We start from the raw sequence: 72,089 nt of genomic DNA on the forward strand, positions 1-72,089 counted from the left end.
CGTAATTTGACTTTAACATGCTATTTCACTTAACATTCAGTTGGAAATATACCAGATCTCTAAAGTTTCTTTTAGACCCTAGCCACTGCACTTGAGCAATATTCCATCAGTCCTGATAGTATTGCCGTAGTATTTCCTCCACCTTAGTTACCTTCCTAAGGTCACATCTTTAACTTTGTTCTTGTTAAGTTGCTGATGAGGAGAAATGATCTGATTTAGTACAGAAGGGAAAAAAAATCGATCACAAGTCACTGTTTATATCAATAGTTTGCACCGCGTAGTAATATGCCAGTTACTAAGCAGAAATGCTGACATATCTCGAGTGGTCGAAGGTTTGAAAAAAAAAAAATTGGGGGTAGGAACATTGGGCATGACTGTAGCTTCAAGAACAAGTTGGTAGAATAAGGGGAATCGCTAAAAATTGCTTTTCCCCTTCAGCTTTAATTCTAGAGGCAATACAGCCATTTTAATAAATGGGAAATTGAGGCAACTTAAGGTAAAAATTTAAACATCACAAAGTAGGTTCTCCAACAAATATGGGGCATGGAAACTAGTTATTAATAGGGTGGCAACTATGGCATGTTTTTCCAGATTTTTATACCGAGGAAGGGTTTGTTCCCTAAAGTAGTAAGACTATAAAAGAATATCTGACTACCTGAACTCAAATTTTATTTTTTCGCTTTTTAAGAAAAATTATTTTTCTCTATTGGAATACTGACATCTGTGCAATTTTAACTCTGGTATACCGTGAACTGAACTTTATTCTTTACAAGGAAAAGACAAAAGTTTGAAATGTATGTTTGAACCAAATTAAATTGCCATTTTTGTATGTTAAATTCATGTGGTTGACCCTAAGACAACTTCTTAGGGCCCAGTGTTTCTGGTTAAGAGAAATTTTTTCCACCCTGTATCAGATTCCATCATGACCCTATGCTTTCACATTTACTCCTAATGTACCCTGTATGCCCATTCTTGAAATTCAACAGCACTAAATCCTAGTTTTACAACAGGTCAAATTTCATTTCTTAGTTTTCCCATTCTATAAAATATACCATTCCTTGATTTTTGAAAAATGCTGAAGCCAGTATTTACTGGAAAACAATTCACTCTGTATTCAGGTTATGCAATGTTTTTGGAAATGTTTACCTATAGCGTGTAGGTTAGCTAAAATCTTTCATCACCCAAGACTTCTCTCTAACCACATGTAAAATGACTACGACTGTTCCCTCACCCAGAAGCCGCATTCTTGAGTATAGAGCTATTTGGTAAAGCACTTGACAGCTGGTAGGGGCTCTCCCAGGGGTAAGTGCTAATTTCTATGCAGAATCTGTAGATTACACCCAGCATCTATCAAGTTAAGGATTAGATCACCTAAAATCTTAACTGTTAGCCACTCACCAGCCTGGCCAGCCTGACACCGTGCCAGCAAGAATACAAAAGATCTAGGAGCCCTTCAGAGACACCTGGTCCCTTGTACACAGGTGCAATCTGTTTGGCTTCTGAGGCAATTTCCACTAGTCCGTTTTAAATGGGTTTGGCAGATGAGATAACATGTACTTCATGTGAAAGAAATGTTATGAATACCAGTTTATGGTTTAGGATCGCTAACATGCAGAAAGAACCAGGAAAGTGAAGTAGTATAGAAATTAAGAGAAATCCAGAGTCAAATGAAAAGAGGTGAATGTTCTTTAAAGAAAAAAAAAAAAAAAAAAAAGGAACAGGTTAGGTGATTACTTAACTGCTGTGAGGGCAGCTAAATAATTTGAATGTGATTAGAGAAAGTCAGTGACAGCCTCAGAACCTAAGGTCCTCAAGAATATGTCGATCTCTACTTCAAGACCTCAAATTACTCTGCTAGCTTTTTCTTACAACATCTATTCCTTCATCTTACCGTTCTCAATTCTACTGACCTTTACTTCTAGCTCCCCAGATGGTGGCCCTTTATCTCCTCACTGTGGGAACCGACTCTTCCAAACGCAGGGCATCAGTGTTTTGTCCACCTCCCACTGCCCTCTCTCAACAAGGTCATCTCAGCTTCACCCTTTGACTCTCTGCTCGTGTCCAATGTGGCAGTGCTTGATGTTGGTTACTACTATGAGCCATTTCTAAAACACTATCACCAGGTTCCAGGAAATACAGGATTTCTATGGCTCACGGGCTAACTGGCCCCTTGTAATCCCCTTTAATCAACTACTTGAGCCCTCCTGTGTTCCCACAAAGTAGTTGTTCCCAATTTGCTGCACTCACTCCCCTGATCTGCCCACATCCCTAGATGTATCTCCTCAGGCTAGGCAGCAACCCCACCTTCCAAACTCCAAAACTCATTTCATCTGGCATTAGGAATAGATGCCTCACTTCTTAAGGTAACCCCTCTCATCTAAGGGAGAGGATTCCATCCCAACTCTTCAAATCAAATTTCTATATCCAACACCCCCACCACCAGGATGGTGGTGAGGATGGGGCAATTTGACCTTCCTCAGCCCTTGACATGTCCTAGTGTTTCTCAAGATGTGGTCTCCAGACCACCTGCCTCTCATGGGCTGAAAGTCCCTGTAAGAAATGAAGCTTCTCTAAATGCAACGCGGAATCCTAGAACAGATAAAGAACATCAGTGGAAAATCTGGTGAAATCCAAATGAAGTCTGGAGTTAACAGTAGTGCGTTAATGTTGACTTCTTAGTTTAACAAATGTGCTATGATAATATGTTAATATTAGGGCAAAACGGATATATCTTTGCAACTTGTCTGTAAACCTAAAATCATTCTAAAAGTTTACTAAAACAGAACAAAAAGACCTAATTCTTGGATCCCAAATTCATCTCAATTCCTGGAGCTGAAGCCTGGGAATCTACATTTCTAATAGGAAGCCCAAATGATTCTTATGCAGACACAAATTTGAAAACTAGTCTTTCAATTCCCTTTCCATTCCATGCCTGAATGGCTGCTTCCTCCTTGTTTTACTTACCTTAACCTGATTTCATCTTTTAGATCCTCTCAACCCTAAAATATAAGTACTATCATTATCCCCCTTTCACAGATGAGAAAGTATAAGATGCAGTACACAAACGAAGTACTAAGAGCTTAAGTAATTTGTTCAGGATCAACAGCCCATGAATGATGGAGCTGGGAGTTGAATCCCTAATCAGTCTAGCTCCCAAATCTATGCACAGAACCATTCTACTTCCTCTCATTCTGTTGCACGTAAGAGCTCTGTAACTAAATCACTAAAAGAAGCATTATTACCTATTTCTCCAACTTCCTAAGTCCAACAGTGCCCCCCTTTTCCACTGGGGGGAATGAACAATGAGAAAGCATTGGGAAGATGTGCCAACTAGAGACCTGGACGGGTAAGGCACAGTGGCTCTTGCACCAGGATCCAGCTCAACTGCTGTATTCTCTGTTCTCCCAAATGCCCTAACATGTACCAATCTAATAATGCTCATAGTACTCACTTTGATGCTAAATTAATTATCTCAGGTTTACTAAGCATCTGTCCAGATTGTCAGGGAAGTGCCAACTCTAAATCAATTGACAGTTGGCCCTCCGTATCCACAGGTTCTGCATCAGTGGATTCAACCAACCATGGACTGAAAATACTTAGGGAAAAAAATTTCAGAAAGTTACAGAAAGCAAAACTTGAATTTGCTGCACACCACCAACCATTTGCATTATATTTACAACTACTTACTTAGGATTTGTATTTGGTGTTATAAGTAATCTAGACATGACTTAAAGTATAAAGGAGGGTGCGGGGGAAGATGGGAGGATTGTGCGTAGGTTATATGTAAATACTGCACCGTTTTCTATAAGGGACTTGAGCATCCATGGATTTTGGTATGGGGTGGCACGGGGGGGAGGGAGACTACTGGAACCAATGACCCACAAATACAGAGGGAGAACCATATATCCTCTTATCTTAGCTGGGTTCCCTGACTTGTATTTAGACCTTAATACAAAGTTGTGGATCTAACTGCTGAATGATGAAGTTTTGGGAGTTTCTGACTGCAAACCAGACACACACAACAACAGCAGCACTTCTATCCAAATTGCTTCAGTACAGAGTATAGATGGAGGGTTGATAAAATAGAACACAATCTCAGGTAATGTCTCTGTTCTTATGTGTATTTTCCTTCATTTCTTCAAGTGAATCATGAAACAATCACAGGATCAGCAGGAGAAACCTATGAAGTATATTCATTCAGGTAAAACATGTTTTCATTAGTTCTCCTTCTGGTGATTGGAATTTCTTTGATTTTATTATCAATAAAAACGTTGCCACTTATATTCAAAGTACATCCGAGAAATCTGATCATGAAGTTAGAATGCACATACCTCCTTCAGATACTCTTAGAAAACAGTGTCTCTCCATGAAAGCATGAGAAAACTACTTGTACAGCATCTTATTTGCTTTACCATTGCTTTAATGCACTTTAAAATTTAGCTACATTAATTGGGAACAAAGAAACAAAAATAGACATTTCTTTGTTTTTCATAAATAACTACTCTCCATATTTGATAAAAATCTCAAAGCATTATTTTAACTTCCCACAAGTATAATACATACAATTTTTTTTTTCTGAAATAATAAGGTCAGCAAATTAAGTATCTTGGCACTAATATAACCACATACAACTGCTATTCTACTGACTTCCAGGAACAAAACAAAAACAGAAAACTTCTTATCAAGATGCTCTGGGTTTCCTTTTGCTAGTGTTAGGGATCCGGAATTATAATCATCTGCCAGTAATAATTTTATAGATTCTAGTTGATTGTCTACAAATAAAATATCGCTGGCTCTGCTTTGTGAGTTCTGGATTTGACATGACACTAACAATACCGCATGGGACAGGCACTATACACACATGGAAATCAGGAAAAGTACTGAATGCCCTGGACTCGAACTACTGACTCAGTATGTGCCTCACTTGGCTCAGTAATAAATTCACCTGCACCAAACCCGTATCAAAAGTCACTAAATCTCTCATATATATAATATATATTATTTATATACACACCCACAACACATACACACTATACATACAGTTTGTAACAACATGAAGTAATATTGTCTTCAAATGATGTACCACAGACTGAAATAAATCCTGTAATTGTCATCAAGCTGCTAGAAGCTTTTGAGAGTTCTGAGCCAGGTTACTTAGTTACTTTCATCCTGCCTACCCTTCATTCACCCTGCTTTAATGTCTTGGTAGCTTTTTCTTTCAAAACCACCCTCCTCGACCCAGGCGTATTTCTTTCCCAGGATCCCTTGATCGGACTTTGGAGGCAAGAGAGGGCATGCAGGGGGAGCAGGAAATCCTCAGCCACTGTACCTCACACCTGCCTAGATTTGTGATGTTCTCTGTCCTGTTGGCCACATTCGGTGTTAGAAAGCAGTTATTCAAGGCTTTGTCCCTCCTACCCCCCTTGGTCTTTCTGTAGAGCACAAAAGTGAAAGAAGCCTCTTTAGCAGGGGTAGCAGTTCATTAAAATATACAACTACATTTCCTAGCTCTGGGGTTCCCATTCTGTACTTGAGACTGCAGGTCGCGGATGCTGTTATTAAGGTGCGGTGTGGGCTCCATGAGGTTTTCTCCTGGCAGCCGGTGTCGGGATTAGTGCAGCCCTAGCCCAGGAGGAAACGGCCTAATGAATACCAACTTGGAAACAGTGGTGTCAGCACGTTATTTAAGCTTGTACATTGCTCACAATTACACACAATACACACACAGGCTTATCACTGGAAATGACTACGAGAAAACATGACAAAGGTTTGCAAGGATAAACCAATAAGGCACCAAGAATACTTATTTTCAGCCAATTTAGACAACTTCAAAGTGTGAGGTTAATAATATAAATTAAAATGACTTCCTAAGTCTTATCAACTGATTTACTGAGAGGTCACATATTAGTTCCTTCTAAATCTTTACCCCCTAATCTGTGATGGGAGACGTTGCTTACAATTGAACCATGAAAGGGACAGCCCAAAAGCTGTACATGTGAAACTAAACTGGGCCTTAAATCCTCACTAAAATCACAGAGCTGGCTGTGAAGAAGCTGCTAAATCACCCCACAACCTTCCAGTTTATAATTGTTTTCATGAGTGTGGATTGTTTGCCTAATAAAAATAAAAATCAGAAGAAAACAGCATATGAGATGGAAATAGGGGGCGACCATAAATAGATGGGCTTCTCTGCCCTGGGTAGCGGGAGGGGTGGCTGAGGTAAGACTTGAGGGAAGCAGGTGGGCTTCATCTTTGAGGGAAGGGAGGGGGAGAGCAGCGGTGAGAACAGAGGCTGAAAACAGAGGCAGCTCTGAGAGTTGGCCTGGACCTAGACCTCCAAATGCATTACCTGTATTGCCTTTCCTTGGCTTAGTATCCTTTGTCTTAACTGTCTTTTTTTTTTTTTTTTAAAGTAAATTGGTTGTTCTTTTTAGGTTTGGTATGTTGCCAAAATGAAAAATAGTTGTTTTAACAGGAAGAATTAAATCACTTCAACCACATCATCCCACAACTTTTAGATACATTCTGCATCATCTTTACACTCCTCCACAAAAAAAAAAAAAAAAAGGAAGAGGAAAAACCCAAATTAGTCACAATGACCTAAGGCAGCAGAATAATCTTTGTACTTTCTGGGAAGAAATGTTAACTGAGGGAAGAGGTCAAGGTGATCAGAAAAGTTCCTCATTTGAAAAACAAGAGAGGAACTGGCCCTCAGGCAGGGGATCTATTTCAAGGTTCTAAGAAGCTTCTGAACAAGTAGAGGAATTAGATGTGCAAAAAGTTCTGTAGCTCTGTGTACAAGGTTTTGTCGAATATACTGAAATTTTGATTCAGAGGATGAGTGTGTAAGAGCAGTGCATTTTTATAAACGTGAATAGCTTCTGAAAGTCCATGAAAACTATAACACCAGGCTTCTTTCCACCAGCAAAGTGCTTAAATACACTATGGAAACTATACACTTGTTTACTTAATATCCATAATGTAAAAACTGACCTGGGCTTAAATCTGACTTTTCCAACTTTGGTATAAATGAAGCGCAAATCCCTACACTTGCTGTTTTTCTAGGGAGACATCCTCAAATTTTAATTGTTTTTGCCATTTTAGCTTCTTAAATTTAGTCCCCACTCAGTCCTGGTCACTGGTATTCTGCTGGCCAATGCACTGTCACCCCCTTCCCCAGTAATGGCCTCACACTCTTCTTGAATGAATGGTTAAATAGATTAGGAAAGCAAACAGAATTTTTAACAGTAAAGTATGTATGCGTGGTGTGTGTACGTGTGTATTCATCAATACATAGACTTTAATATATAAATGAGGGAATGGTTCAACAGATTAGAAAAGCAAACAGAATTCTCTAACAGTAAAGTGTGTGCTCATCACTATATAGGCTTTCTCAGAAGAGGAGGAAGAGAAAAATATATTGAGGTGAGGCGGGGGGGAAACAGCTTTCCTTTTGCTATACTGATCCATGTTTTAAAAGCTTATGCAAGGGTGTTATGGGTCTCATTTGTTTTCAGAGGCCGCAGAGGGCAGTGTCTCGATGCTTTTGGAATATCTGGCTGTAATCTAGTCCAAAGTCCAGGGACACTTATTTTCCCCCATCGCTGCCAGTGTGTATTCACAGGACTGCATGGTGCGCGCCCGCCGCCGCGTCCCGCCCGCCGCTCTTCTCCTCCCCTGCAGGGGGATCCGCGCTCCAGCGGACTCCTGGGGGCGGTGGCGGTTCTCCCGGGACGCGCCGGGCTCCGCTCCTCCCCCGCGCTCTAGCACCCTTTGGCCCACCTCCGGCGGGTATTGAACTGCGCGCGGCGGCGGCGGCGGCGGCGCTGGCCGCAGTGGAGTCACGGCCTCGGGCTGACTGGCCTCTCCCGCCCAGCCTGGGTCACCTGCTTCTAATGCCCGCCGGGAGGCTCCGCCCCGGCCCCGCCCCTTACAAAGAGGGTTTGAATTGTTTCCCGCTCCCCCCACCCCTTCCTTCTACTGGAAGAAGGCGGCAAAAAGGCAGGAGGGCCTGAGTTCTTGAGGGACTCAGGACTGCACTTTAGGGCTGAGTCGTTCTTGTGTCCTGGATCCCACTTACACAGACTGGGAGACAAAATTGCAGAATAGCCCTCTTCCTCCTGCTTATCAACAAGACTTTGTGAGAAATAATGAGGAATACGTGTATTAATCCCAGCCTCAAAGTTAAAAGAAATAAATATAAATCTCTTCACAAACATTAAAACCGTTAATAAATATGTTTAAAATGTACTTTACCTCTTTCCTTCCCTGGGATTCTACAGGTGCTTATATTTTTTTGGTTTTTTGGGAACTACTTGGCACTCAGTGTCGGCAAACATCCCAGGGTTGAAAGTAGTGGGAGTTGAAAAGCTATGGAATAGCAATCAAAAAGAAAGGGAAACCCTCAGTGGAAAGTATGCACAGATTGTGAACATGCCAAGAGAGGCTGCCTCATTCTGTGGCCTGTATGCAACATGTGTATTATTGGGGATGGACAAGTGTTGGCTAATAATAAAAATTATTTGAAGTTGGAGAATGTTAATCACTCATGCTGGAATTGAACCAGAATACATGTGTTATTTCACTTGGTTCTGACTCAAAGGATGTTATCTCCTAGTCTGTAAACCTCTCCCTTCTTAATCAACAGGGAGATGTTATTTTTGCTTGGAGATCTCTAATAATAGTAGTAATAATAGCGGGAAAACTTGGCCAAAAGAAACGTATTTTGCATTGTATAGCTTTTTGTATCATTTGAATTTTTGCTTTTCTGCACATAGTATTTCACTTTAAAGGCAGTTTAAAATATGCTGTTTAACATGTATTAGGCAGGGTGCTACATAATTCATTTCAGTTAGCTCATTTGATCCTCACAACAATCAGATGGAACTGGCATCATAATGGCTTCCTTGAAGTTGCATGTTTAGTCCATGGAAAGGACAGAAATCACAGTTTTCTTCTGAGTCATAGTTATTGTTTAACAAACTGGAAAACACTGAATTATTTTTAAAGATGCAATTTTTAAGCAACTAGAACATTGCCAGGCATTCTTAGCTATTAATTCACTCATCTATCCTTCCATCTAGCCAGCCATCCATCCATCCATCCAAAAACACCAAATTTCTGACTTGAAGACACTACTGTTATATTAAACGTGTTGCTACAAAGTGGAATTCATGAGGTTCAACTTAAATTATTGTCCAAGGTGTACTTATTAATTGATGAAAATACGGAGGATCATGCCAAACATTCCATCCAGTAAGACTGTGACATTTTGAAAGTTTTGAAGTATTGGTTTTGGATTTTGTAATCAGAGAATAGTTATTGCATTTCTAATCTTACTATACTTGTATTGATTATACATATTGAGACACTTGAGAGTTCAATGCTATAGGAATGACTGGACAGGTAGCCTCTGTATACTCTTCAGTATCTTGATAATCAAGCCTGGAACAGTGTGCTGCCCATAGATGCCTTTGGTAAATATTTGTGAAATAAATGGATGAATAAATGGCAACTGAGATTAACTTTTTAAACTTTAGCAAGTGGCACTGAATCCTTGGATAAAGCTTACCTTATGAGCTATATATATCTCTGAGGTTGACCCTACCCTGTTAAATGCAGCATGAGTCCAAACCTTGGCTCTTCCTTTACTAGCTGCCACTTTGGACAAGTCACACGACAGCTCCAGGTCCTCTTTCCTCATCTGTAAAGTGGAGTTACCCCTCATAGAGTTGTAGTGAGGGGTAAATGAATTTATATGGTGAAGAGCTTAAAACCATGTCTAGCACCTCATAACTCTATTTAAGTCTGTTATTAGTTTCTACTGGGTTCATGCTATTTTTCTGTTTTCCCACTCTATTTTCTTTTGTGTATCACTTTAATAATGGGGAAGAAGTTACATTTTTTAGATGTACAGGCATACCTCAGAGATATTGTGGGTTTGCTTCCAGACCACTGCAATAAAGGAAATATCACAATAAAGTGAGTCACATGGATTTTTTGGTTTTCCAGTAATGTCTATAAAACTTATGTTTACACTATTCTTCAGTCTATTAAGTGTGCAAGAGCATTCTGTCTTTAAAAAAAGTACATATTTTAATTTAAAAATACTTTATTTCTCAAAAATGCTAACCATCATCTGACAACTCAGGGTTGTCACAAACCTTCAATTTGTGAAAAAGCAAAGTCTGCAAAGCGCAATCAAATGAGGTATGCCTGTACTTTATGTCTGAGCACACTCCCAGCTGTCACCAGCTATCTCTAGCATTTAGATATTAGCTAGATTTTATGCCAAAGCAGGGATCATTTCACTTGCCCTGGATCAAAGTGCGTACACCTGACATCAGCAACCAGCCCGCAAGTGTGCGAGTGTGCACAGGGCTGGCACAGGACAGACACCCACAAGCCAACTTGAAATCCCTCACAGGTATTTCCAGACTAGCTTTTTCCATGTCCTAGAGCATTTCTGATAACTCCTCTTCTCGTCAGATCAGACACCTCTACATGAGAAACCCAGACACTAATCAGAGGATTAACATGATGAGTCATTTATCCAGGTTCATAATAAGAATGCCTTGTTCACATTATAAGTGGAATCATTCAACTGTAATCTTTAGTCCTCTCCCCTCCTCCACTGTGGTGGCGATTATAGAAAAGTAAGAGCTTCTTTCTTCTTTCCCAGAGGCGATGGAAGCGCTAATCTTTCCCACCCTCAGCAATGGCTCTCAGCTGCACATTACAATCACCTGGGGAGCCTTAAGATCTACTGATGCTTGGGCCCTACTGAATCAGAATCTCTGGCTGACGGACCCAGACATTGTTTCTTGGTTTCGTTTTATTTGTTTCTTTTTGTTGCCGTTTTGTTTTTAGCTCTCCAGGTGATCCTGATTTTCAGCTAGGGTCGAGAGCCACTGACATAGATGGTTTTGTTATTTCCTCAGCACAGCCCCAAACTTGGGCCTAGCTGGATCTTCTGCAGAAAAGGGTTAATCACATCATGATGTAAAATGGAACACCTCGGAAGAAAGTATAGAGAAGTACGTTCTAGTCTAACTGCATGTGAGTCTGTTTGGGCTGAAGGAAAGTACATGTATATGAAGTAAAAAATATGTAACAGAATTGTGGTACAGTGATGGCACAGTCAACAACAATGGTGGCCGTAACAGTAACTGATGGGTATTGGGCATTTCCAATGTGCATGCACTGTGCTAAGCATTTTACATATATAATCTCTTTTACTCCCAAGAATCCTGTGAGGTTGATATTATCAACCCCATTTTATAGATTAAGAATCTGAGGTTCAGAAAGTAACTTGCTACACAACGGCACACACCTTCCAACTTGGGTTTTCCTCGCTCCAAAGGCTATGCTGCCATTGATTGCAGGCCTCGTTGTAGGCCCAGCAGTAGAGGGTCCTGAAAACCACCAGATGGTAACTCTTGAGATAAGCAACTTCCCTTGTTCCTTATCATCCTTTTCCTGGGGATCAGGTCAAATTTTCAATTCTGGTGTGGCCTCTTGTGTGGGGGACTAAAGTACGGAAAAGCTGAGGGCTCTGGATTCATCTAGAATCCAGTATAAGTCTAGAGCCACTTGTTCTTTGGGCTTTGCCGACCAGGCATGAGGTGGGGCACCCTTTAGACTAGATTTCAGGACCTGTCTGGTATCTTGACAGAGGGAGCTTCAGTTCGGTAAATATTGATGCTGCACATGCTGTGAGCCAAACACTGGTGCCAGGGGTGCAAAGATAAAGAGGCATGGGCTTACCAGGCAGGACGTGGTGGGAGCACAGAGGAAGCACCTGGCCCAACCTGGTGGCTCAGGGAAGACCCAGGCTGTGCCTGGAAGGCTGAATATGAATTAGGTGATCTATGAGTCAGGGTTTAGTACAGGAAGAAACCACTCTAGGTGTTTCAAACAGAGAAATATTTAATACTGAGAATCAAACAGAGGCTTACAAAATTGATGAGCTGGAGGGGCAGAAGTCAGGGGGGTACCCCTGGGCTATTGAGTTCATGGGCCTACCACAGTAGCTATGTTCCAGAAGTTGGGATGGTGCTGCAGCAAGGGCGCTTCACACCCATGAAACTGGTGACTAGACACTGAAACAGGACATGGAGTCCAACAGCATTAAATGCCTCTTAACATTATTGCTCAAACCTTGCTGGCCAACAGCAACAGCAACAGAATGATGCCTTCTCCTTGCATCTGCCTCCAAATCTTACACAAGTGCACCTGATTGACTGAACTTATTTCAGATCAAGACCCTAGCTGCAAGGGAGTCTGAAAAAAGTAGTTTGGCAGTTTGCCATCTCTTCAAGCAAATTACTAGAAGGATAGAATGGACGCTGGAGAGGCAATCACTAGTATCCACTATAGGTAAGGAAACTGAGAAGGACTTCCTAGACAGAGGAATCAGCACAAGTAACGGGCACAAGGCCATGAAAGAGCACGATTCAAGTGGTGAACAGCTGGGCATGGCTATGCTATCAGAAGCATGTGAATCAAGGTTTTTACCTGAAAGTGCACTCACGTCTAATCAACATATTTTTGATTAATTAGATTCGTATGTACACTGTACACATGACACTCTTTCCTATTGATACAGCGCTTGATGTATTCAACTGACTACTAGTGCAGAGGAGAAAGGAAAGGAGCAAAAAGCATGAAAAAGAATAAATAAAATTGTTAGGTAATAGTCATCCACAAAGAAAACAGAACATTAACCTTCCCCAAGCCTAATGTTGCAAACACTGTTGATTATGTGCCGAGGAGTCATCTCCCCTTTTTCCTTCCTAACAAAACCCCCGTTATTTGTTTTGTTTTGTTTTGTGGGGGAATCCACCCTTTTCTGCATAGCCCTGTGCTTCAGGAGAGGCAGGAGCTTCAGGTCAAGCCCCAAGGAGTAACACGTGATTAGTCTAACTGCTCGTGTTTCTCCCCTTCTTCTTATCAGCGTTTAGGTTACATACATGCATGGGACACAGTTCTAGCCAATAAGGCGTGGTGTGGGGGCCAGTGTGAGGTAAGTCTGTCAGGGGCTTATGGGAAAGCTCTTACTCCAAAGGAGAAGCAGTCCTCTCCCCTGCTGGGTATTGTTTTGTCTGCCTGTGATGCCTACCACTGTGGGCACCATCTTGCAACCACAAAGGAGCTAAGTTGACCCAGTGAAGAAGGATGGCATTGAGGCTGCCTGAACTGTTGGCCTCCAGACTTGTTGTTATGTGATACGATACGCTGCTTATTTTTTAATACATTTGAGTCCCTGTTTTCTTTCACTTGCAACCAAGAACATTGTAACTACTACTTGCAGTCTGTACACTTAGGATGAGATCTGCCCACTTAAACTTGGCTAATGAAGTCTCTGGAGGAGATTTAAGGAGAAAAATTTATGCCCTTTTTTTTCCACCAGAAAAATTGTTGTTTATCCTTCAAGAGCATTCAAGACCCACTCAAATGTCATTTCTGTCAAGCTGAGTGCTTTGTTATTGCCTGTACTCCCACAGCCCTCCCACTACTTCTCTATTACAGCACTTTACTCATGTACTCTTTCAGCAAATATTTATTGAGTGCCTATTTGGGGCTTGGTAGTGTTTTAGGCACAGGGGTTACAGTAGGAAACTAAATGCATGGAGATTCCAATCTAGTAGAAGACAGACAATGAATGAAAAAATTTTAATGTGATGACTCTTATCAAAGGGAAAAAAAAAGAATTCTTGTAAAAGAGGGGGAAATAACTACCTTGAAATTTATTTTATTGTACTGTGATTCTCTGTTCATATGTCAGTTTTTTCCACTAGATTGTGTGTTCTTGTAACCTCACATCACCCACCACTTCCCTGGGGGATTGCATTTTCCAAAGATGGCTGCGAAAACCTCTCCCATCCCACAGGTTTTTCTGCAATGTGATCTTGCCATTCCCCATAGAGGAGGGATGTAGGCGGTCCTAAGTCTCCTCCTCTTGAATCTCAGTGGGCTTGTGACGGTTTTGACCCATGGACTGTGTTGGAAGTGATGCTCTAAAACTTCCATGGATAGGTCATAAAAGGCCGTGTAGTTTCTACCTGGGTCTCTTGGGACACTTGTTTTTTGGAAGTGCTTTTTCTTGGGACACTCCCTCTTGACACCTACATATAGATGCTCCACTTGACAGTCCCAGCTGAGTGAGCCTTCAAGTCATCCCAGGTTAGGTAAAGAAGCTTCCAGATGATTCCAGCCCCCAACCTCAAGTCATTCCTAGTTGTTCAAGTCTTCCCAACTGAGGCCCCAGATATCATGAATCAGAGACAAGCCATCCCTGCTGTGCCCTCTCCAAATTCCTGATCCACCGTATCCATGTGCATAATAAAATGCCTGTTGGTTCACACCACTACTTTGGAGTGGTTTGTTACACAGCAGCAATGACTGGAACCCCCCAGATCTGCCTTTCTGTGAAATTTTAATCCAGTAGACAACTTTTTTTCTTTTCACCTGACCCAGTTGGTGATCAACTTATGCACTGAAGCTTGAGAACTTTCATCCATCTTACTTTCATCCCATTGAGTGTCGCTGTTGATGATATGCATGTGAAATGTCTAATCTTTTAAAACACAAATCTTCACCATTGATCTTAATATCCTGCTGCAGTGAGTTCCCCAGTTCAATTGTGTGTAGTGGGGAAAAAGTGCCTCCTTTTATCCATTTTAAACATGCTTCCTTTTCATCTCATCTTGTCCTCTTGCTCTTCCCCAAGTAAAGTGATTTCCATTTTGTGGGTACCTAGACACAGAGAACTGAGTTGAGACAATAATCTTTCTTTGGTTACCCAGAAGGCCTCGGGCGTGCTGCGACGGGGAGCAGTGGATTTTAGCTGGTGACTTAAAGGTGGTGGAACACTGTATTCTAATTAGTCACAAGTTTAGTTCCAAGCTTTCAAAAAATAGTCTAGATTCTGCAAGACACAGTAGGTGTCCTCTTGTGGTGCTGGGAAGTAGAGCACAGTAGAGAGGGAAGAGCATTGGCCAGTACATAGGCAATCCGGATTCAAGTCTCGTCTTGTGAGCCAGCTGTGTGCCCTTGGGCATAACACTTAGCCTCTCTGGACCTCATTCTCCTCAACTATAGAGTGAAGAGATTCAACCAGAGGGTTCTGGAGCACCCTTTTGCCTCTAACTTTGTATGAATTCTATGTATTTGCCAGTCATTTTGAAACATCTACTACATAAATCCACGGGAAGGAAAAGTTTGTATTCCAAACAGTTTGCCATTTTAGCTTCAAAGTGGAGTTGGAGAGAGCCACCACTCCCCCCTAACAAATTTTCTAGTTTTTAGAAAACTAATGTTATCGTTTTCCAAAAACACAATCCAAATTAGGCTTCAATTACCAAAAATATATCCTGCTGTGACTGTTAAGTGACAGGTCTTGCAACCTGAGTCCTTTTAGTTTGGGGGTGCACCCCAGGGCTCCCATCAGCCTTGCTTTCATGAGCCTATCAATTCTCACGGTGCCATTGCTCGATGTTTGCATGGGGACAACTCCATTCTAAGTGATGAGAGTGAATGGATGGGGTGAACTGCTGCTGCATATGGCCACCTTGGGGAGGAAAAAGAATATTGTCCCAGTGAGCAGTCCAGTAGGAACTATTCAAGGGAATCTCTAGAAATCTGAAATCTCTTCCCAATTCTTTCTCCCCCTACAGAAGAAAAAAGGCAGTTACCATGTGGGACTTGGGGAAAGCATTCAGTCTCACTCAACCTGGACTCATTTCACTAATTTTCTGGTCTGCTTAATATTTCTTCAACAGTTGTGATTCTTAGAACTTCGTGGGCTCTAACCCACTTCTTAAGCTCTGCATCCTGTTTTGTCTTACTGAATTTTCTCTTTCCAATCCCAGGTGGGTGGGGGAAATGCTTCTCATCTCTGATTTTAAAATTCATTCCAGAATCTCCACTATTGAAGTGCTACCATGCATTGAGAGGACAGATTGCTTTCACTGTTGGCTTAACAAACTCTATCAATAGCAACAAGTAGCATGACGAGGTTCTACTCAACAGAAACTTACTTGTAAGGTTAAGAAAACCCCTGCGGTCCTTAGACAAAACTTCAGCTAACAAGTAGGAGAATAACAGCAGTAAAAGTAATAAAAAATATATCTAGTGTTTAGAAGAGCTTTTTGAAAATATTCTAAAGAAGAACCCTCCCACACTTCCCTTAATAAGATATCTCATATGTGATCACACATATCCACTTCCTTATCATCAGTATCATATGCGAGGATGTTTTGACGTTTTTGTGAAGGCTTTCAAGGAAGGCTTGAAAACAACACAGCAGCATCTATAATGCATAATACTGTCAGTTGTATCAATGGGAAAACTGAAGATCATGTAGGATGAATCACTTGGTTATTATTTGCTTGTTTAAGTTATTTGGGTAAAACAAGTCAGAAGTGTCGCTTGTTTCTTAGAGCGGTGCTACCCCTGCGAGGCTGCCTTCATGTGCTCAGTGACTCCTTGATTGTAGCTAAAAGGGGGACCCAGGGTTCCCACACACCACATTCTGTTCCCCCTTCTGTCATTCCTGCTCACACTCTAGTGGGGGGATGAGTTTGAAGGCTTGTTGTCTTCAAAACCCTTCTGTCTATGTGGGCTATGCTGCATCATTGCTTGTTGCCCAAAGGCGCTCTGCAAAGATAATTTACTGCCTAAGAAAGTGGTATATACAGAACTGGTCAAGCCATGGGTTGCACTTTTTACAAAATTAATAAACAATTTTTTAAAGCAGTTTTAGGTTTACAGAAAATTGAGCAGATAGGGCTTCCCTGGTGGTGCAGTGGTTAACAATCCTCCTGCCAATGCAGGGGACACGGGTTTGATCCCTGGTCTGGGAAGATCCCACATGCCACAGAGCAACTAAGCCCATGTGCCACAACTACTGAGCTTGCGCTCTAGAGCCCGTGAGCCACAACTACTGAGCCCGCGTGCCACAACTACTGAAGCCTGTGCGCCTAGAGCCTGTGCTCCACAACAAGAGAAGCCACCACAATGAGAAGCCTGTGCACCATAACAAAGAGTGGCCCCGCTCACCACAACTAGAGAAAGCCCGCGTGCAGCAACGAAGACCCAACACAGCCAAAAATAAAGAAATAAAGAAATAAAGTAAAATAAAATTTAAAAAAAGAAAATTGAGCAGATAGTACAGAGAGTTTCCATATATCCTCTCCTTTTCCCACTCACAGTTTCTCCTTAGTGCGGTTCTTAGTTTTCTCTTAGTTCTCTTGCCTTAGTGCAGTTACAATTTAGTACAATTGATGAACCAATATTCATATACCATTACTAACTAAAGTCCATAGTTTGCATTAGGATTCGCTCTTTGTGTTATACAGTTCCGTAGGTTTTGACAAATAATGTCATGTGTCCATCAATACGGTATCCTACAGAATAGTTTCACTGCCTTAAATATCTCCTGTGTTTCACCTAATCATCACTTCCTCACCCCGCCTTGACCCTTGACCCCTGACTATCACATCTCTTTACTTTCTTTCCCAGAATGTCATATCGTTGGAGTCATTCAGTATGCAGCCTTTTCAGATTGGCTTCTTTTATTTAGCAATATGCACTTAAGGTTCCTTCGTGTCTTTTCATGGCTTGATAACTCATTTCTTTTTTTTTTTTTTAATATCCTCTTTTTTTTAGAAGAAGAAATTACAAATAACAAAACATTAGCAAAATGAGTAGAAAGTACAGCGACTTCTCATATACTCCCCCTGCCCTCACACATGCACAGCCTTCCCCATCATCAACATCCCACACCAGAGTGGTACATTTGTTACAATAAATGGACCTACATTGACACATCGTTATCACCAACGACCGTGGATTGTATTAGGGTCTGCTGTTGGTACTGTATTCTATGGGTTGTTTTTGTTTTGTAATTAATTAATTAATTTATTTATGGCTGTGTTGGGTCTTCGTTTCTGTGCGAGGGCTTTCTCTAGTTGCGGCAAGCGGGGGCCACTCTTCATCGCGGTGCGCGGGCCTCTCACTATCGCGGCCTCTCTTGTTGCGGAGCACAGGCTCCAGACGCGCAGGCTCAGTAATTGTGGCTCACGGGCCCAGTTGCTCCGCGGCATGTGGGATCTTCCCAGACCAGGGCTCAAACCCGTGTCCCCTGCATTAGCAGGCAGATTCTCAACCACTGCGCCACCAGGGAAGCCCTGGGTTTCTTTTTTGCTTCTTCTGTTTTTTTTTTTTGTTTTTTTTTTTTACAAAACAGCAGCAGGAAAGAAAAATGCAGGAGGCAGATGAGCCAGGCACCGGGGTTCAGATCAGAAGGGAGCAGGGAGACCAAGCTGTTACTGCAGGCTGGCCCCGGAACTCTGTCCCAGCATCCTGGGAGCACGGCAACAAGCCCTAGAAGGAGCAGAGAGTGGGTGAGGAGACGGCTGTCCCAGCTCGGTGGCGGCACCGCTCCTTGGGCGGCCACCCTGGCGGTCAGCCAGGTTGGGAGCACTTGAGGCTCCTGTGTTTGGAGGCCTGGTCTCCAAAGCACGGACCCACAGGGGCCAGGCAGAGGAAGGAGGTAGGAAGGGCCGGCACAGAAGGGCTATGAGTTCTATCTGGGTCCCCCGGGACCACGGGGCCCAGGTGGGCAGGGGCAGTCAGGACGCTTCCCTGCTTGTCAGACAATCAGCTTCTTCAGGAAGGCCTCCAGCTGGTCCTCATCCTTGATGCCCACAAACTTGTCCACCACATCCCCATTCTTGATGGCCAGCACGGTGGGCACAGCTGATACCTCATACTCTATGGCGAGGTCTGTGTGGTCATCAATATCCGCCTTGGCCATCACCACCTTTCCATGCTGCTTGGCCACCACCTTCTCTAACCTTGGCCCCAGGATCTTGCAGGGACCACATCACTGTGCATGGAAATCCACAACCACTGGTGTCTCACTGTTGACAACTCAGTCTTGAAAGTCTGGTCCATCCTGGATGTTAAAGGTCATTGTACAGACTCTGGTGGTGTATATTGACTGGGCTTGGCTGGGTGTTACTGTTAGGTTATTAGGACTGCGCTGTGGGGTCTGCAGGGCCCTGGAGGCAAGGGGCGCCCACTGACTCTGAGAGGGCTTCCTGCAGATTATGGAGGCCAGGAACCTCCCCAGGAGAAGTCGCTAAGCCATCTCCCTGCAGCGAGAGCAGAGGGGTGCACAACGCGGCCCTCCCCACCGGTCAAGGGCACTTCTGTTCCCTATTCATTTCTTTACTCACTGCCTGCCATCCAGCTTGCACACATCCCCAGTCACCCAGTTGCCGCAGCCAATGGTATTTGTAGCTTTCCTGCCCCACGGACAACACTGGACAATTGTGAATGGAGCATCTACTGGCCAGGTACTGTGCTAGGTGCTCTGCTCCAGAAATGAGAAGCAGATGTGATCCCTACCCTCATGGGACTCACGTGATCAGTCATTCCTAATTAATACTCAGGTCCCTTGATTGCCACTGCTCCCTTTGGCAGGTTTACTTAAATGCCACTTAAATCTCCCTATTTTTGAAGACCTCTTCTTTCCTTCCCTTCCTTCTCTTCCTTCCTTCTTGCTTTCCTTCTTCCCCTCCTTCCTTCCTTCTTTCCTTCCTTCCTTTCTTCCTTTCCTTATTATACATGTCTTCTCAAGGCAATCACTTCTATACCTACAGCTTCAATTACTTTGTGTATACTCTAATGACAACACAATTTTAAATGTTGTTTTCATTTACCAGTTTTTTTTTTTGTTTGTTTTTCTTTTTTGGTTTATTCCTAGGTATTTTATTCTTTTTGTTGCAATGGTAAATGGCAGTGTTTCCATAATTTCTCTTTCAGATTTTTCATCATTAGTGTATAGGAATGCAAGAGATTTCTGTGCATTCATTTTGTATCCTGCAGCGTTACCATATTCATTAATTAGCTCTAGCAGTTTTCTGGTGGCAGTTTTAGGATTCTCTATGTATAGCATCATGTCTTCCGCAAACAGTGACAGTTTTACTTCTTCTTTTCCAATTTGTATTCCTTTTATTTCTTTTTCTTCTCTGATTGCCGTGGCTAGGACTTCCAGAACTATGTTGAATAATAGTGGTGAGAGTGGACATCCTTGTCTCATTCCTGATCTTAGAGGAAATGCTTTCAGTTTTTCACCATTGAGAATGATGTTTGCTGTGGGTTTGTCATATATGGCCTTTATTATGTTGAGGTAGGTTCCCTCTATGCCCACTTTCTGGAGAGTTTTTATCATAAATGGGTGTTGAATTTTGTCAAAATAAACACTCTTCATCGCGGTGCGTGGGCCTCTCACTATCGCGGCCTCTCTTGTTGTGGAGCACAGGCTGCAGACGCGCAGGCTCAGCAATTGTGGCTCACGGGCCTAGTCGCTCCGCGGCATGTGGGATCTTCCCAGACCAGGGCTCGAACCCGTGTCCCCTGCATTGGCAGGCAGATTCTCAACCACTGCGCCACCAGGGAAGCACGTATTACTTATCTGGATGAGTAAGTTTTTGGCATCCCCTTAAAGTCATCTCACTCTAGGGTCCCGGCCCATGAGCCATGGGAGGGGGTCCATGGTGGTGGCATGGATGAGTCTAGGTAGGCAGAAGGGCCATAGAGAGTCATGGGATGCAGCTTGCACTTCCTCCCTTGGCAGGAAGGTCCCAGGGAGAGATTGCAGGGGGTCCATGAACATGGATGGGGAAAACCTCTGCAGTTAACCCAAATTGAGCATTTCTGACAACTATGACTATAGAGGAGATGACAGTAGCATTAACTGTATCTTTGATTTGTTACCAATTTGTCACCAAGAGAAGTCTGATGTATTTTCAGAGCAGGTTAGAGTTGAAGCAGATTTTATTTGTACCCACCACTACTTTGAAATGACAGAAGTTATTAGTACCACCTCTAGAGCTTATGATTGGAAGTACTGAGAAAGAAGCACATGTATTATGACATTGGAATTTCTTTTTTTAATTTAACTATATTTTTACAGAATCGAGTTTCCTTGTAATCTTATGTATATTATTTTATGTATTTATGCAGTGGTAATCAATATAGTCAGTAACTTGCCAAAGAAGGTCTGGGGCGTAGAAGTGCTTACAAACCCCCTCCTCTCAATCCTTTAACCTCCTGGGCCAAGTCTTTTACTCTGAGCATTGGAGATAAAAATCCCTGCCCTCCAGTATTACTGGGAGGATCAAATTCGACACTGTGCACGAACATCCCCATGCCCAATGTGAGGTGTTTTCAGTATTCAAAGGATGTGAAGTGAATGTGACATTCCAAATAGAAAAGAAACAGCAATAACTCACATGCATTTGCTGCTCGTGCTGCCATAACAAAGCACCGAAGATTGGGTGGTTTAAATAACAGAAATTTATTAGGACTTCCCTGGCGGTCCAGCGGTTAAGACTCTGCACTCCCAATGCAGGTGGCACGGGGTCGATCCCTGATCGGGGAGCTAAGATCCTGCACTCAGCGTAGCCAAAAAGAATGAGAAACAAACAGAAACTTATTTTCTCACAGTCTTGGAGGCTGGAAGTTCAAGTCAAGGTGTCGGCAGGGTGGGTTTCTCCCGAGTCCTCCCTCCTTGCTGTGTCTTCACACGGTCTTCCCTCTGTGCATGTCTGTGTCCCAGTCTCCTCTTCTTATAAGGACACCAGTCAGATTGGATAAGGAAGGGTCACCCTAATGACTGCATTTGATTTATTTACTACTTTAAAGGCTGTCTTTCCAAAAATAGTCACATGCTAAGGTACTGGGGGTTAGGACTTCAACATATGAATTTGAGGCGGGAGACACAATTCATCCTATCTTGAAAAAAAGACTGGATGCCTACCCAGGTCAAGGGGAGCAGAAGGGGCGACCACCCACCTCATCTCACATCCACGGCAGGCAGGTGATGGAAATCTCTGTCCTCACTCCTGTTTACTTCTCCAAGTGCGTTCACCACGTGCTACCACCTGATACAACCATCTCCCTTTGTAGTTTCGGTTCCAGTCTCCCTGAGGAAAAGTAGGAGCAAGCCCCAAAGCAAACCTCGGCCAGAGGGTTGTAAGTGAAGTTGGCGAGCACACCCCTCTTCTTTGTTTCATACGAGAAGCTTGTGGCAGATGCTTCCTCACAGCTGAGACATGCTCTGCAAACATCACCGAGAGGCCACTGCGGCATGGAGCACACGACTCCTGGACTCGCAGGCCTTTCTGAGTAGGCCAGTCATGCAAACAAATATTGGCCTATGTGTTAGGAGCCGTTAGATGGGCCTCGATGAAATTACATATTGGATTCCATGAAAACTGGGCAGTAATTCTCACGAGAAGTTTAACACCTCTTCCTACTGTCTTTTTTTTTTTTTTTTAAATAATAGACTTTTTTTTAAAGAGCAGTTTTAGATGTACAGAACGGTTTAGCATATAGTACAGAGAGTTCCCAATTTTCCTCCTCCCACACACCATTTCCAGTGTTAACATCTTTTGTGTAACAGTAGTACATTTGTTACAATGAATGAATCAATATTGATAAAATCCACAGCTGACATTGGAGTTCACTTCCGTTTCTGTACAGGTCTACCTGTTTGGACAAATGCAAAATGTCATGTATCTGCCACTACAGTATCATGCAGAATCCATTGACTGCCCTGAAAATCCCTTGTGTTCCCCATATGCGTCCCTTCTTTCCCATCCCCAGAACCCCTGGCAACCACTGATCTTTTCAGTTTTGCCTTTTCTAGAATGCCGTAGAGTTGGACTCATACAGTATGTAGACTTTTCAGATTGGCCTCTTTCACTTAGTGATAGGCATTTAAAGTTCCTCCTTGTCTTCCCATGCCTTGATAGCTCATTTCTTTTTATTGCAGAATGATATTCTATTGTGTGGATGTGCCACAGTTTGTTTATCCATTCACCTACTGAGGACCATCTTGGTTGCTTTCGGTGTTTGGTGAGTAAAACTGTTGAACATTCCTGTGCGGGTTTTTGTGCAGACATAAGTTTTCAACTTAGTTGGGTAAACACCTAGGAGCATGGTTGCTGGATCGTATGTTTTGCTTTGTAAGAGACTGCCAAACTGTCTTCCAAAGTGGTCTTACGTTTCGCATTCCCACCAGCAACGCGGAAGAGTTCCTGTTGCTCAGCACCCTGTTAGCATTTGATTTTTTGCCGAGCTGCGTGGCTTGTGGGATCTTAGTCCCAAGACCAGGGACAGAACACAGCCCTGGCAATGAAAGCGCCAAGTCCTAACCCCTGAATTGCCAGGGAATTCCCCATATTTTGTCTTAATGTGCGTTTTCATTGTGATATGTGATATTCTGCATCTTTTCATATGCTTGTTTGCCATCTGTATATCTCTTTGGTGAGTTTTTTTTTCCCAGATCTTTTGCCCATTTTTATTCTGTATTGTTTTCTTATTGTTGAGTTTTGAGAGTTCTTTGCATATTTTGGATATAATCCTTTATCAGATATGGATTTTGCAAATATATCTCCCAGTCTGTGGTTTGTCTTTTCATTAACAGTGTCTTTTGCAGAGCAGAAGTTTTTAATTTCAGTAAGTCCAATTCAGCAGTTTTTTTTTGTTCACGGATCATGTTTTTGGTGTTGTATCTAAAAACTCACTGCTAAACCCAAGGTCGTCTAGATTTTCTCCTACATTATCTTCTAGGAGTTTTATGTTTTTGCTTTTGACTTTTAGGCCCATGATCAATTTTAAGTTAGTTTCCGTGAAAAGCCTTGAGGTCTGGGCTAGATTAATTTTTTTGTTTGTTTTGTCTATGGATGTCTGTTGTTCCAGCACCATTTGTTAAAAAGGATATTCTTTCTCCATTGAAATACCTTTGCTCTTTTGTCAAAAATTAGTTGACTATATTTGTGTGGGTTCCTGCTGCCTTTTTATTAAACATTTGGCTACTGTTTAGGGGGAATACTGATAGCATTTGTTGCGAGCGGATTCTTGTATTCCAGCCCCCTGCAGTCAGCAACCAAAAATACTTGTTTGGAATATAGATATTGTGCAGTGGATACCTGTGTAGATCGTTGCTGCTCACGGCCTCCAAATTAACCTTTATACTTTTGTCAGAACGCACTAGCTCCTTTCCTGCTCTACTTTAATGTGCTTTTTCTCCTCTTTTCTTACACCATTCGAAAAATCTGCAAAACAGATGAAATAAAATAGTCTAATTTAACACGTTCCTACCACCCGTCTAGCATTCAGAAGGTGGAATTTCTCGGTGTTATTAGGATAAATGTAGGGGGTCGCGTTTCCTGTCTGAGGTCTTACAGAGTCCCTGGGGGCTCCTAGGAGTCTGTGGTAAAAGTGCTCGACTCCTTACTTGCAAGAAGATCGTTGGGATTATTGGGACACGATCAAACAGGCAAGATGGATTCCAAGCTCCCTCGCATTGTTAGCTACGGAAGACCAGCTGTAAAAAAAGTGGTCACACCGGGTCCTAGTTTGGAAGCGAGGATTTCCACCACTTTCTCATACTTTAAATGATTGGCGTCTGCCAAGTAATCAAAACATACCAAGGAACCTTTTCATGGTGTTCAGTTCGGAATTTCCAAGCGGCTAAGGACAAGCACGGCTGGCAAGCCAGAGGGCCAGTTTGGCTGCGCGGCTACTCGAGAGTGTGCGGTAGCCGGGGGCCGTGTCCCAGTAAAGGCGAGAGCTGTAATGCTGTCAACTTGTTATTTACTTTCCAAATCTGAATGACTGAGCAAGGCGAAAGGAGAATCAATCAACCACAATGTGACCCTACAGGCGGAAAAAACGCAGCGCTCCCATCAGCAGGCGGTGGGGGAAGGGAAGCACGTGTAACCCGGGCAGGGTTGCATCAGGAGCTCGCTCGGGTTTTCTGTTGCCCCCCTGGTTTTTCGATTGCCTGTTAATACCTCAGCATCAGTCCTCACAAGCCCAGGGAGCCCGGGAGCAACGACGGGCAAGCTCAAGGGAAGGTCCCACCACGTCCTTTTGGGGGGCCTTGAATGGCAACTGATACAAAATAAGGCAAAATCTATTCTGCTGATTCACAATTATGGAGACTGTGTAAGTGTATCTTTTATTGATGTGCTCTAATAATAATGTGCAGCAACCGTCGTTTTACATCACTGACGTTTCACAGCAATATTTGGCAGCATAATTTTTAGTCTGCCTTTTTGATGGAGGACCAGCCCCTTAAACACTCACTTCGGGCCCCCTCTCTGCACAACCAGTACAGCAAATGGCCCGGTGTCCCAGCAAGGAGCAAGTGAGGTGCCAGTGTAAAACGCTGAGTGTGTACTGGGCTCTTGGGGCGAAGCTCCTTATACGCCAAAGGGAGGGGCAAACTTATTCTAAAATATTCGGCAAAGCAGACACCCAAGGTGCCGGCGGGTGGGTGCAGATGTTTGTTTAAGTGAACTCAGGCCTCGAGTGGGGGGCAGTTGTCGCCAAGCAGGAGGGGAGGCAGGAGCGCTGGGGCCTCGGGTTCACCAGAGCTGGGCCGAGCGAGCTGCGGCAACCTTAGCACTTGGCTGGGGCCCGAGGCCCGACGCCTCCGGGCGGGGGCGGGGGTGAGAAGGCCCGAGCGCCCGGCTTCTTCCCCCTGCCCCCGCCGGGAGCCTCCACCCCGCTGGGCCCGAGTTTCTTTCTCCCCACGCACTGCCGGCTCTTCACTGGAGGCATTTTGCAAAGGTCGAGGCTCCCCCCTGGGCCCCCACTTTTCCGGGGAGGGGAGGAGACCATTGGGGTGCCCTGCCGGCCGCCGATTTTGAGGGAGCGGCGTCCTCAGGCAGGTTGCAGGGGTTCTGCTAGGGCAGCTGGGCGGCTGCTTCTTGGAGGTGGGGGAGGGTAACAGAGCCGTGGCCCGGTTCCCCCCTCCCCTGGAAACCGCGGTGCTGGTGACCGGGCTCCTGTCCCCTCCTGGCTGGGTCCGGGCCTGGGACGGGGTGGGCACAGGCCTGCGTCTCCTTCCGCCCGCATGGAGGCCACGAGGAAGGGACGGGGTTCGGATACACTAGGGAGACCCGGGTTCCCTTCAGCCACCCCGGGCGCGGCGGGGAGAGCAGAGTCAGGGGTGAGGGACGGGGGAGGGTTGCAGGTTCCCCCGCCGTGGGGACGGGGCGGCTCAGGACGCGAGTCTTCCCTGGAGCCCTGGGGGAGGGGCTGTGTTGGGGGCGGACTCTCCCCCTCTTGGTTGTGGGGGAGGGCAGGCCTGGTGGCCTCACCCTCCGTGGGGGAGGGACCGGCTTGGGACGCGCCCCTCCCCCCCGGGCGTGTGGGTGGGGGGTGTGTCGGGGGGGGGAGGACCCGGGCTCCCGTTCCCCGGCGGTGGGGGAGGGTGCGGGCTGGGGGCCGTGGGGGGAGGGGCCGGCCCGGCGGCGGAGGCGGCCTCCCTGGCAGTCCTCCCGGCCGGGGTCGGCGCGCTGGCGGCCGCTCCCCCCGGAGGTCACTGCCCGTGCGGGTCCCTCCTGCCGTCCCGCCCTCTGCCGCCGCCACCGCTCTCGCCCCAGCCCCCCCCACCCCCCCGCACTCTCTGCGCTCGGGAGCGAGGTGGCGCCAGCGCCGCCGCCCCGCCGCCGCCGCCGCCGCCGCCGCCGCCGCCGCCGCCCCGCCGCCGCCGCCGCGCCGCCGCCGCCGCCCCGCCGCCGCCGCCCCGCCGCCGCCGCCCCGCCGCCGCCGCCCCGCCGCCGCCGCCGCCGCCGCCGCCGCCGCCGCCGCCGCCGCCGCCGCCGCCCCCCCCTCGGCCGCCATTCGGCCGCCATTCGGCCGCCATTCGGCCGCCATTCGGCCGCCATTCGGCCGCCATTCGGCCGCCATTCGGCCGCCATTCGGCCGCCATTCGGCCGCCATTCGGCCGCCATTCGGCCGCCATTCGGCCGCCATTCGGCATCCGAAACTTTCCAGCGCTCGCGGCTCTCGGGGACTCGGCTGCGGCGGGGCGGGGGCGGCCCGGGGGCGGCGCGCGGCTGCTCCGGGTGCCGGGCCCTCCTCGGCCGCGGCACGGCCCGGGCTCGGCGACGGCCGGCCGGAGGGAGGTTCGGGGCGGCGGCGCCGCCGCAAGTTGCGCTGCTCGCGGCGAGGTGAGTGCGCGGGGCTCGGCCGGCCGGCTGGCCGGGCGCGGGGTGGGGCGGGGGGGAACGCCAACTTGTCCCGCATGGGGGCCGGCGGTTCCCTCCCTCCGGGGTCAGGCCGGCGGCCTGGGGCGCCCGCACGCTCCGTCCGCCTCCGGGGCTTTGGAGGGGCAGGTCCCCAAGTGTCTCTCGGGCTTGGGCTGGGGTGCGGCGCGCTCCCTGCAGGCTGCACAATACCCCGTTTTGGCTGCTCCCCAAAGTGCCGGCGCGTTGGGGGCGGGCGGAGGCTGGGGGGCTCCTTTGTTTCGGGGCGGGGGAGGCGGCCGGCAAGTTTGGGGAAGCGCTCGATTTGTCCCCCGGTGCCCCTTTGTCTGCCCAACCCGGGGTTGGCTGGACGGACGTGCGCTGCCGCGGGATCCCCCGTGGGGGGAGGGGAGCCCCATTCATCCCCGGGCGCGGGCCGGCCAGCCCCGGGCCGGCTGGAAGCGCGGCGGCGCGGGCCCTGGGCGGCTCAGTTCTTGAGCCGCAGAAACCGTCAAGGAAGTCGGGAGCTCCCCAGCCCGGGCGAGGAGTGCGGGCTGGGGGCGACTTCGGCGGACGGGGGGCGTCCCTGGTCGGGCCGGGTCTGCGGAGAGCGGCCTGGGGAGGCTGCAGACCTGTTGCTCCCGGGCTGGGGGGAGGGGTGCCCCCAGATTCGCGTCCTGGGCGCTGCTCCCCAGGGGGACCTTGCCCACGGGGGCCGGTGTTCGGAACGGGGTGGGGCGCGCCTTCGGGGGTCGCCGGAGGTCGCCGGGTCCTTGACAGTTGGGGGCTGCCAGAGGCCCGCGGGCGCTGGGTTAGGGCCTGCCCTTCACGTGCGCTGTCCGTGCGCGGTGAGGCCCGCGCGGGGGCTCGTTCTTAGCACGGCCTCGCATTCTCCGAGCCCCTCGCTTTGGAAATTCCACAAAGTTAGAGTCGGAGGTGGGGTGTTTTTTTTTTTTTTCCTTCTTTCTTTTCTGTCGCTGATGTTGTAGAGCAGAACCCCAAAAGAAACAGAAACCCATGCCCTATTCCTTGTGCCACGGTTTCTGCTTTGCTTTGTCACATGTGGTTTGACCTGACTGCTGGATGTTTTTCTCTCCAGGCGCGCCGCCTGGGTCCCTGGGTTAACCTGAAAGGGGAGGGGCGGGACTCCAGCCTGGGAGGGGGAGGGGAGCGCCACTCTTCCGTCCTGAACGGTGGCCTCGGTGTAGGAAATTGCCCAGGACGATTTTATGAAAAGTTTACAACTAGTCATTCCTAGGAAAGACGCGATGGGTGGGAGGGGGGCGCGAATGTTGAGTATGGAACAGTTGAGACGTGAAGATGACTCTTTTATGTTTAGGGATGTTAATATCTCAAACGTACGGCAGATTTTCGTGGAAAACCCCCCAGCTGGATGATGAATCCAGGGATGAAAGTTGAAGTGCATCACTTGACCCACTTATTAAGATAGCCCCTTAAGGATATTCTAGACCTGAAGGGAACACACACCTGTGGGACGAAAATGGAGACTTCAGGTGTTGATTTGGTGTTGTGCACAGCAGGGTGTGTGTCATTGGATCTTCTGAGGTTGGCTCTTCTTGTGCTTCTGTCCAGGGCTTAAGTCACTCTGGGAATTGTCAACACCCCTCATTTAAATTTCACACCTTGACCCTTAAATCTCCCAAAGCTCACCCCTCCTGAAAGTTTGGGTGTTTAAATGAAGTGTGTGGTATCCTAGTTGGTCTCGAATCTCACCTTTAACCATGGGAGTGTCAGTTTTCTCATCTGTGTGATGGCATCATGAGTCTACCTGGGTGAGCTGTTAGGAGGGTTTCAGCGCTAGCCAGCAGAAAGGGGAATAGAGCCCGAGTCCAGCTCCATCAGGACACCTAACGCTTTGCTAGAAAAGCAGCCTTTGTCCCCGTTTGGCCTGAACTAGTGAAAGGGCCCACCCTGTTGTTCTGCTCTACCGTTGACCTTCAAGTCCTGTAACTTTTCTGAGTGTCGTTTTCTGTATGTAAAAATAAAAACGGGAACTGAAATCGTGGTGCTCATTGGGTAGTGCAAGGACAGAAAGAGGGAATGTACGTGTAATTTTTTTGAAAACTACAACGCTGCCTGTAAGTTTTAGTTGTTATGGTATTGTGCAGGTAGAGTAGTTTTCCTAATGTTACTCTAATGCCATGCAGTGAGGATTTTACAGGCACTTAATGCCCTGTGTGCAGCAATTATTTTCATTCTACTTCAGAGGACACTGACTTGTTAATATATGGTGGAGGGAGGATTGTTTGATTCCGAAAGCCCAGCTCTTAAGCTTGGTGTTATTTTGCCTTCCTGTGTATACATAGTGTGAATCTTCCCACTTGGAGACAAGCTCGTTAAATTACACACACACACACACACACACCATTTCTCTTTCTCTCTCTCTCTCTCTCTCTTTCTCTCCCTCTCCCACACAGAAGAACCTACATTGAAATCTGTTTGTACACCTAGATGAATCTCAGCAGAAATCATGAAATGTCCACCACAGTGGAAAGATTGTTTTCATCTGTAGCTTAATTATCTGGTGTGGCAGCCACTAGCCAACATGTGCATATTTAGATTCAAATAAACTAAGATTCAGTACCAATTCTGTTGTTACTAAAATAAACAATTCTGTTCTTTCAGTGCTCTACCCATAATTCACATACCCAATAGATGTGTGTAACTAGTGGCCGCCATATTGGGACAGCGCAGAACTTGCAGAATGTTCTATTGGAAGGCGATTCTCTATAGTTACTGCAAGTAAGGATTGATAAAGAAGGCAGTAAAGAGAGTTAGTTTACTTTTTGTGGGAGGAGGGGAGAGGCTGTAAGAGTTTGAAATAATTTACTGGTAGACTTTTAAAAAAAAAAAGGTAGGCCCATTTCAGCTAGCAGGTGACCTAGGAAAGTGATTTCAGTGAGGTTGACAGCTGTGGTTTTTTAGATTGAGGTGGTTTGGATCACTTTTGAATTAGAAAACCAGAACTCCAAGCTGGAGTCTCTCACTGAGTATTTAACCTTGGACACGGCATTTAGTGTCTTTGTGCCTCAGTTTCCCCATGTGAAAAATGGCATAGCCAGTCCCCATGTTGCCTGCCTTTGAGTGTGTCGTGGCGAACATCTCTTGGGATGGTGGGGAGCCCAAGGTGTCACCGTCAGTGAAGCCCCTCGTAGGTGATTTAGAGGCCTTAGGTGATGTAGAGGCCTTATCTGATATGTTTAAAGCGGTGTTCGCCATGGGCTACCTACCCCTCCCCCCAAGTTTATGTCTTAAGTTTTAAGGTTTAATTTCTTGAGGGTCAAATCTTCTCTTATTAAAAGACTGATCAGGAATCCTTCCAACAAAGTGAGGCTTAACAATAGTCAAAGTATTTTTTAAAAGCGGCTGAGTGCTGGCCGTTTCCTGTATACTGGTCCCTGAGTCAGGATGTTATTTTTATTACTTAGTTGGTGTGTTCTTTGCATAGTCTTTTGTATTTTTTTATAGCAACGTATTAGAAATTTTATTTGTGGTTGGGGGGAAAAACCCAGTTTTGCATCTGTGAGAGAGGTGACTTCCCAGATCCCCCTCTGCCATTTGTCCTCACTCTTGCTTTCTCTCAGGACTGCTGTGACCTGTCAAGCTTTTGAGACACCTGGGATATCCATGATTCTCTTCCAGAGGCGGGCAATGGGTTCCTGCAGAGGGAAGCCAGGCCCACAAGAGCCATCTCATGTAGGTCCTGAGTGTCAGGAATTCAGACCCTTCATCAGTTACCTATTGGGAGGGAGGACCCCACACCCCAACCCTGAGGCTGCCCCCTCCTTGAGCTTTCCGCCAGGTGTCTGGGTCTTGGGCTCTGCACACGTGGTTATTGCCAGGCCTGACCCGGGCCAGAGGACAAGCACGATCACTCTGCCCTGTGAGGCGAGACTGTCCCAGGTGTGGTGTCCCCGGATACCTTGCATTTGCCTCCTTTTTCTCCCTTAAAAAAGAAGAGTACGTGACTTCCAATAAGTTGTTAATCTTTCACCACCCAAGACGTTTAAAAAATAGTTTCAATCAGGAAGCAAGACTAAAGTCATTTTGTAAACTTTTTTGTTTCTTAAGTTGGAAAGATAAACTTTTTTTTTTTTTTCCATACCTATTTTTAGCGTGAAGGAAGTAACTGGCCTCGTGAGTGGAGACTGGATGTGAGTTTCTCCCTCGGGTCTTGCCCTCCTTGGCCCTCCCTCCTGTCCATCCTTTCCATGGGGCTCGACCAACTGGATGGCCCCGGCCACGTGAGTAGAGCGAGACCCAGCAACCAAAATAAACGCTGGATGTGGGAAGGGACAAACAGTCAACATGTTTGTAGAGGGAAAGAGAGCCTGCTGTGAGAAAATGAGTTTAAAACCTCAGGGGAAAAACGCAGTCATTAAGGAATGTGCTCCCCGGGAACTTGACCATGGAGGTGGCCGCCTCCTGCAAAGCACTTCTGTGCATTATTGCCGTCGTCAAATATTTATTGAGAATCCACTGCCTGATTGAAGATTGCAGATGTGAACTGGAAGCCATTGAAAAGTTAAATTGGAGCAAATTTAAACTTGGAAACAGAGGAGAGAGTATTTTCTTCTGATGGAGGAAGTTGGGTACCGTTTCCATGGCTTTGGTTTGTTCTTGGTAGTTGGGAAGGAAGAGGTGGAGATGGAGCGTGTGACTCGCAGGTTCGAGAGAAAGGGACGTCGTAGGGACGAAGGTAGCGGAGATGGTGGCTTACTGGAACCGTGTTTTCAGCGTTGAGCTCTAGAAGCTTGTGGTCAGCCCATGGTTCTCAGGGCAGTTTTGTCCCCTACCGTCAAGCAGCTTTTGGCAATATCTGGAGACGTGTGGTTGTCACAAGTTGGGGGAGGGGGACGGTGATGCTCCTGGCATCCGGGGGGGCGGGGGGGGGTCCGTGGATGCTGCGTAACATCCCACAGTGCACGGGACAGACCCACCCCAGAGAGCGACCCGGTGCTTAATGGCCGTGATGCCAGGGTGGAGACACCAGCCCTGAGTTCTGCTGTCAGCCGTGCAGTCCTGTCTTGAGCAAGGTCCACGGGCAGCTGGATGTCAAGATAGGTATCCGGCGCTGTGGTTCTCACGGCTCCGGCTCCCGTAGGCCGTTTTGGGATACATTAGGAAGTAAATGAGAAGGGAAAGGAGGAGGTGGGAAGTGGATGGCGGGAGCGGCGCAAGGCCAGGAGGTGTTGGGGGCGGGGGGGCGGCTGCGAGTCGCCTGAGCCCTGTCTCAACTCGAGTATTTTAGAGCCCCGATGCCAGCGCGCCTGCAGGGCTCCTTCCTGCTGGTTTTGCGGATGTCATTGCAGATTTAGCGGGTCTCACCTTTGGTCGGCTTCTTGGGACTTGGGTATTTATCAGGGGAACACCTGCTACCTGTCTGCTGTTTTCGGACCCTCTCTGTGCCCAGCGAGATGTCGGTTAACCTGGACTTGGGGTAACCTCCACCGCCGTGCTTGGGAGGGCGGGCGGACACATCAGTGTGGGAGGCGTTTGCGGCCTGCAGGACTCTGGATGCTGTTTCAGGCCCTGTCCTCTCCTGTGAGTAGTTGATTCGTGAACGGCTGGGGGCAGCTGGGTGCGGACCTGCAGTGGGGCCCTCTCCCACGAATGGGCACTGCTGGCGCCTGGAGTCTGGTCCTCCTGAGCCAGCCCGTGGCCCCGTGGCCTGTGACCCCCCCCGCCCAAGAGGAGCGCCAAGCCCAGCCTGGTTGGGGGCCCTGTGCGCTCCTGGTGGTCATGGGGTCGGGGACACTTGGTTTGCAGCCAGCTCACCATGCACTGACCGCCTCTGGGCACATGTTACCTTCTCTGGCCTTAGTTTTCTTCTTGAGAGAGAAAGAAAATAAAATCTGTTTCTCAGGCTTGTATTAACAGAAGGAGGATTATTATCATGCTTGGAGCCCAGTGTCCTTAGGTTTTCCTCTACTCTGAAGTTGGGAATTGGTGTGGAAATATCCAATAATGACAGTAATAATATATCTTTTTTAGTTACGGTGGTCTCCATCAATTGCTTGCTTGCTTTTCTTAAGTTAAATTTCAGGGCTGGCATACGCACACAAACACACACACGTGCTGTATTCAGACACATATGTATTCTCTGTATATTTCCTAAATTTACTATGTGATAAATGATGAATTTCAGCATGCTTAAATTTCTGTAACCACCACCATCATCAGGATACCAAACAACTAAATTCCGTCACCCCAAAGGTGTCCGTGGTGCTTTCCCTCCATACTCCCCGCTCTCTCAGCCCCTAACTCGGGGCACCTGCCGATCAGCTCTGCTCTCCTGGTCTTGGTAATCACATTTTAACTCAGGATGAAATGCCTAATAGTGAATCTCTCCACTCTTCGAGCACCTTCCTTGACTCATGAATTTTATACTGTGGCACACTTGGGCCCATGTGTTTTTCTCAGAATGATTTTGCACTGTGGATATTATCAAAAGCAAGGAAAAGCCAAAACTTAGAGCTTCTTAATACTTGTAAGAAATCATAGTGAAAATATATCGGCTATCTTGTTGGAGCTGCCTATAGGATTTGCACATTTCCTCTGCCAGTTGATCCTTGCTGCCAAATCAGTTGAGATGGGACATTTTTGGATGCACTTTCAGAGACTGTTTCTGGAGCAGTACTATGTAAAATGCATCAGTAGGTTAGACTCATGTCTTTAGTTTCAAAAACAGGACACACATTAAGAGGCGTGGTTTTCCCAGTGGGTTGATAACGTGACCAAAAAGTACACTAAAAATATCCAGTTGTGTTTGCATTAGTTTGTTGTAGAAATAAATTCCTACGTCTGTGTTTCTATGTGGTTGTTCACCTGAATTTTACCTTGGGTCGTAATTTCACTATTTGTGATCAAATAAGGAATATCATGTTTTCTAGAGAATCCTTTGCCTGGCGTTTTGGTCACTTGTGTCCTGCCTTGGGTTGCCTGCCTGCTTGTGTGAAGTTGTTGAACCTGTGTGTGTCCTCACGTGTAGAGTGAAAGGCTTGATGAGCTGATCTTGAGGCCTCTCCTACCCCGTGTTTGCGGATTGTAATGTGGAAAAGGCACACGTTAAATGTTGCGTAGGCTCTTTTTTTTTTTTTTTTTTTTTAACACTTTTGTAGGTTAAGGATTATGGTGGTTTTATATTAACTAGCAATTTGAGTAAACTATGTTCCATGCTTTAACTAACATTTTACCCATGATTGAAGTAAACAATATTCAACTTAACATTGCTAAGTTAGTTGCATGTTTTACTGTAAAAAAAGACCCCAGCAATTCAGAAGACACTTTGGGCTGTGGGGTGCCTCTGAATAACTCTTACGAGTGTTGTAGTTTCCCAGTTTCAGGAGACCCTGTAAAATAAGCACAAACAATGCTCACGGCAAAATTCATAGTGTTTATTCTTGAAGAGAGTGTCTCTGCCTTGAATTCCTGTCATTTTTTCCTATCGTGGTGGATGGAGCTTGAATACTGTAAAGAAAACATGAGAGTTTTCTCTGCTTACTTCCCTTGAGCCTGGAACCCAGAATATGACCCGAGATAGCCAGCCCGGAGCACTTTCCTTTCTGGAACACTTAACACCAACCCCCAGGGAGAATACAGAGGCAGGAGGAGGTGAGGACTCTCCTGCCCCTCCCCCCCCCCCCCCCCCCCCACCGCCCCACCGGCGTGATGATCACCTTCTCTCTCTCCAAGATGTTGAAGACTTTCCTCATGTCTACCGCAACCTGGACACCCAGCCTCATCCATGTTGGAGCAAGGCTAGAGGGACACTGTCCGCTTCTTGGGAGAGCTTGGCTCATACTATTATAGACTTGCCCGTTGTCATTGGGCTTTAGAGTCTGTGTGAACATCCGGTATCGAATTTGCAAACACTTCTGCTTGTTTAAACTTTCCAATAGATGGAAATTTGGGCAAAAGAAGCTTACTGTATGTGATGCCATTTTATTTCTTAAATCAGTAATAACAAATACTTTAATATGGTAAGACCACGTAAGTCATGATTGGGAACTGGAGAAAATTCTGTGTAACTGGGCAGTGCTTTTTGTTTCTAGTGCGTTGGGGTGATTTTTAGCCTTAGCTGGGTCAGCTCTACCCGTCGAGGTACCCTTCTTATCTTGACATCCGTTTGAAGATGAGAAATGAGAAAGTGGAGTTGGAGGGATGTTACCCCGTTCATATGATGCAGACATCTGTAGCACCGGTATGCAGACATAATTCTCAGCACCTATAAAGTTCCAGGTGGTTGCCGAGTTTTAGGCTGTATTTAGAAAAGCAGTTGAGCAGAGAACTGATGTCTCTACCATTTGATTCATTTGGGAGACAGAATAAACTTGGGTCCTTGCCTTAGGTTCTTTTCCCAGCAGAATCTTATCAGGCATTCTAATCCCTTGAAACTTGAATGCCAACTCTGTGTTGGTAAAGACTCAAGTATTCACAGTGATCAACGTAAAAACAAGGGTTGCCAGTCCCTGACAGTCACAGGTCAGTCTTGGGAGACGCGCTTTGGTTTAACTCCTAATTTGATTATGAAAAAATATCACATTAGGTTTGTATTTCTAAGATGCACGATGATTCTGTGCCAGTTTCAACAATTTCCAGAGATCTGTAGCGTAATTCTTCAAAAAGCCTTGCCAGGAGAAACAGCGTTGGAGGGGCACCCAGCTCAGAAGTTGGTGAAAATAAGAAGTAATGATCTCATGTGTCCAGTGCATGACAGAAACTGTTGTAGACCAGATGAGAACAAGGGGAGAGGCCTGTGGAAATTAGACTTGCCTGATAAATTTCATGGGCCTCCTAGTACATTTCCTTGACACCAATAGTCTCCATGTTTAGTTGGGGTAGAGGGTGACAGAAATGCCTTGTCTCAGGTTTTAATTCACAAAGTGGGCTCCCAAGTGGACTGCATATCCTCTGGCAGTGACAATGGGATTTACTGGAGTGCAGGAAGAAACTTAAGTTCTCTGTTTATGTATTTTTATTTAATAGTTACAAAATGTCTATTTGTGGTCTATAAAAAATGCATATAATGTTTGTTGTGTGTTATCTCTAGTTAATAGGTTACATGAGTTGGAGTTAATGCTTAAAAGGTTTTCACTGAGAGGGATATGCAATGAAAAAGCATCTAGAGATCACTGATGGGGTCCCCAGAGGTGACGAGGGGCTGATATTGAAGTCCCTGAATAAAGTGGGACACAGATGTATTCCCCTGCCACGATGTGTGTGTGTGTGTGTGTGTGTGTATACACACACATGTGTTGTGACTGAGATCTGCCAGCTTAAAGATTGGACATCCCTCCAGAGGCATAGCTATTAATGATGTGATTTGGGGAAGAAAGAACAACGTTGACAGGGTACTGGGCACGTTTTGGATCTACAGGATTGTGCGTGTTTTTAAAGCTGAAAAAATATTTGTGTTTCAGAACCAGATGACAATATCCCAGTTGCAGGTGCACGAGGAAACTTTGGAACAATGCTGTGCTTTTTAAGCATTTCATGACGCCGCAGTGTTTTCATAATCACTTAATTCTGTTTATAAATCAGCTGCTTTCATTGACGGATGCCCTCAGGGCTCCCCAAAACCAGACTTTTTGTCGAATACGTGATTCAAACTTTAAAAGATGTGAGAGAGCGCTGGAACTGGGTTGTGATAAAAGTCTCTGGGTGCCTTCAGTCTGGCTGTTTATTTGTTGTTGTTTTTTTCCAGAAATACATTTCATCCATCATGGTTGTCATTAAATCTTTTATTTTTTTACTTTTTGCATTTCACATTAGAGGCTTTTTAAAAGAGAAAACTGTCATTTTGGTTGATGCTGTATTACTGGTGTTACAGAGAGTAAATAAATACAAAAGTTACATTCACAACCCAGACCACATTGTGGGCTGTGGAGGTGAGACATAGGACTCACCTCCAAACTTCAGGTCTTTGGCTGAGGTCGTTTGCTGAGAATGGCTGAAGCTTTGGTTTTCATGACACTAAATGTCGACCGCAAGTAGTTCCAGGTTTCCACAGCAGCGTTTTTGTTTGTTTAATTTGAAATGATTGATACGTTAGCTTCGGTTTTGGTGTTTGTGCCTATTTTTCCCTTTGTGGATACTGAGTTTGCAGCGTAGCTTTGTATGTAAAGGGAAGCAGAGACCTGCACTGTGCATGCAGACGCCTGCAGCTAGCGATGGTCTTGTTCTCCATACCGTCCGGGCACCAGGAGCACACCTGATTTCACTCTCGTCAGGATCCACGTGGACATTCATTTGTCCTTTGGTAGAATAATATATTTATCTCCTACTTAAAAAAAAAAAAGATTGCTTCTCTTTACAGTAATAATTCAGAAGGCACCTACTGTGAAGAGGGGAGAAGCAGGAAGTAGAAATTTTTTTTTTTGTCTGTACCACGTGGCCTGCGGGATCTTAGTTCCCCCACCAGGGATCGAACCCAGGCCCTCGGCAGTGAAAGCACGGAGTTCCAACCACTGGACGGCCAGGGAATTCCCAGGAAGTAGAATTTTTTGACATCTCCATTATGCACCTTTGTCTCTGCTCTCCAGAGATCAGGACATTTAAGCTCCTGTAACAAATTTAGTTTTAATGAAAGTCTTGGGGAATGTCCTTTATCTGCCCCGTGCCTGCCCATCTAAGAGGAGGGAGAAATTACACAAAGTATTTTGCTTTTAGCCGGTTTCCTTGAGCCTTGTCCAAGTCCTGACTTCTTATTGCCAGCAGGTCAGCTAGACACTGGTCAATCGCTTCAGCTCTGGACAGGAATCTTTTTCTGTCTTTGTTGTTGATAATTTTCTAATAATTATTTAGAGCTCTTAGGATTTGCTCTCTTAACTTTCATGTGTAACATACAGCAGTGTTGATTATATTCACCATGCTGTACATTACATATTCCTAGTACTTATTTATCTTTATAACTGGGAGTTTGTACCGTTTCACTGCCTTCGTCCACTTCCACCTCCTCCCAGCCCCCTCCTCTGGTAAGCACAAATCTGATCTCTTTTTCTGTGACTTTGATTGTCTGTTTGATTGTTTTTGAAGTTTAATTGACCTACAACGCTGTGTCATTTCCAGGTGCACAACATAGTGATTCACTATGTCTGTACATTTCAAAATAATCACCACGGTAAGTCTAGCTACCATCTGTCACCATACAGAGATAGGACATTATTACTGACTGTGTTCCGCACGCGGTACGTTTCATGCCCGTGACCCACTTACTGTGTAAGGGAAGTTGGTCCCTCTTCATTTCCCTTTCCTGTTCACTCATCCCTCACCCGTCTTGGGAGGGGTGATCGCACACTCAGCGTTGGCCCGCAGTGCAGAATTTCAGGCTGGTTGAAGGATGGGCCCCCGAGGAGTGCGATGAGCTCAGAATCCGCGTAGGCGCGGGGAGCTGGAGTGCAGTCTGCGGTTCTGCACGGCTGCCCCACGAAGTAGCCGGAGTCCCGCTGGTTTCCAGGGCTGAGACACGCCACCCTCGGTCGTGGGTGCTGCATTTCCTCGGCTGTTGACAGGGAAGAAGAGCAAGAAGGGCTTAGGAGGCTGTGGGTGAAAACTGGTAGGAAACCTCCGTTCCAGATGCTTTTCCTCTCCAAAACGTGGATGAACAGGTTAATGTCTAGAAACACACCACATGGAGGCGTAAACACAACCCAGGACAGAATAGAAAACCTCGTAAACGTGAGGGAAAGCATTTATGAATTCCTCGACTTAAAAGGGTAATTTTGAAAAGCGAACATGAGAAGGATCCTGTTTATCGTTGTCTTTCAAATGAACACATGTCGATAAGAAGCCAGATGTTATTTTAATGGAATGAGGTGGTCTTTTCTCTCATCTTGGCTCCTCTTCTTTTGTTAAACAAGTAGCTTCTGGGTCTGCTTGACCTTGTGGGGTCACCAAGTTCAGAAAACTTTTTTATTAATGATTTTTTTCTGTACTCAAGTTTGCCTGCTTCTTAATAAATTGGCAGAAATTAAGAGTTTCCTTAAATTTTGCCAGCAGGATTTAGAAGCAGTTAAAGCATATTCAGTCATTACATTTGAAATTGTTGTCTGGGTAAATTATAGTTTAAAATTCAATGTATACTAAATCTTACACTTTAATGAACAGACCACATCACATATTTTTATGTTCTTAAATTATCCATGGCTTTAAAGTGGTAAAACAGTGCTCTTTTTTTAAAGTATTGCATGTTTCCTTTTTTCCCCACTACCCCTTCAAAAGTATTTACATTTTTCTTTCAGAATAAAGTGAGAAAATCCTGCTGGTCTCTCAATTTTAAGGAGTAGTACTTGTCTTTCCATCACAAATATGCGTGTTTCTGGCTTGACTTCAACCCATGAAATCTTAACATGTAACAGGAGGAAGACATTTCTGGATTTGTTCCAAAATACATCTGTTTTTTCAATGGCACATTTTACCCTTTCACCTTAATTCATACCTTCTCATCGTATTTGTAGATGTATTCAATTAGAAACAGCTCCCCTTCTCAAACAATGGAATGTTTCACATTAAAGATTAAACACAGTCACTGTAAGAGCATTTTCCCTGGGCTGTTTGTAAAGCGGTCCCATAGGCAATCAGCAGGTAACCCTGGAGCCGGGACGGGCGTGTTGATGTGAGCACGTTGCCGGCTGGGCTGGTGAACTGGATGAGGAGCAGGAGAGGCCCAGGGGGTACCCCAGATCCCCCTGAGGGGTGAGGCCTCACTGATCCGCTACCCTCCTCCCCGCCCTGGCTCTGCTGGGCTCAGAGCAGTGTCACCTGCTGCCCCCACACATCTCCCCTGGGCCGTCCCGTAGGATCGTAGGATCGGCGCGCCTAAAAGATTATTTACCTCTGTTTCCGCCTCTCCCACCCCCTGCCAGAACTGCCCCAGCGCTGGCCACTGTTCTTAATTTGGGAATAATAATAGTGTGGATTTAACAACGGCATCGTGAGATTCAAGGTAAAAAAGCCTTTGGGCCCGGCGGGCTTCCTGATCTTCATCTTTCTGCTCCACCTGTGTGCCCACCTCTGCCCCAGCCCCCAGGAGCTTTACAGATTTTTCTGGTGCCCAATTCCTACCTCATAGAGACAGGTTGAATTGGCCTGGGTGCGGCCCAGTTTTAAAAACGATAGTGTGCATTGCATGCTTGGGATGTATGAGGAGTTCTGTTGGGTACTGCGTATTCACTCTCTCAGGAAATCCTAATGATGGCCTTCATGTCATATTATCCCATTATACAGGTGAGAAAAGAGAGGCGTAGAGAAAAAAGCGGAGTTCCACCCAAACACACGAGGGCCCGGGGCAAGACCAACCTTGAAAGCTCTTCCCTTCTGCTTTTTCTGTCCATACCTCAGAGCGAGAGCAGGGCCTGGCACAGAGCATGGCATAGCGTGTATTAATTAGTCTGCGAGGGCTGCCGTAACAAAGTGCCACAGACAGGGTGGGGCAGGCTTCAAAACGTTTATTCCTCCCTGTGCTGGAGGCTGGAATGTGAGATCCAGGTGTGGGCAGGGCTAGTTCCTCCTGAGGCCTCTCTCCTGGGCGTGTAGACGGCCGTCTCCTCCCTGTGTCCTCACGTGGTTGTCCCTCTGTGTGTGTCTGTGTCCTCATCTCCTCTTCTTACAAGGACACCAGTCCTCTTGGAGTAGGACCCACCCTAGTGACCTCATTTAACTTAATCATCCCTTTAAAGACCTGTCTTCAAATACAGCCAGATTCTGAGGTCCTGGGAGGTTGGGGCTTCAGCATCTGAGCTTTGGGGAGACACGGTTCAGCTCTAATAGCGTGAACACTTGACACAGGTGTGTCGGATATGGGAGAGCGTGTTTCCTTTCTGCGTCCTTTGGGATGGTTTTCTCTACCTTCTTATTTTGTAACCATGCATTCCCTTCCCCCTCCCCTCTGGTTTTTCAGAGAAACCTTATGGTCCTTAACGGTGTCTAAATGAAATTTTGTAAATGTCAGTGCTACACTTCAGAGAAATGTTCTGATGTTAGGGAGATAAATTGGGAAGACAGTTTTTGCGAAGCTTTGGTTTCCTTCTCAGTGAAAATCTTCAATGAAAAGACATACTTCCCTTTTTCCCGGTGTTGAGAAAATGCAGTTTTCAAGTTCTAAGCACAAAGAAAACCGTCAGATTGCTCTGGACTCCTCTGTGGACATTCCTGATGCGTGTTAGGCGGCACTAAGGCCAGCGCAATTTCCAAGGCAAAAAAGGGACTGCCTCGAACACGGTAGACCCAGAGTAAGGACAGAGTGATGCTTGGTGGTATTTTGAAAACATGAGGGATGCTGAATTACCAGGCCAGAAGGGTCGAGTTGCCAGAAATTCCGACCTGGTCACTGGCTCTGCTTGTGGCTGTCGTACTTGGTGCTCCTGGGAGAGGAGGGCAGCACCCAGCAGACCCCCTCTGGCTGTGGTTGAGTTCAGCCCAGATCCGTGCTTCGTGTATCACTGGCTTAGAGGTCAGCAGACCCATCATTAAGGGGTGTCATTAATGCTGAGCGCTTAGTATTCATGAACGGCGTGCTTTGTATTCTCTTTGTGTGGGTATAAATAGATAGACTAGTCTCTGTATAAAGTTCTGTAGCCAGGCGTACCTCTGTACATTCCTACTGTGAAAAGACTATTTAGAGCGAGCTGTTTGAATGGAATCATGGGTGTGGGAGGATTACAGTGATGTACATTTAACAGACCAGCAGTAGAGTATGGGAGACAAAGATTGGTGAAATTGAGGTGGGGGGCATGAATGTTTAAGGTCATATGATTTGTTCCCTAAACGTTTATGAATAATTCACTCTTTACACTAGAATGGCTTGAAATTGATCAGCCTGAATTAGCCAGCGAGCGCCTTGGCACCCATATTATACCAGTCAGATACCCAGCTGTGCCGTGATCTTTCATGAAGTCTGACAGCTTGAAGTGCACAGCAACAGGCATTCTTATCCCATGATGAGTTCAGTCCACGCCCTCTATGTTTTAAAGTACCTTACAAGCAGGTATTATGATAGTTATTAAGTGGCTGTTACATAAAAGCTATCAGATTTTAAGTGTATTGGACAATTCTTGTTTGGCCAAGCATTGGAATTGAGCACTTTTATCATGTGGTGGTGGTGTCGTACTGCCAATACCCTGGAAACTTAAATAAGTTCCGTTTGGTACACACAGGTAATAATTGCGAAATAATTTCCACGGAACCCGCGTATAAACGTTGACCCAGCAGCCTCTTTAGCGTAGGTGTAAAATCAAAGCACAGCTCATTCTAAAAAGGCGAGGGCGCTTCTTCTAAATGGGGCGCTTCCTGACCTCTGTGGTGCATTTAACCTCAGCGGGAAGGGAGTGGAGCTACAGACGGAGAAGTGACGTGGAGGTCACAGACTGCTAATTGAATTTTCACGATAAAGACACTTTCCAGCTATTGGATTGAGGCGATGACTTTAATTTCTCTTCTGCTTGAAGGATGAGAGCCATCTCCCTTTAACAGAAACTGAACTGCAGAATCTGTTCCCAAACATCTTTCTCTTATTTTGATTATTCCTGGAGTGGTTTTGAGGCTCTGCGTTGCTGCTGTTCCTTTTTCAGTCTTGAAGTAATTACTCAAAGGTCAGTCCTAATTCCTTCCAGAGTTACCGAAGGCTTTTGATGTAATCATTTGGAGCGCGGTTCTGTGTGGCCGGTATTTATTGAGCGCTCACTTGGAGCGAAGCACAGCGTGGTGGCCAGGTGGGGCGTCTCAGGGATCTTGGTCCTTACCGTTGAGGCGTGTACTGTCTTGCGTGATCTGTGTATGTTGGTTTCAGAAATGTCGTCGCATTCTTGTTTGGCTGTATTAAAGAGTTTGCTGTTAGAGGCAGTTTTGCTTCCTATTGTACCTCACTCTCCAGCACTGTGTTGACATATAGTAGGTGCTTACTAAGTACCTGTGGAGTGAGTGGGAGAATGACCTTGACCTGCCTGCAGTCTGCACTGTGTCGTGAAAGGCTTCGGCTGTGTTGAGGAGCATTAACCCCTGATGCTTGTTAATTGATGCTGGTCTTGACATTGATGACTACCCAGACACCTGAGAGCTTTGAATTTGCTCAGGGGTGATTTGTCTTAGTCCCTTCGTGCTGCTAGAACAAAATAGTGTAAGCTGGCTGGCTTATAAACCGCAGAAATTTATTTCTCACAGTTCTGGAGGCTGGAAGTCCAGCATCATAGTGCAGGCAGATTTGGTGGCTGGTGAGAACCTGCTTCCTGGTTCACAGATGGTCATTGCCTTGCTGTGTCCCCACCGGTGGAAGGGCTGAGGGAGCTCTCTGGGGTCTCATGTATAAGGGCACTACTGCTGTTCTTGAGGACTCCGCTCTCACGACCTAATCACCTCCCAAAGGCCCCACCTCCAGATATTGTCACACTGGGGAGTAGGTTTCCACGTCTGAATTTTGGGGGACACAAACGTTCAGTCCATAGCAGTGATCATATAAAAATAGGTGACTTTGGTGATGGCCTATGGGGTATGCCCTCTCCTGAGAGGCACTCCCAGTAGACAGAGGAATGGAACCGGTTCTCTGATTCACAGGTCAGACAAGGAATTGTGCAGCCCTGCTGTGGTGGTGCTTAGTGGTGATCAAGGTGAGAACAGCTCAAATTCTGCTTCTGATGCCCCCGTGGAGATGAGAGTTCTCATTCTTTCTTTGTGTGGGCAGGTGCATTTTACTTTAATCTTTTTAATTGAGGTACAGTTGAGTTACAATATTGTATAAGTTGAGAGTTGTCATTCTTTAAGAAAACCTTCGTTGAGCAACTGTAGCATATCAGGAATAACTTGTTCTCGGTGTCTTGGGGAGATGGCACGATAGGTTAGGGAAGCTTGGGTTAGTGGCAGGCCAGGAAGGTCACTGTAACCGGAGACAGTGATCTTTGTAAACGTGGTGGCGTTTGCACGGGGCTCTGCACGTGTGATGGATCTGGGCAAGGATCACTAGACAGTGTGGTCGCAGCCCGGTGGCAGGACAAGGAGGGTGGCACGGAGTGGGCCATTTGGGTGGTGCTCAAAGGTGTTTGAAGGGGAGAGGGAGCTGGGACTTTCAGAGGGTGGGTTGGGGTATTGAAGGCCCACCCTTCCTACTCTATGGAAAGAGAGGAGACCACCAAGTGTTGTCTTTTTGGACAGAGAAGGGACACATCAAAAACTGTACCTAAGAAAAAATGATCTGAGAGTACCATGTAGATCGAGCTGGCACCCTGTGTCCCACGGGCCAGATCCCTGTACACCTCCACCCTGCCCCCAAGCTAAGAGCGCTTTTTGCATTTTAAAGAGTAGTGAAAGAAGGGTAAAGAGCAATATACAGCACAGACGGCCTGTGATCTGCAAAGCCTGCGAAGTTTATTACCTGGCCTTTCTCCGAAGTAGTTTGCCTAGCCCTGTTGGATTGGAAAGGAGAGGACAACCTGGCTTTCCCTATACTAAGAGCAAGTTGAGCTTGTCTGTAGACTAAGGGTAGGGGGTCCTTTGGAATTATGGATACGGAGAGGTAAGAGATGAGGATGGAGAGGGGCCCAGAACAGGCAGGAGAGGATGGAATCAAGAAGTGTTGGCGGGATTAACTTTGGGAAGGTAAAGGCTAATTCTTCCTTTGAGACAGTGGGAGGGAAGATGAGCTCTTGGGTGGGGAGGAGAGAAGTGGAGACTCTGCAGAAGTCTAGGTGCAGCGTGACCTGCCTGCACTGGGTTAGGGAGCTGGCCCTTGAGCAACGTAGAGCATTCTGGAATGTGTGCTGGAAAGAACAAAGTCCGGAGGCAGTTAGCATTTGGCTTATGTGGGTGAAAGGTCACATGTCGCGTTACATTGTGATTTCTCTTTAAACTGTGTGCTCCTCCGCCATCCTAGGAAGCGTTAGCTGCCAAGAATGTCTTGATAATTTTTATTTATCAGCACTCGGACCAAGTGCCTGGCACCAAGATGAATGGTGTTCAGCAATGCTTGCTGAATGAATGAATGAATGAATGCACGCTGGATAGCACAGTGGGCTGGTTCAATATGGGAATGTAGCTTTTCCGAGGTACCGGTCAGGCCAGTTCCTTAGTCCAGGGAAACGTGGTCAGCAGCCACTAACCCATGTTAGCCACTCACTTTCTGCAGGGGCGGAAACCTTCAGTGATCTGTGCTGGCACGTGGTAGCCGTTCAGGTGAGGCCGGTGAGCACCTGAGATGGGGCTCGTGGGACAGAAGAATTGAACTTTAAATTTCGTTTACCTTTTTTATTGTGATAAAACAAATACAACAAAATTTACCGTTTTATCCATTTTAAAATGTAGACTTCTGTGGCTTTAACTACGTTCACATGGTTGTACAGCCGTCCATCTCCAGAACTTTTCCATCTGCCCAAATGGAAACTCTCTCCCCATTAAACAGTGATTCCCCTTCCTCCCCTCCCCCAGCCCCTGATAACCTCTATTCTGCTGTCTGTCTCTATGGATTTGACTACTCTGGGTGACTCATGAGTGGAATCATGCAGAATTCATCCTTTTGTGATGGGCTTGTTTCACTTGGCATCATGTCCTTGAGGCTCATTCCGTGTTGGAGCATTTGTCAGACTTCCCTTTTAAAGCCTGAGTCAGGGACTTCCCTGGTGGAGCAATGGTTAAGAATCCGCCTGCCAATGCAGGGGACACGGGTTTGGGACACGGGTTCGAGCCCTCGTTCGGGAAGATCCCACATGCCGCGGAGCAATGCTCCACAACAGGAGAAGCCACTGCGAAGAGAAGCCCGCGCACCGCAAGAAAGAGTAGCCCCCGCTCGCCGCAACTAGAGAAAGCCCACGCGCAGCAACGAAGACCCAGCGCAGCCAAAGAAAGAGAGAGACAGAGAGAGAGAGAGCGAGCAAGCCTGAGTCATATTCCGTTGTGGGTATAAGTCACATTTTTTCTATCCATTCATCTGTTGATAGACACTTGGGTTATCGCTCCCTTTTGACTACTCTGAATAGTGCTGCTATGAACTTAAATTCAATTTATACTTAAAAAGTTTGCAGAGGCACATGGGGGCTTGTGGCACCGCTCGTGGGAGAGGTGGGTGGCACGGTAGAACTTGCAGCATTGAAGACTTTGGAAGGGACGTGATTCTCTGTGACCACGAGCAGCTTCAAGATGTGCCCCCGTTCGAGGTGGTGGGAGCGCATCTGTGCAGCTGAGATCAGGTCACTGACATTGAGGGCCATGGAGAGGTCGGGACGCTGACTCGAGGAGTTTAAGTGTTAACCACTGGCGCATCTGTGCTGTTTGGTGTCTGAGGGTTCCGTTAATTATTTAAACATAATGATGTATGGAGATTGATTTATTTTGTCTGGATTTTGTTCTGTTTTGTTTTTCCTCCCTCAAGGGTCCTGTCTTCGTGACAGTCATGCTGCTCTCTTAGTTTTAATAATTTCTGCCTGGTTTATGTGACTTTTCTTATAGTAAAGCGTTGACGGGAGCGTCCAGCTCTGTCTTATGTATCAGTTTCCTCAATGGTATTTGTTCTTATATTTTTTGTGTCACGTGTCCAGACCCCAGAGCACGTCTGTTATCTACCAATGAACCTTTGGCGGGTAGAGGTGGCCAGGGGAGAAGTTGCATGCTTGGATGCCGAGGTGTGGGTGCACCTTTGGGAGAGGCAGGCGCGGGGCTGCTGCCGTCAGCGCCGGCTAGGGCGGAGGACGGCGGGCAGGTGGAGCGCGTGGTGGTCCTGGGCTGCCGACGCTCAGGGAACATGGTGCTGGAACGGGAGGGCCGAGGAGGGGCAGGGTAGAGTTCAGGTTGAAGGGGACTGACAAGAGGGAATTAGGGTGTTGATTTTCTTACCCTTCACGGGCCTTTGAGTGGCTGCAACGAGGAAGAGGAGAGATTGTGTTTGGGGATGAAGAGGAATGTTTGGGCACGTGTGAACTTGTTTAAAGGCACAAGCCCTTCTTGTGACCTTCGTCACGATACTGTGGTCCCACGAAGGTCGTAGGTGTCCTGGAAGTTGCGTGGTCTGGGAGTGACTTGGATCAGGGTGGAATGAGGCTCCTCCATTGAATGGGTGTGGAGCCTGGCCGAGGTAACCTTTCTGCCTTGGTCTCTGAATCAGGAGAATGGAGTTGACGCTATTTACTTTATAAGGTAGTTGAATGAACTCAATGAGATGAGATGGACACAGGTGAAAATCTTGGTACATGGGCACTTGGGAAAGGCTAGTTTCTGTTATAAACGAGGGGCATTTTGTGATGGTCCCTATTCCCTTTTCCTCCTAACTTTGCGTTTTCTTTAAAACTTGGATCCTGTATCACCTTCTCCAGCAGGCCTTTGTCTCCCACCCAGATGGCTTTTTTTGGTCTGTGTTTTATAATATGCCAGGGGCAGTTTGTTATAAGCACGTCTCTGTTGTTTTATGATAGTCTATAGATATATGTCTCTCCACACCAAACTGTTCTTGTGTCACAGCCAGGGCTGCGTCACATTCGTCGTGTAGTCCTGTACCTCCCACAGAGCCTGGCACCTGCGTGTGCTCGGGCAAACAGGTGAAGACCAGGCGGTTGACTCTTCTCATCCACCCCTGTTAGCAATTCACGGGAAGGGCATGTCCCATCAGTTGCAGATAATCCATGTAGACAGTAGGCTGAGTTAGAACTAGACTGACCCGGTGGGCTCAGAAAGGTGCCAGGGGATAGATTTGGTTCTGGGTGGAATCTTAGAAGACATCCATAGTTGGCAGTAGAGCAGAACATCCAGAGTTTGTACAGATACCACAAGTGCTAGGTGTAGCTTGGGGAGAATTTGGCACAAGAAGTGAAGTTGTGGACCCTGTGGACAGAGATCATAGTAGCTTATCAGCATCATCATTATTTCATTGTCAGAGCTCACACGCATTGAGCACTTACTATGTGCCAGGCAGGATTCGGGTTCTAGAGGGTCTAGTGTCCTAGGGGGGTTACCAGGACAAAGGACGAGGCATGGAGTGCAGGTTACAAAGAAACCACACCCTGGGTGGCTACTGAGTCACAGGACCAAGGCACGCTAGAGCTTGAGCATCACACTCAGAGGACACGGTCGGAGCCAGACGGTCCGCCCGGGCTTCCCAGTGCCCTAAGTAACGGTTGTTGAAATCTGTGTCTTGTGCTGGAGAGATCAAGTCATTTGGCAGGTGAAGCCAGAGAGAAACTGTGAACCAGAAAGGCCCAGCTCTGGCACTGGCTCCTTCACAGACAACTGTGAAGTTGTCTTGCTGTGTTTTCCTCCTTGTAAAGTTAATCTTTCTTCGCCAGGGTTAAATTTAAATACTTTGGGCTCATTAGTAGAAGGCTGGAGCAGCTGAGGGAAGTGATGCCCCAGGAAATGATCTTCCCTTCCAATATGTGCTAATTTAGAAATAGCAAAATGTTTTCTATTAGCAGGTGCGAAAGGACAGTTAATTACAATCAAATCCAAATTCAGTGGGTTAGGCAGGATTTCTTTTCTCTGTAGTTTTTATTACGGATAAAAGTGGGAGAGAAGATGCTTATGCATTCACTAATGCTTGGGGTGTTCTTTGGAAAACCCTCCAATTTAATGACAAGCCCCAGGGACTGTTACTATTAGTTGGTCTAACATATTGTATATGTATCCCTCTCTCATTGTCATGTTAAGGATGTAAAAATGCTTTTTCTATCAGTCTTATCAAATGTGAATGCAGCGTTAATTTTCTCCCAGTCTCTAACTTTGCTTTTCCTTTCTAATTGGTAATAAAGGCAGAATGTACTATTTTTTTAAAATTTTATCTTATTTTATTTTTTTATACAGCAGGTTCTTATTAGTTATCTATTTTATACATATTCATGTATACATGTCAATCCCAATCTCCCAATTCATCCCACCACCACCCCCCGCCACTTTCCCCCCTTGGTGTCCATACGTTTGTTCTCTACCTCTGTGTCTCAGTTTCTACCCTGCAAACTGGTTCATCTGTACCATTTTTCTAGATTTCACATATATACATTAATGTACGATATTTGTTTTTCTCTTTCTGACTTACTTCACTCTGTATAACAGTCTCTAGGTCCATCCACGTCTCTACAACTGACCCAATTTTGTTCCTTTTTATGCCTGAGTAATATTCCATCGTATATATGTACCACATCTTCTTTATCCATTCGTCTGTTGATGGACACTTAGGTTGCTTCCATGTCCTGGCTATTGTAAATAGTGCTGCAATGAACATTGTGGTGCATGTGTCTTTTTGAATTGTGGTTTTCTCTGGGTATATGCCCAGTAGTGGGATTGCTGGGTCGTATGGTAGTTCTAGTTTTAGTTTTTTAAGGAACCTCCATACTGTTCTCCACAGTGGCTGTATCAATTTACATTCCCACCAACAGTGCAAGAGGGTTCCCTTTTCTCCACACCCTCTCCAGCATTTGTTAAGAATGTGCTGTTTGTATGAGGTGTAAGTAACGAACAATTAAAGAGAGAATTTCACTCACCAGGGTAAAGAAGGACGCTGGGAATCAAGCAATGTAAGAACAAAACGAAACAAAAAAGCAAAGGTCTTTTTGGTGGAATTTAACTATAATTAGCTGTACTAATTCAATATTGTAGAAACAAATGATCATAAGGCCAACTCATTCATTATGGTGCAACTCATTCATTCGTGAATTTTTTTACTCATTAAATGTGAAGCACCTAACGTGGGAAAGTCGGTGTGTCGAGCTTGAGCTACTAAGGCTAGATTTGGCAATTCAGTTCTGCTTCTCTGAGAGAAAGAGGTTTCTGTCTTGCTCCTTGGAACACTGGGTGGTTAGACTGAACTTGGCCCACGGACGGAGATGAGCCTCAGGGTGAATATTGTCAGAGGGAATTGCCTTACAAGGAAGGGGGAAAAAAGATTCAAGAGGAGATGAAGCGTTTCTCATGGGTGAGAGTTTATTCTGTAGGTTTGGCCCTCCTTTTAGTTTTGTATGCATTTATTATAGTACATGCTGTTTATTTACTTAAAAATTCAAGGAGTACTGAAGGGTATGAGTTAGAAGTAAAAGCCTCTTTCTCCCTCATAATCTCACTTCCCAGAGTAAACACTGTTGATAGTTTCTTGTGTATTTTTCCTGATGTTTTGCATGCAGTTATAAGCATGTGTGTTGTGTGTACTTTATTTACAGCTCGATTTTAAACAAAAACAAACCTATTAATAAAATACACACACATAAGCACATATATCTTGGGCATATTGGTATACCAGGAGACATAAATCCCTTTGTAGATTCAGTGAGTATCCTGTAGGGTTCTTGGTTTTAAACAAGAGAAACAGTTCCTGCCTGACTTAAGGTGGACCCTTGGGAATTGAAGAGGGGCAGTGAGGCCAGTCTTGGGAGCAGCAGGGATCAAGGACAGTCTGCAGAATTGAGAATTCTCGCTCCGGCAGGAACGAGATATCATCACGCCAGTGTAACCAAGACCATAAAAGAAACTCCAACTACATCTCTGTTCTGTGTCAGTACCTCAAGATTCAAAGTGTGTGTGTGTGTGTATGTGTGTGTGCGTGCCCGTGCACATGTGCATATTTAATTGGCTGACCTGGAAGCATGTGCCCATCTCTAGGCTAGACCAGGGGCTCAGTAGAGCCAGCTTGGCAGTCTTCCCACAAGGACTTGCCCTCGCCAGGTTTTGAGGGGCGTAAGTACTTAGACAATTTTTCAAAGTTGGCAGGTACTGCAGATAGCACATTCTGGGAAAATAACATTTATGAATGAATTCATGGCCTGACATGCCTCTCTATTTTTTTCCATTTTTTTTCTTAAGTTGTGTATTCTTAGGTGTGATCTCTTTCTATGACAGTAGCTTTACAGTATCATTTTCCATAGAGGAAATACACCATTCAGGGTTTCCTGTAGCCTGGTGACCAGCTGCTGCTGCTGTTATGGTGATTCATGGCCCATTATTGGTAATGTGGTGTGAACTTTTTTGGCTTCTTAAACTTTGGAAAGTCTCTAGTAATTTTATGAGATAAATGGTAAAAATTGACAAATGACTTGATAAGTGATAAAAATTCTGTGGAAGAATTTTCCATAGGCTAGCTTCTGGCTTTGATAGTTTCCAGTTTTGTTTCTCCTCTGCCCTCATGCAGTTTATATCATGCTAGTCCATCTGGCACTGCCCACTGTGCCCTGACATTGGATAATTTGTCCTAAAATAAAGTATTTCTGGAAGCCATTCTTAATTCCAGCACAGCCAGCAGTGACGCAGCCGTACAAGGGGACGTGTGCGAATCTCACAGCTGTATCCCGCTGAGCCAGGGCGGATGTATCGAGATGGCTCCGCTTCCCCTCGTCCTCTCTTGGTCGGGAGAGAGAGTGCAAGGGGCAGAGGACTTACCTGATCACTGATGGTAACATGTCTTGCTTTTGCAGATTTTCATAGTCATACGAGCTTGTGAACACTGTGCTTCGACTGCTCCTAAAGCCTTGGGAGAGACCAGAGTGAGAGGGAGTTGGGTCTTCCTTCGTGCCATGGTCACTTCTCCTCTGTTCCCAGCACTATGGGGGGTGAGACAGAAGAGGAAAAGAAATTCCCCGTAAAGAAACTGGGGAACAGTTAGGAAGAGGGCTAGGGCAGGGACAGTTAAAACCTGGTAAACGTCCACGTGCTAGACTGTCTCAGACTGCACTGTAGAGTGAGGATGGGATTTCGCACGACGCTGTGTGTTTGGTGTGTACGGGAGCCCCAGATGGCAGGGAACTGTGGTGTCCCGAGAAGCTGTCAGTGGGCCCGTGCTGTGACTGCTCAGCTGTTCAGTCCCTGGGCGCGCGTCGGGTGAGTGCAGCGTGAGCCCTCGGCCTGTCTCCCCCCTCAGCGCTCATCATAGCGAACGGTTGCCGTGCTTTGTGGTTTTGAGCACGTCTCCGTGCATCCCCGTGAGACAGGTAGGCCAGGCCTTGTTGCCCCATTTGAGGAGCAAGGAGAGTGCAGTTCACGGGTCTGGAAGTCACGGTGAGTGGTGACAAGCACCTGTGCCTTGGCATTCCAGTTGAATGTCCCTGCTGCCTCTGTGCCGCCCTGGACTTGATTTACGACTGTTCTGGGTGCCTGCGTGAGTGTCTTGTGTGGGTGGGACGAGGGGACGGAGCAGGAAATCAGCTGACTTAGAGGTGCGCCGGCCATCGATCTCTGCCACCGTGAAGGCCCCTGTGGGTCTCACTTCTTAAGGCAGCAGGGATGCTGGAGCTGTTGGAATCAAATGTATGTTTTCCTGATTGTGAGTAAGAGGTTTGGGTCCTTTCTTCTCTCCTCCTCTTCCCCCGGCCCTTCTCGGACCAGCTCACATCCTGGGTGGGGTATGCAAGCCCGTCCAGTGGACTGAAAGCAAACCACAGGAGGCAGGGTGTGCAGAGACATTAGGGTGTGTCGCCTGCATGCTGGTGGCATGCAGCTCTCCTGCTCTGTCAGTGGTTGTAAGGGACAAGCGTGAGGACCCTCTGTTAAACCTCACTCTCTAATTTATTTGGTTGGACTTAGCTGAGGTCTCCTAGGTGCCAGGTGTGGTGCCTGGAAAGGGGGAAATAGTACATTCTCACACAAACACAAGCTTCTCGTACAAAAACCAACAACCGCGTGCCCCTGCTCTCCATCATGGCCAGGTCGCAGCCGCCCAGAAAGGTTCTTGAGGTGGTATCTGAATCAGCCAGGTGCCAGGGAAAATGCAGCTCCTCGAAGATCACATGTGAAAAAGAAACTCTAAACTAGGAGAACTAAGCGTTTCACCAACACAAGTGTCCCACAAGGGTGAAAACTAAGAGGACCGGAGCCAGAATGAGAGCCCTCTCGGGCCCCAGACAGCAGTGCTCCGCCCAGCTGTAAAGCTCAGTCTGCGATTTAAACTCGTCTCCAAAATAGCCCAGAGCCCTCCAGCGGGCTTCAGCCCGTGTGCAGGGAGTGTCTTGTCATACGTTGAGGTTGTAGGTCTGGCACAACTCTGAGGTATTCGGGGTTTCTCTCAAGGAAGTGCTTTCCCTAAGGAAGAGATGATTCTAAGTGCTCTTTCTTACATGTCGCCTCCAGGAAGGCTTGTCTAAGGAGCAGGTCACTAACAAAGGGCGAGAATGAGAAGTTCTGTGCAGCTTTCACTGGGGTTTAAAAGGCTAATCTGGGGGGCTTCCCTGGTGGCGCAGTGGTTAAGAATCCGCCTGCCAAGGCAGGGGACATGGGTTCGAGCCCTCGTCTGGGAAGATCCCACATGCCACGGAGCAACTAAGCCCGTGCGCCACAACTACTGAGTCTGCGCTATAGAGCCCACGAGCCACAACTACTGAGCCCACGAGCCACAACTGTTGAGCCCGTGAGCCACAACTATTGAAGCCCGCGTGCCTAGAGCCCGTGCTCCGCAACAAGAGAAGCCACCGCAGTGAGAAGCCCGCGCACGGCAATGAAGAGTAGCCCCCACTCGCTGCAACTAGAGGAAGCCCGTAAGCAGCAACGAGGACCCAACACAGCCAAAAATAATGTATATTCCTAACTCCTACTAATCATTAGGTATTTGCTCAGTCAGGAGCACGAGAAATATGCCTCTTGCTACCCTGTGGGATCTGTGAGACTTTCTGGGGAGGTGTCCTAGCTGGGGATCCGGGGGTGCATCATGTCTGTGGAGATTCTGGCCTGGTTTTCACTCTGCCACACTCGAGGTCACCTGCCCAAGGCCAGGCCTCACGGAGTCTGCAGGGGGAGGATGGGCACGCCAGCCCGGCTCTCCAGAGAGACTTGGAGAGACTAGTAACACTCGCACGGTGAACCAGAAATATCCAGCTCGACACAAGTGCCGAGTCAGTGGGTTTGGTTTTTGTTTTTGTTTTTTTAAATAAGAATAATTTGAACTTTTATTTCAATATTAAGACTGACCGAACTGGATGTTTTGTTGAAGACAAATAGTAGCCAGTGGAGCTGGTGTCAGAGGGCAGAATAACTCAGTTAAAGCCAAGCTGTATTCCGTTCTTTTCCTCCACTTTGTATTTTGAAAAATTTCAAACCCATGGAAAACGTAAAGAATACATTCATCAGGTGTTAACATTTTGCCGTATTTGCTTTATCTCTCGAACAGTAAATTTCTTTCCCTTTCTTTCTCTTTCTTCCTCTCCCTTTCCTCTTTCTTCTTTGCTGAACCTTTGGAGAGTAAGGATATTTTTGGATGTAAAAAACATTTACATGGTCCAAAAGTTGACACTCTATGTGTATGTGTACTGAGGAGTCCCTTTTCTGTCCTTACACTTCCACACTATTTTCACTTCACCTGTTCAGTCCATCCTCATGGCTTTCTCCTTCTTTTCTTTGTTCTTTCTGCATTTCTTTAACGTGATTAAAAGCCCCCCTTTAAAGATCTATTGATGATTTTTTTTTTTTTATAAATTTATTTTACTTATTTATATATTGGCTGTGTCAGGTCTTCGTTGCTGCGCGCGGGCTTCGTTGTGGTGTGCGGGCTTCTCATTGCGGTGGCTTCTCTTGTTGCGGAGCATGGGCTCTAGGCGCACGGGCTTCAGTAGTTGTGGCACGCGGGCTCAGTAGTTGTGGCTCGTGGGCTCTAGGGCGCATGCTCAGTAGCTGTGGAGCACAGGCTTAGCTGGTCCGTGGCATGTGGGATCTTCCCGGACCAGGGCTTGAACCCATGTCCCCTGCCTTGGCAGGCGGATTCTTAACCACTGCGCCACCAGGGAAGCCCTATTGATGATTCTTATATAAACAGAATGTCACCTCTTTAAGTAGGGTTTGTGACTGATCATTATGAAAGCATGAAAATTGTGAACGTTGATAAAGGCCCTCTGGGGAGTTCCCATCACAATGGTCTTAGGCTGTGTGCAGAGCTGAAAGGGTGGGGACATTTGTACCTGGACACCAGTTTCGTGAGAACTGTCAATAAAACATACTTTTATCTGTCAGACACCTGCTCAAGTTGGGTGTACATTTCATAAAGTCAGTGGCTAACCTGTGGATGCATCCCACTTTAGCATCACATGTTTTACCGTTTATTAAGCTTGGTTTGTAGGACTTTCAGTGCTCTTTTGGAATTATAAGGGTTTCTCCAGTGACGTGGTGAAGAGATGTACAACTAGGGCCATTTGTGATCACTCAGCATTCAAATTATGTGTGTGTAACACATAAAAGAAGCTATCACAAGCCAGCCACACTGAAAGGCGCAAAGTTATGGGGGTAAGCAGTGTCGTTTATATACAAAATACCACGCCTTTCTCACACTTGAAGATATCAGTTGTCCCCTGATACAGGTTTCTTAGCACAGACAACACAAAGATAGCGTTTTGGGCTCAGAAAGCCCTTTGCCCCGGTGATGTCTCCGTCTGGATTTCCCTGTCTCTCTCTCTCTCTCTCTCTCTCCCCCTCTCTCTCTCTCTCTCTTTCTCTCTCTCTCTCTCTCCCTCTCTCGTCTTTGCCTGCGGCTGCCTGCGCGGCCTTCTGTCCTCCCCAGGCCCTGAGCTGGGCCTGCAGGGTCTGCCCCCAGGAGGTGGGGTCCACCTTTGCAGCCCCCAAGCCAAACCCACCCACTGCCTGTCTTTGTGCAGCCTTCCAGCTGAGAATGGTTTTGACATTATTTAATGATTGGGGGGAAAACATCACAGAGGAATATTTCATGACGCATGAAAATGATAGGAAATGCAAATTTTGAATTCACAAAATTTTGATTTTTGTCAGTGAAAGTTTGGGGAAAATTTGTTTTCTCTCTCGTTATATAATTTCTACGCTGTATTCTCAATTACCAACCCTAAAATATTTCCTGTCTCGCCCTTTCCAGAAAGATCCGCTGACTCCAACTGTATGGAATCAGACCCTCCGAACAGATGCTACGGATTGTGTGTCTCAAGACGTTATAAAAGCTGCCCCAATTCTTACGCTTTATGAGTAGAAATCAGGGGAATGGTTTGCTTCCTTCTGTACCAAGCAGGCCCTCTTGCGAGCGGGAGTCCGTCGTACCTTGGGCTCACCCTGCAGAGTTTGTTTTGCGATGCTTTCACCTGCCGGTGGTTTTTGAGCATGGGGGTGTGTGTGTTGGGGGGTCGGACGTGACTTGGACACCTCACGGCCTGGACTTAGTCATGTGCACCGGTCAGTTCCCTCTCAAACTCTGGAGAAAAAGAGTACGGGGTCGGCTCCCCTCTACCCAGGTTCTAAAAGTAGTTGTGAAGGAAGCTTTCACTTTATGCAGCCTTCAGTGTGGGATGGAAGCCTGGAGGGATGGCGGGAACAGATCACAGAGCTTTCGGAGGATTCAGGGCACGATGGGCAGACGTGGCCCGTTCCCCTACTCCATGCCCACCTGGAGGATCCAGCTTAGAAATCACTCAGAGCCCCTTCGCTTCGGATCACAGTTGTTTTTAAGAGGAGCCATGGGCCTGGGATCCCAGAAGTACTGCTCTCTGATCCTGCCCAAAAGGCTCTATGCCATTAGTGGTGGGGGAAGAGTCAGGTAGACGAAAGCGTTGAGAATTCTCATTGGCGTTCTGGATAAAGGAGAAAATTAAAGCTTTTATGTAGACTCTGTTTCCAGCAATACATTTCATTCTTTGTCCACATGTTGGAGGAAGATAAACACTAATTTAAAGGTAATATTTGTGTAACCTATGAAAATCTCGGTCAAACGAGCTAAAGATGGAATCTGGGTTAATGCAGGACTGTCTGCTGCGTTCTCTCCCTGATTACAGGCTTCGGTGTAAGACTAATGAAAGAAAGCAGTTTTGATTTTTGTTAGACTCTTCAGAATCATCTCAGTAAAATACTGACTCTTTCGTTGTGTGGAAAAATGACTTCGAAAGGTTTCCTTTGTAAGAACTTAACATTTTGGTCGTTTTAACAGAGTGTAGGTCAACAAAGTGTAATGCAGAACTTATTGCGTTTTTAAGATCCCCTCAAAGAAAGATAATTCTCATTGTAATTCATAATAATCTGGGAAAGTAGATTGTTCTGGTTTCAGGGACCCTGTATGCTTTAAATAATCCGGCCACACTCATCCTGGGGACTTTTTGGTAGCTGAGAGCTGTGGTTCTCAACCAGGGGCAACTGTGTTCCCCAGGGAATATCTGGCAATGTCTGGAGACATTTTTGGTTGTCACAGGTGGAGATTAAGAGGAATGTTCTTGGCTTCTAGTGCGTGAAGGCCAAGGATGCTGCTAGACATCCTACAATGCACACAGCAGCTCCCACCCCAGAAACGACTGGACCCAAACGTTCATAGTACTGAGGCTCGCAAACTCGGGACTCGAGGGTGTTTTGGAGCCTCACTTAATGACTTTTTAAAAATTTTATTTTTATTTATTTATTTATTTGCACGGGGTCCTAGTTGCGGCAGGCGGGCTCCTTAGTTGTGGCTCTCAGGCTCCTTAGTTGCAGCACGTGGGCTCCTTAGTTGTGGCATGCAAACTCTTGGTTGTGGCATGCATGTGGGATCTAGTTCCCTGAGCAGGGAACGAACCCGGGCCCCCTGCATTGGGAGTGCAGAATCTTATCCACTGCGCCACCAGGGAAGTCCCACTTCATGATTTTTTTAATGTAAGATATTATATATGCACAGACACATATACACATGTGCACAGGCATGCACTCTGTCTCTCTCTCTCTCTCTCTCTTACACACAGACGCATGCACACACAACACTGCCTCTGTACACAGGACGTGTGCTGTGGGACTGTGCCCTGAAAGCTGGTTTTAAAATGAATCCGCAGCATTTCCGCAGAGATTGTAATTTCCTGTGTGCTGCTGCATATGTCTCGTTGATGATGGTGGTGGTAGTGACATTAAGACCAAAGGGCCTCGTTTCTTCTTCCACTCAAGGGTGCAAAGTAGAGTTGATTTCATATTTTCAAAATGTAGTTTACAACATTCTAATTTTTAGCGTGGCACATTTCAACAAAATTTTCTTTTGCACACGTAAGTTGGTTATGTTGCACTGTTCTCCTATACAACTTCCTGGTCCAGAAGCAGAGATGGGTAAAGAGAGAGGGGCTCTTATGCGAACATACAGCTCCCTGTAAATATGGAGGAAGAATTGTATTGGCACATGCTAGTTTTTGGAAATGTTTGTGTTCCAAAATGTTTGTGGAGAGGACATGGGACATTTGTCCATGTTCAGCTTTGCCCGTGGAGGTGAAGAATGTGGATTCACGGTGCCCACATTTCATGAGCACGTGCTGTGCCAGGCGCTCGGCTGGCTTGGAGTCGTAGAGAACAAGCATACCGCTCCCCTTGAGAACTTTAGCTCTTTGGAGAGGCGGGCCTGGTGCCAGCGGCCCCCATTGCAGGGGGCAGAGCTGGGGTGAAGGTATGGGTGTTGCCGTGTGCCCTGAGAAGGACCTGCTGGACGAGTGGGTGCAAGGCCCTTAGGTGAGGGAGCAGGGCAGGTGTGTGAGGCCCCGAGTGGGCAGGGCCACGTCATGCAAAGCTGGGCCCAGCTTGCCGAGGGGGCCTCGACTGTGCCTCCATTTGGGGCTGTGAATCTCATGGTTGTATTTCTCTTGGCTGTGAGGTCACGTGCTTCTGGTTTGGGTGTTTTAGGAAAAAGAGAGTGGAGGCATTTAGGGACTGGGCTGACCCCATAGCCTTTGAGGAAGGAAGATGCCATGGCCTTTCTGTGCGGTGGACGAGGGGCCGGTCTAGGACTCTGCTGCCGCGTAGCTGTGTGATCCTGTGAAAATCATCTGGCCTCGGTCTGTATATCTGTGATGTGGGGATTGTAGTCCGTGGGAGGATTAGATAGGGTTAAGACTCAAGAGTTTGTGTGCCTTCCAAGGCAGGCTCCCGCGAGTAGGAGCTGGCCGGGCTTGCCTCCACTTCTGGGGCTCCAGCCTGAACTGTGAAGTTCACAAGGCGGAGCCCACCTCTGCCCGCTCCCTTGACCACAGTTCTGTACAGATGGTGAGGTGGAGGCCAGAGGCCACCAGAAACAGGCAGAAATGTGTGGATTGGCCTAAAGCAAAGAAAGGCTACTACCACCACCGGTCAACGTTGTAAAAATGAACACTGCTGTTTCCAATCTCTGTTCCCGCCGCTGTGCCTTACTCTTGTGTCATGTTTCATAGACTCCAGGTTCTTTTCACATTTCTCAAGTTGGTCCTTGGTACTTGTGGTAGGCAGAGTCATGGCCCTCGAAGGACGTCCCAGGCCTGATGCTGGAGCCTGTGAACGTGTGACCTCACACGGCAAAAGGGACTTTGCAGATGTGATTTCAGGATCTGCAGGTGGGGACATGATCCTCCTGAGCCCAGAGTCGTCACCGCAGAGGTACGTCGCAGTGGACGAAGAGGGTGAGCATCAGAGAGGGGATGTGCCCAGTGACGCACAGGCTGGAGTGATGTGGGCCCATGTGCCAAGGAAGGCGGGCGGCCTCCGGAAGCTGCACAAGGTCAGGACCCAGCTTCTCCCCTCCCTGGTGCCTCTAGAAGGAGCACAGCCCTGTGACCCACTGTTGACACCTGATCTCCAGAGAGTAACACAGTCAGTCTGCGTTGCTTAAAGCTGCTGAGTGTGTGGTCATTTGCTACACCAGCCATAGCATACTAAGATAGGGGACACACCCGTCTAGGTGCTCCAGTCAGGAGTTTCATACGCAGGGTCGAAGGGGTTCAGCTAGCAAGTGGTAGGAGGTCAGGGTCCAGGACTTTGCTTCCTCCTCTTGCAGTGAGACATACAGCCTGGCGGTGTTTGCTGTCGCCATCTTCCTAGATCCTGTTTCTGCCCAGTGTGACGTGTGCTGCCAAGATTGACCAGATTTGACCATGTTCTTTTGCAGAACCTGGGAAAAATAATAGCCCTACAAAATTCTGATTTTATAATGATGGTTCAGTCCGACATAGAAGAGTACTTTCACAGAAATGAGCTGACATTAAAGTGTGTGAGTTCCATACGTCTTTTTTTTTTTTTTTAAGCAGTGCTGAAATTTACGCCATCTGGAAAAAACCCAACAAAAAGTTTATTAGCTACTGGGCAATTTAAAAATATATATTTTACTGTCATTCTTGAAGCTTTTGTCATGTATGACACCAGAAAATTGAATTTCTTAATCCACTTATACTGAATTTAAAATCCACTTAAACTAGGGCTTCAGGTGTTACGATTCTTGAGTCCTAATAAGCAGATATTCTAGTGAGTTTCATCTTCTGGATTCTGTTGTGACTATAAGAAGAAATGTTTTACGTGTTCAGTTTTCATCTTAAACCGGCTGAAAATCATGTTATGTGTAAATATGAGTTGATTCAATAAAACTTATTGTTCAGGTGTAATTTGAATGAGAAAGCCTATCTATAGGCCTCTTACCAACTTAAATTATGCAATTAGGCATTTGACATTAGAGGCAGTGAGCTTATTTAAATCCTTAGTAACAGAGCAAATAAAGAGTTTTCATTTTTTAAAAAAATTGGAAGTTGTCTCTAGATTTTTGATTGTATGATAACAATGTAACTATATTTTGTTGTACATTTGTGCACATATACATAGATAATCTTTGCTTTAAGGATCTCAGAGAGGTTTTTTTTTTTTTCAGAGAGGTTTTTTTAAAAAACAGCTTTACTGAGGCATAATTGACATACCAAAATTCACCTGTTGTAAATGTTCAATTCAGTGATCTTTAGTAAATTTAGAGTTGTGCAGACATCGCCACAATACAATTTTAGAACATTTATCACCTAAAAAGAATCCCTGTGCCCATTGACACTACTCCCCTACCCATGAAGCCCCTGGCAACACAGTCTGTTTTGTGTCTCTATGGATTTGCCTGTTCTGGACATTTCAAACAAGTGGAATCATATAATATGTGTCTTTTGTGTCTGACCTTTCATTTAGTATATACTGCTTTCTTAAATTTATTTATTTATTTTTGGCTGCGTTGGGTCTTTGTTGCTGCACGCGGGCTCTCTCTAGTCGCGGCGAACGGGGGCTACTCTTCGTTGCGGGGCGCGGGCTTCTCATTGTGGTGGCTTCTCTTGTTGCGGAGCATGGGCTCTAGGCTCACGGGCTTCAGTAGTGGCACGTGGGCTCAGTAGTTGTGGCGCACAGGCTCAGTAGTTGTGGTGCACGGGCTCAGTTGCTCCACAGCATGTGGGATCTTCCCAGACCAGGGCTCGAACCTGTGTCCCCTGCATCAGCAGGCGGATTCTTAACCACTGCGCCACCGGGGGAGTCCTTAGTATACTGCTTTCAGCGTTCATTCATGTTGTTGTGTGAGTCAGCACTTCACTCTTTTTTTATTGTTGAATGATATTCTGTTGTTATGAATAGACCACATTTTGCTTATTCACTCATCAGTTGGTGGGTGTGTGGGCCGTTTCCACTTTTTGGCTCTTATGAATGAGCTGCTGTGACCATTGTTCATAGGTTTTTGTGTGGACGTCTGTCTTCATTTCTTTTGCGTCTATTCCTCAGGGTGGAATTGCCGGGCTATACGGTCACTCCATGTGTAACTTTCTGAGGGACAGCCAGACTGTTCTCCAAAGTGGCAGTGTCATTGTATGTTCCTCCCCACGATGTGTGAGCGTTCCAGTTCCTCCACATCCTCACCAGCACTTGTCATCATCTCTCAAAGAACTTCCTCAACCTCAGTTGTAAGGCCCACAGCGTCGCTTGTTGAGTAGGAAATGAGGGGTTTTCATCGCCTGCTTTAAAGATCACGAGTTCCTTGAAGAAAGGAGCTGAGCGGATCTTCTGTGTCTCTATAGGGTAATGAGCATCTCATAAAGCTTGGTCTGAGCAGATGGGAGAGCAGAGGAATTAACGAGTGATGCCCAAGAGAGGAAGAAACGGTGGCACTGACACCACCACCACCCTCACACCCGCCCAGAGGCCGCAGAGACTCAGGGCTCCTGGGGCACAAAGGATGAGTCAGAACGGGCAAGTCCATTCCCAAAGCCCCTGCAACAAGACTCGCTTGGACTCTAAAGGGACGGGCTGAGGGGTGAAACATTGGGAAGGAGAGTGCAGGTTTTCAGAACAGAATCCTCATCAGGAAATAGACAGCACGGCCATAGGACACGAAACCTGGCACTGCGGGGGAGTTGGGGCCAGATGCTGAGGAAGTGAGACCCCGACAAGGGTGAGGTGAGCGAGCCCCCTTGGAGAGGCATGAAACTTAAGGAGGTGCTCACTCTCGGGGTCCCCACTCGCCTCCCCCTCATCCCACCCCGAGTGACTGAAGTCCTCCCTGCAGCCAGCATTGATGCTGCAGCTTCTCAAGCAGCTATAGAGACCACACATGGACCGCACTGCACGTTCCCTGACGCCCAGATAATAAGTCCTCTTAAAGGGGTTATAGCACAGAGGGAACTGGTATTCGGCAAGCAGGAGGCTGTATTTGGTTCCTGTGGTTCCTGGAACAAATGACCACAAACGTAGGGGCTTAAGATGACGTACGTTTAGTACTTCACGGTTCTGGAGGTCACAAGTCCAACACGGCTCTCCCTGGACTAAAATTGAGGTGTCTGCAGGGACACTTATTTTCTGGAGGCTCTAGGGGAAATATTTGTTTTGTTTTGTTTTGTTTTCAGTTGCCTCTTGCAGCTTCCAGAAGCCGCCTGTGTTCCTTGGCTCCTGGCCCCTTCCTTACTCCCTCTTCAGAGCCAGCCATGGCTGAGTCTTTCTCACATTGCATTGCTTGGACGTTGGCTGTCCTGAAACCCTCTTCCCCACTAAAAGGACTCCCCTGATTACTTTGGGCCACCTGTGTAATCCAGGATAACTTTTTTTTTTAGGGTTAGATTAGCAACCTGAATTCCATCTGCACTGTTAACTCCCCCGCTCCAGGGAACCTGCCATATTCACAGGTTCTGGGGATTAGGATGGGCACAACTTGGGTGCGGAGGGGTGACTCTGCTACCATAGATGGCATCGGTTACAGTAGTTTAACAATTTATTCTTGACCTGGTATTAGTCCCTACCGCCTGCTTTTCTGCTTTTCTGGTGTAGGAACCAGGGGTTCAGTCAGGAACTGCAAGGAGTGAGTTGGGTGTTTTCCGGAGCAGTGATTTTTCCATTACGTATTTTGAGTGATGAGTTCCTAAACCTTTGGTTTAGGAAGATGTATGTGCGGCTTTGCAGGGGGAAAGATGAGGCAGGGGGAAGTTGTATGCAACAAGTTGTATGCAGCTGGATTGCTCTGGACCCATTCACTTGGATAACTGTGGCTGTTACATGAGCCAGTGGAGGAGAGTGTTATAGAAACAGTAATGCCAGACGTCCCCGAGAAGTGGGAAGGATGAGGCCTGGTCATTACACTTGTTGGCTGTGTGGAAGGAGTGGATTATTTCAAGACAGCAGAGTAGGAAGCTTCCTTTGACAATTCACGTGGTTCTGACTGAGGGCCGTTTCCACCACCTTCGCTGTGTTAGGATCTCCAGATTTAATAACTTCCTTCTTCTTTATGCAGAAACCCATGTCTGGGACCTTAGCATTCCTAGCTTGTTGTTCTGGAACCTAGGCCATCTTGGTTGTTGAGTCGAGCGGCCATATAATTTATTGTCCAAATTGGGGCACTTCTGAGAGGGAAAGGCAGCACTGTTAATAATTACCTTGGGACGGCGGGGATCAACCAGGATCGTCTCAAGAAGAAAGACAGGTGAATATCTTGCTGTGAAATAAAGGTCATGGTTAGCTCATGATGTTTTTCCTGAAGTTCTCAACTCAAATTTGTGGAAAAGTTTTAATGCCACATATTTTGTAATTATTTCTCAGGAAGCCTGGAAATTTGTTCACACACATACCAGGCATGGTTCACGTGTCGTGTGTGCTGCTATTCTGCAAATACCTTTAGACCCTATTGTGATTAACAGAACCATAAACAATTTCAAAGGCACCTTGGAATTAACTGCCATTATGTAGTCTTGCTATTAGGCGTTTTCCCTTAAACATTAGGTAATAAAATGCAGCTTTGTTTTTTAATTTTTAAAAAATTTTTGGCTGCGTTGGGTCTTCGTTGCTGTGTGCGGGCTATCTCTAGTTGCGGCGGGCTTTCTCTAGTTGTGGCGAGCAGGGGCTACTCTTCATTGCGGTGCGCGGGCTTCTCATTGCGGTGGCTTCTCTTGTTGCGGAGCACGGGGTCTAGGCACGCGGGCTTCAGAAGTTGTGGCTCGCGGGCTCTAGAGCGCAGGCTCAGTTGTGGCGCACGGGCTTAGTTGCTCCGCGGCGTGTGGGATCTTCCCAGACCAGGGCTCGAACCCGTGTCCCCTACCTTGGCAGGCGGATTCTTAACCACTGAGCCACCAGGGAAGCCCCAGCTTTCTTTTTCTTTAGTGTAGGTGGTTCGCAAAAGTTTTGACACTTACAAAATGTTTCTCCTTGTTTTATTGGGGCATCGCTTACAATACCAAGCAATTGAACGCAGTGGTGAAAATCACAGTATGATCTAGCCCATACAGTCGGTTACCAGGCAACCATTAGAAGCAATACTGTAGAAGTGGTATATTTATTGGCGCCAAAATGTGTTTACGATATACTGTAATGTGTTTCTGCGACCCCAGGAGACCCGCCCCCCAGTTGGGACTTGGAGCACTTCTAAGACGTAGCCTTGGAGTAAACTGGGCTGTGTGGAGATCTACATGCTGCTACTATATTGTTACCCACTTGTAAATTTGATTTACTGAGCTGTGCTTTGGTGCTGTATGGTTATCTAACACTGAGGGTTATTTTAAAAGTGACCCAGTGAAAATCTGGTGGACAGCAGTTACTGAGGGTAGAGTTCTACCGAGTCCACAGTTTCCTCTCTGGGACCCATGGGAGAAATTTTATATGTGTATCAAACTCTAGAGGCTGTGTTTTTGATATTTGTATCTCCTTCATTTTTTGGATACTGTGAATCAAGCATCTAATTATATTTGTTTCTTTGAATCGATGTCTAGGAAACTCAGACTCTGATTTATATAGTTCCCTTCCAACTGATGTCAAGTTGTGTCTGATGGCAAACTTTGGGTCCTGTCCTCACCTTTCAGCTTTATCTCATTTTTTCGTGCCACTAACTTCTGTTTGCCCTGATTTACCCGGTTAATTATGTTACTTTTGCTATTTTGTGCGTGTGTGTGTTTGGGACCCACCTCAAATCATTTTCTTCCTTTCTTTTCCCAGGTGGGAAATTATTAGGTATTTTAGGGAATGAGAGAGTGCTGTGTCTTCTTGGAAGTTGCCAGCTTACGGTGGCTTTTGAGTTCTGATGCGCTAGCAGCATGTTATTTTAATGTGGCTGCTTGAATGTGTGCTGTTGAAGTCCGTTGGGGCAAAGTGTATGTCTAAATTTAGTACGATGAGGACTGAGTCAAAAGCAGCTGGTGAGCAGACCCTAGTTAAACTTTCTAGGCCTTTCAAGCGTGAAAATTAAAGTCCTTTAGAAACCAATCTATGAAAGAAAGATTCATAACAATTAACGAAAGTCCTGAATCATTTAATTTTACTGGGGGAAAAAAGCCATTAAAAAATAAATTCCTGGGCTTAAAGGTACATTGAATGGAGCGGAAATTCTTTTTCTGTCTCCACAAGAGTGGTAGAGCACTTTCCTCTAAACTCCATTGAAAACTGGGCCTCAGAGCCTTGATTATGCTTCATAACTTTAGTTGAAAAGCAGGAAATGAAATCAAGGTTATTGAAGTAAAAGTTCTTATGGGTCTCCCGCTAAACAAGTATAAAGAATTAGTGCAGGAAGAATAGCTATTTCTCGAGCTTATGAGAAGGAAAGATTTGGAATGACTTTTCTGGATCAGTTCAGGGCCTTGGCTATTCCCCGTTAATAACAGCCCGTAGTAATGGCCTCTGATTAATTGCTTTGATGGGCCAGGAGCTGTGCTGTGTATTTCACAATCAAGGTCTCTATTCCTCCCGACCGTCGTGTAACGTAGGCGTCCTTCGTCCCGTTTTTAGAGGGAGAGGGAACTAGGAGGCTCACAGGTTCTTGTCTGGGGCCACACGTACACTTGGTGACGAGGCTGTAAGCTGATTCCGGAATGTGTGGACCACAGTGGTGAAAGGAGTTTTCTCCAATGCTTAGGTGGTGGTCTCTCTGTGCCAGGGAGGGTTCTCTGTCCTTTCTGTGCGTGTGCATGGTGGGGTCCACCCCTGATGTTGTTGTGAGGGTTCCGTCATTACCTGTCCCCTTCGTACAGACGTGGAACTGCAGGCGTGGGGAAGCCTGGCCCAAGGATGCGTACAGCCGGCCGGGGGTGGGTTGTCTCAGCCCTTCTGGCCCCAGCTACCCCACTCTAGTTGCCAGGCCAACTGCATCCTGGATAGAATAACAGGACATGTCCGTATCACAACCAAGAAGAGCTGCTGAGGCCGAGCTGCGTCTCAGTTCTCACGTTCATTATGGGACCCGAGGGGTGTGCCTGGAAGAAATGCCCCTGGCAGCAAGGCGTGGGGTCAGTGGGGCGCTTGCAGACAGGGTGAGAAGGGCAGGTGACTTGGAGATGCTACCGGCGATACAGTTCTCGGGGTCGAACGCATGGGTTCTCGCAAAGGCGCGAGGCTGGGGAACGTGAAACCAGCTAGGAGAGCTTGTTAACAGCCGGGGCAAAAGATTGGGGCTCGGGGGTGAGGCATGGCAGGGCCAGACAGAGTCTGTGGTGTGCTGAGGCAGCTGTAGACAGACTGGAGACGTGTTTGTTAGCTGAACTGCCTGAGCTTGCTGGTGATGGAGAAACCCTCAGTTTCAGCCCCAGGTGTGGCCACCTGAAACGTCTCCAGACATCTCTTGGGGACCGCAGTCACCCCCAGCTGGGAGCCACTGGTCTAAAGACTTGGGGGCAGGACTGACCCTCAGTGCAAACTGAATCAGAATTCCTAGTGACCCACCACCTCCCAGTCGTTAATTTGACAAATAAAATGTTTTTCCCACTTTTGGAAAAGGCTGGAGTTTAAGTCATTTTGAGGGCATCTTGTTTCCAAAGGGGGAAGGATCAGAGAGTTGCATAACTTTGGTCTCTGCCTTATGAGTGTTCTTGAGCTTCTTTCAGTATAGTGAAACTCTAGTGTATTTGTGTGAGAGTGTTGGGTGTTTTGGTTTTAGTTTTAAATTTTTATTTTTACTTAGGACATCTTTCTGATGTCCTAAATAGGGAGGTGACACTTGAAGAAGCACTTTGGTTTGTGAATAGGAAGATGTGTTTGTGTGCCTGTTTGTGTGTGTGTGCGCGTGTGTTTTAATACTCTGTTCTTGAATTAGCTGATCATTGCCATTGGTGTCCTAGATTTTGAGGTATTTAGGTAAGCACAGAGTTGAATTTAATTGTTTTCCCAAAGGGATTTGCTTGCTGTGTTGCTAAATGAAATTGAGGACGGTACACATGACCTTTCCAGGTGAGGGGTGGGAGAGTAGGATGTGTTTGCAAATCATAGAAACTGAAACATGAACACCAGGACCATATGGCGTTCAGAAACTTCTATGATAATTTCAGTGACTAAATAACGTGCTTGACAATTACATTTAAAAGTACACTTAGTGCTCATTGCAAAATGTGGAGAGAGTGCTTTGGGAGTTGAGGAAGAGATTAATTGGCATTCTTTTCTACCCCATGGTACCCTCATTGTGTCATCTATAGACCAGAAACTGATGTGTCACCTGAAGATTATATCGATAGTTTGGTGTTATATCTGTGGGGAGAGATTCAGATTGCTGTTGGTTGACAATTTGCTGAATAAGAAAGATCATGCTTTCCTAATACTTTATTTATTTTTTAATAAATTTATTTATTTTTGGCTGCGTTGGGTCTTCGTTGCTGCACGCGGGCTTTCTCTAGTTGCGGCGAGCGGGGGCTACTGTTCGTTGCGGTGTACGGGCTTCTCATTGCAGTGGCTTCTCTCGCTGAGGACGGAGCACGGGCTCTAGAGCGCAGGCTTAAGTAGTTGTGGCTCACGGGCTTAGTTGCTCCGTGGCATATGGCATCTTCCCGGACCAGGGCTCGAATCCGTGTCCCCTGCATTGGCAGGCGGATTCTTAACCGCTGAGCCACCAGGGAAGTCCCTATCCTAATACTTTAATGTATCATCTTTAAATGTTGTGATTCTTTTTCTCTCACTAAATAAAATTTCATGCCACTGAATAAAATTTAACGCTTACAAACAAATATTGTGCGACTGAGAGCTTATTAAAGTTTTTCGTGGTTTTTTTTCCCGTTGATATTAGCTCTGAATGGACTATATAGTTGTAAGCCCAATTGGGTCATGTTATGTTACCTCTCTCATACCAGATTTTCATGTGACAAGTCCTGTCTTGGTCTTTGTATATGGGATTTATTTGGCATATCATGGTGTGAGTTGGGAAAGTGCTTTGCATTCGTCACGTGTGACATGTATATGGTTGAATCTGCTGTCGTGGGGTGATGGGTAAATGATACACATGTCTATATATATGTGCTCATATACATCAATGCATGCTCACAATACTGATTTTGCCAATTCTACAAGCGTTAAATACTTGTTATTAGTGTCATAATGCTTTAAAGAAGAAATCAAGTTTATATGTGTCTTGGTTAGTGTCTCTGTTTCTCCTCATTTGAATAACTCATACTTTTACACTGAACTTGTAAAACCTGCAAGCATAATAAAATGTCATTTTGCAGGAACGAATGGATATTAAATGACTTACCTGAAGAGTATATGAAGAAAATATGTTTCCCCATTGATTCTTAAATTAAAAATGAATGATGTTTCCTGACTATTTATTTCCCTGTACCTACAGTGCTACGTTTGTTTTTCTTCAGAGATTAAAAAAGAAGAGTGACTTTCTTTTGGTTGGGATCCTGCTGTTTGTTTTGAATGCACAGCTAGGGCATGCCGGCTGTATTCTGTACTCAGCCATAATAAAGTGGTTCTCAGTGATTCTGATGAAACAAGAGGCTGATTGGCTTTGTGGCAGGTGCATAGGACTTGTGCAGTTTGGTTTTGTTCTGTTTTCTGTCTTGGTTGTTGCTAATAGATAGATGACAGTTTACGATATTTGTGACATTTGTTGAATGAGTAAGCGAATGAATGAATGCACAGAGAAGGCCTTGCGTGCTGTTCTAGTTTCTCTCCCCTGGAGCGTCCACTATGCAGAAGCAGTGTTTCTTGCCAAAGCATATGTAGAGAGCCGTGTTCTACACCCAAGTGTGATGGGGTGAGGGCTCCCTGACTGCCGTCATGAGGTGGCATTCAAAGAAGTTGCCATTAGCAACCTACCAGTTGTCCCTTGTGTTTTATTATTTTTTATGTTTCGCTGCTATTTTCTGCTATGATGTTGTGAGTACGGTACAAATTTCTGTTTTGTGAGGGACCTTCCTATCTCATCTCAGATGAAAGAGGGCCCTCGGTTGCCCTGTTTACACACTGGGTGTAATAAAATCCAGTCTTAGGTGCAGAGGGATGCTTCTGCTTGTGTGATATCATTCTAAAAGGTCCTCAAGTTCTTAACGAGGAAGGAGGCCCTAAGGAATTAAATCACAGAACCTTATATTGGAAATAGTAACGGCGGGGATTTAGAAATTGCTCTCAATTTTTTCTTCTGAACTCGTGTTTAATATCATCTCAGGGTGGGTGCTAACGGCACTGATCTTCCATTGCTGTCTTTTTTTCCTCTTTAGATTTGTGCTGTCACATATGGTAGCCACTGGCCACGTGTGGCTCTTTAAATTAAATGAATTAAAATTAAATTCAATTTAAAAGTCAGGCCCTCCGTTGTACTGGCCACATTTCAAGTGCTCAGTAGTCACATGTGGCTAAATGAATACCTTACTAGATAACGAAGGTACAGTGCAGAAAGCTTTATCAGATGAGAGATGGTTAGTTAGATTTTTGCCTAACAGGTATTCCAGGAAAGAGAGGGAGGGGAAAATACCTCAAGTCTGAAGAAGAGAGAAATTTCAAACCAAGTGACTAGAACAGTGAATAAAAATTCAGTACATCAAAAAAATTACTACATGAAGGCTCATCATCATGTCATTTTAGAAAATCAGGGATAAAGGCAGTATCTAAGCACTTTCTAGATTTAAAAAAAAGTCATAGGAAGGATTTTGAATCAGAATGACGTCATGTTTCTTAAATTAGAAAACAGACTGAGCTTAGAATTCTATGAAAATTTATTTTCACTCAGAATTTTGAAGTCATTCCCTCACTGGTTGTTAATTAAGAGTAGCATAAAGTTGTTTGTCCATGTTCAGGATATCAGTATAATTTAGATTTCATACATCACTTCTCAGGAAGCTACTAGAGAATGTGTCCCATCAGAATGAGAGAGTAAACCAAGAAAGGGGAACATTTGGGGTCCTGGAAACAGAAAGAGGCAGAAGGAATTCTCAGGATGCTGGTGTGATCTCGGGGCATCTGCTCTGAGCCGACCCACCTCTGACGAGTACAGACTGGAGCAGAGACCAGAGGAAGGTCTGGTGTGTATATATTTGGGGAGAGGGGGTGGGGGTGAGGGCAGGATAGACATGGAACTGTGACAGATTATCCGAGTTAAAAATTGAAAGGTTGTGGAGGGTGTTGGAGGAATTATCAAAGAAAATAAAAACAGAGGCAACCAATAATCCCAGGAAAATTTAAGAGTTGCATAAGAAAGGAATCATAATCACACTATACTGCTTGCTCAGCGGTACCGATTCCATTGTCAAAATAATACGTGTGCAGTCTAGATTTAACCCCCCAAATGTTATACTGTTGGGGAAACATGGGAGGGTAAGTCCAGGATTGGTGATGGGAATTTTAAAAACCAAAAATCCTCTTCCATGTGTGAGAAAATCAAGTTAAGTGGTATCTGACGTTGATAGGATATATTATAAGCAGCTTACTTAGAAACATGGAAGTCCATACTAGGGAGCAGTGCCAATAACAGAAACAGTTGTAAGGTTTGAAAGTGGTTGCTCTGTGAAGTAGAATTGAGGATAGATGGTGCTGGAAAGCTTGCCGTGAAAAAGGAGGAGTGTTTTGCCTCCCCTGTGTGCGTGTACTACTTTGAAAAGAATAAAAATGGTTTGGAAAATGAAAGTACACAGTATATATACCTTGGGCAGAATTATAGAAGTTTTAGTATGGTTCAGATTTGGGGTTCTCCACCTTGGTGATATTGACATTTGATCCAAATAATTCTTTGTGGAGGGGGCTCTATGCAGTGTGCTGTGGGATGTTTCGCAGCCTCCCTGGCCTCACCAGATGCCAGTAGCATTCTTCCCCGGAGTCCTGGCAACTAAAAATGTTTCCACACGTTGCCCCGTGTCCCAGGGTTGGGGCCGGGGGTGGGGCGAAATCAGCGCCATTGGAGAAGCACCGATTTAAAGGATTTAAAATCTGGTATGGAATGAATCATCTCAATATATAAAAACGCTGGTCAGCACAGTATGGGCAATGCAGGAAACAGCAGCCTCATCACGCAGAGCTTGAACCCCACATGGAGCAAATGAAGTGGTTTGGAATTCTCTGGCACCGTGAACCGCCGCCGCCCACCCCTGCCTTTGGGACCAGAATGTGTCTTAGCCCCTGGCTCTTGGCCCGGTTAATTCAGGGCTCACTAAAAAAAGAAAAGGACTCAGGAGGAAACCGCGGCTCCTCTGTCATGCACCGTGGCTTCGGAAAACATATTTTAGATTTTTCACATTATTTTCAGGGTGATACAACTGAATTTCTCCAGAGTGGAAATGTTAATCATTATGGCAACTTCGGGGAAAAAAATGCGCGCTTTGGATATATTTCTCTGCTCAGTTGGCTGCAGGACGAGATACATTCCTCCTACCTCCCCACCCCCCTCTCCCTCCCTCCCCCTCCCTCCCTCCCTCCCCCAGCAATTCTTTTGCAAGTTCTTGGTTCAGTTCCTTGCAAGGTGTTTTCCCTTAGAATTTACAAAGGAAGTCAACAGGAAAACGGTTCCTCAGATTTTTTTTTTGATGTGGATGAAACCTCATAAATAATTTAATACCCTCATTTCACAGCTGAAGAGTCTCTGGTTCAGAGAGAGTTTCTTATAATTAATTAGGAGCAAAGTGAGGCTTGTAACTCTGCTCTTTTTTTTTTTTTTTTAGCGTTTTCATTTAAACAAATAAAATGCATGGGCACAGTAATGCTGTG

The 72,089-nt window shown here is 46.1% G+C and overlaps 1 pseudogene across 1 annotated transcript; it reads right to left on the reverse strand.

Annotated features, from left to right (window-relative positions):
• Positions 1-18,562: 18,562 nt before the first annotated feature.
• Positions 18,563-26,836, reverse strand: LOC309653560 (thioredoxin, mitochondrial pseudogene; annotated as a pseudogene). Its single transcript has 2 exons — positions 26,831-26,836; positions 18,563-19,147 (listed from the first exon to the last, which is right to left on the reverse strand). The product of its transcript is annotated as a thioredoxin, mitochondrial pseudogene (transcript).
• Between the last annotated feature and the right edge of the window lie 45,253 nt (positions 26,837-72,089).

Source organism: Balaenoptera physalus (assembly GCF_965194825.1).
Source record: "Balaenoptera physalus genome assembly, contig: HAP1_SCAFFOLD_601, whole genome shotgun sequence".
Classification (NCBI taxonomy): Eukaryota; Metazoa; Chordata; class Mammalia; order Artiodactyla; family Balaenopteridae; genus Balaenoptera; species Balaenoptera physalus.